Source organism: Pygocentrus nattereri, chromosome 12, assembly GCF_015220715.1.
Source record: "Pygocentrus nattereri isolate fPygNat1 chromosome 12, fPygNat1.pri, whole genome shotgun sequence".
Taxonomy (NCBI): domain Eukaryota; kingdom Metazoa; phylum Chordata; class Actinopteri; order Characiformes; family Serrasalmidae; genus Pygocentrus; species Pygocentrus nattereri.
Window position 1 is genome coordinate 16711647 of NC_051222.1, and position 72089 is coordinate 16783735.

Here is a 72089-nt window from a genome sequence, read left to right on the forward strand (position 1 = left end):
CAAACTTGAAAGAAAACTCAAGACACACTAAGTGAAATGAGTTAATAAATCCTGTACAGTTGGAATATATTACTGTTTATATGCTGAGGAATATATGCTGAGTATGTGCTGCTATTTGCTGAATGTATACGGTGGTAAAAAATGTGGCCTGTGCAAAAGTTACTGCACATTTTGTATGTTTTACAAACATGTATGTTTTTTTGTGTTTTTGCAGATAAGTGCCATATTTAAGTGACTTGTGTTTACGTGTTTTTTCCACTTTGACAGTTAACAACATGTCATTTGACTAGAGGTGTTCAAACTTTTGCAATATGCAAGTTCACATATTTCAGCGAGGAAAGGCACTCACTCACATTACTGAACATGATTATCATATTTATCATATTATCTAGAGGGCTCACCTTCTATAGCTTCCTACTTTTTATCAGCTTCACTTACCACATAGGTTCACTTTGTAGCTCTACAATTACAGCCTGCAGTTTATCTGTTTCTTTACATACCTCTTCTTCAATGGTCAGGACCCCCACAGGACCACCACAGAGCAGATATTATTTGGGTGGTGGATCATTCTCAGCACTGCAGTGATGCTGACCTGGTGATGATGCATTAGTGTGTGTTGTGCTGGTACGAGTGGATTCGACACAGCAGAGCTGCTGGAGACAATCCTACCTTGTTGGTCCACCTTGTAGATTTAAAATCAGAGACAGTACCTCATCTGTTGCTGCCCAGTTTGTGTTGGTCATCCTCTAGTCCTTCATCAGTGGTCAGTTTCTGGATACAGTTGGCTGGATATTTCTGGTTGGTGGACCATTCTACGTCCAACAGTGACCTGAGTTGTGTGTGATCCACTCTGTGCTGTGAATGCTCCTCCACCCATTAGACATTGAAAGAAGGACATGTTGTAGTGTTCACACATTTTATTGACTGACAGTTGACTTCAGCATGTGTCTGTATGATTGTGTTAGGCCATGGAGAAAGTGTTAAAGCCCCCAGCATAGTCATTAAACTTCCCACCAAACTGTAAACAAAAAGACAAACATTCAAGTTTTAAGGTGTCAAAACTTCAAGTTCTAGAGTTGCAGCATCCGTAGCTTTTGTCTGTCATTGATTGTTTTAGATTATTTCATGCTCCATTTGCTTGCATTGTTAAAGGAGGCTACACCATCAGTCGGGAGCCAGGGATGTAGTGGGACTCTTTCCAGATGTTGCTCTCCCCGCAGTTGCTAGTCTTTCTCTTGCACTGATAGCAGCGGCGATACTGCTCACACTGGTCTATGAGCAGCTCACTGCCTGACCTGAACATACAAGCACAGTAAAACCATAAGAACCTCACAATAAAAACTTAATGCTTTTACTAGAGGAGGTTTTGTAATGAAAGTCTGACTGGCCAATATGTAAAATTACTACGTGTCCAAAACTTTGTGGCTACCTGCTTCACCTTTAAGAGTATTAAAAGGGAGTTTGTCCTTGTTTGCTGTAGTAACACAGCCTCCACTCTTCTGGAAAGGCTTTACACTAGATGGTGGAACACTGCTGAGAGGATTTGACTGCATTCAGCCACAAGAGCATTAGTGAGGTCAGGTACTGATGTTGGATGACTAGTTATAGATCACAAACACCACGCCGACTCATCCCGAAGGCATCAGAAGCTCCAACACTGAGAGAAAACAGTTCCAGTGCTCCACAGTCCAATGCAGGCAGGCTATATACCCCTGTAATTGAAGCTTGACCTTGTGTGGCTGCTCCAGAACATCCCAATTTAATGGTGATGCTTTCCTATGAAGATTATACAAGCTATATGAGTGCAATCGAACATCTGTGTCATGAAGTGGTGTGCCTTAAAGTAGCTGAATTCAACAGCTAGAAGAGGTGTCTGTATACTTTTGGACAAATAGGGTATCACTGCAATTTTCGCAGATAGCCTGAGTAGGTATGAGTATGTTTAACTAGAAACAACAGATTTAATAGATATTAACAAAAAACAGTTAATTGTTATTATGTAAGTGAACTTTCTCTAAGAAAACAACATTTTAAGGATTCATTTACACAGTTGTGCTCCTACTCTGGACCATCAGCCATGTAAAGCAAAATAATCAAAGAGAGGAACAGCAAAACTCTCTCTCAGAGGTTAAACCTCAACTTACAGAATAATAATTGCTATAGATCACTACGGGGGGGTTTTTACGGCTTTGCAGCTGCACAATCTAAAGCGCCCAAGTTTGAATATGCCCAATATATTTCCCATGGAAATCCACCATTAGCATGAAAGTGTTGTCAGAAAGTTTTAAACGTGCCTTTTAATTAGTGAAGCGGTTCTAAAAAGCTGTTAATAAAGTTTCTGAAAGATCATGATAAGTCTTCTTTGTGGTTGTTCACCTGCCAACATTATATTCACTGAGGCTTGAGGCAGTATATTTTATTGTTCATGTTACATTAAAAAGTATATGTTTACCTGCATGAAAATGTTGAGTTACCGGATCTATCCATCTGAAAGGCCTGTGAGATTGTACACAATAAATCATCCATGTGGTAGTGAGCATGCCAACTTCTCTGGCCAGAATCTTTGTTCTTGGCATAGGTTTAGAGAATCACACAACAGCCCATACATCGCTTCTTGTTAAAATAACTTTTGAACATAATATTTTACCAGCTATGGTCAAAACATGCTTTGCGCTGCAGTCGAGTAACGTTTTGTTGTTCTATTCCAGTCAGACAACTGGTACAGGGCTGGTGTAGGTTATACACTATGAAATAATTGGCAAATTGGCAAATTACAAGGCAACTATGATTGATCAAACCTACAGTCTGTCTTTATATGTTAGGCCTGCCATGGTCATGAAATTTTAGCTATTAACTCATAAAAAAGGACAGATTTATAATTTAATTCCTGTTTGTGCCGTGTGCAGTACAACAGAACAATCTGGGTGAAACATCTGAATGAGTTTTCTGTCTGACATCGCAATTGCAATTGTGACATGAGTATTTTCTTTAAATTAAGCCCATCCATTTCTTTGGACCTCAGGCTTGAACATGGAATTCATAAGCTCTAAATTATGAGGTTAAACTGAACTTAAATGCAGCTTTTGTGACTTGAAAATTGCACACTTTCAAACTAACTTGTTAGTCTTAGTTTGTTGTAATCAAAGTACAAGCCTAACACAGCCAGATTGGCTGATTAGCCATCTTGCTAATCAGTGTCCTACTTACCTTCAGTATGTTGTGCCATAAACCCATAAAGCTAATAACTGGGCAAAGAGATTGCAGTCAACTTAAATAAAAGCTCAAATACCTGCCATCAGGTGATCATGTAATAATTATGATCGACCTAATGTATGAACATATGTATCCATCTATCTGATTTTCTACACTACTGAATAGTAACAACACACCATTTGGTCATGTCTGTTATCAGGTCTTGTTGGTTTAATCAGAATGGGACAAATATTACTGTAGACTTCAGCAAATTGCAGAATGTAATTTGGTGGGAAACTGTTACTGTCAAACTAAAAACGATGCACACTGCAGATTCAAACTGCATTGGAAACAGTCACTTCAATTACAGAACCTCCTCAGGTAAATCAAATAAATATCCGGTTCAAATATGGCTTAAAAGAAAGTACATGCAACAAATATACACTGTAAAGGCACACGCTCAATGGTCCTGCATATTGCTACTTTCTTCTGCACATTTCAAAACTATTTTCTTCCTGTCTTTCTATCTGTCTGTCTCACCTGATGAAAGCTCTCTCCTCGAGGTCTCGGTGGTGTTTCAAGTCAGCACTGCGGTTCCATGTGTCCTCCAGAGACGCCCGCAGGCTACGCAGCCTCTCGTAACGCGAGATTCTGTCTGCTATCAGTCTGCAAAACAGTGAAGAGCAACAACAAACTGTGAGAGAATTCATTCATAGGCTGTGATAGGAACAAATAGTGAGTCTGCTTTCAGTGTTTATGCTGCAAAACTTTAGACTTCCTTCCCACAAGACGTACCTCACATCCGTCATATGACATTGGTCTCTCAAAACATTTTAGATATTATTTTTGCGTTATTTCATATTGTTGTTTTACTGGCACTCAGTTGTTATTTATATGTTATTTTTTTTATTGAAATTTATTGTATTTTTTTTTTTTATTTCACTTAGTTACAAATCCTTGTGTTACTTATTGTTATTCATTTTACATTGATGAAATGGTCAATAAATTTGACATTTTTCAGGAGGACATTTCTGACAAAATTAGACATACGATACATCTACCTGTATAAGGAAGGAGAACTTAAATGGCACTAAGTGCCATTTAAGTGAGTTTCCAGAACTGGAGTTCAAAAGACTTATTAAAAGATACAGAGAAAATGAGACTCAATTGTTAATTGTGCAAGACTTGGTAGATCAAAATGATCACAAAAAACAGCACTTAAAGCTTTCAGCACTTAAAGCTCCACTCAATCAAGCTCCACTCGATTGAGATCTGAAAACATCCACAGGTGTTTCTGCCCATCCTTCTACTGCGAGATGATGACTTACCACTGAGTCTGAAAGGACGTGTAGCTGCTTTTTGAAACATCACTGAATGTGTTTGAAATTATGTGGAAAGTGAGAAGCAGAAAATGCAACCAACTTCTGAGACTGAACTTTGGAGGTGTGGAAAAATATCCCTGCAGATTGCTTAGAAAAAATGAAAGCAAGTGTCTTGAAAACAACATAATCTGTCATTAAGGCAAAAACTGAAAAAAATACAGAAAAATGTTATATTTGTTTGTTGAGGCATCTGTGTAATTTTCTGTTAAATGCTTTCTACATTTTTTAAACACTAATAAATTAATAATTTTTATTGAATGGCTATGCTGCCAAGAAATCAAATAAAACTGTGGTCTTTGACTTCGGCACAGTATTGTAAATTAAGTTTCTAGGTCACAGCTTTCTTACAACTTCATTTGCAAATGCAATGAAAACGCCCCTGCTTTTTCCTACAAATCTACTATGAGATCAGGGTGAATTGAACGAAGCCTCGCCTGTTCAATAACTAGCTCATTATTCTGCCTGCACAGGAATCAAAGAATCCTGATGTGAATAGTAATGACAGCTGGCTCAAAGCATGTTCAAAGACACTGCTTTCACACCTGGAGCTGTATGTGAATATCATTTTCAGCTAACGAAAAGCACATTGTCACATGAGCATTGATCCTGGCCATAAAACGTGTACTCATTGGCTGCTGAATTCGTTTCCTTTAGTTTATGCGAAAAATCCCTTTCCAAGAATACATCAACACTGCTGAGTTCCAAGAAAGTGAATTTTAGGTGGGACTGCTTATGCTTTTAGTGGACTTGCCAATGTTCAATTGCACACAGCCTGGAAAGATTTTGTTTGCACCAAGGTTACATCTGAAAAAACCTGAATACAGGGCGAGCCAAGAGAACAGCTTGATCTGATCACATTCCACACTGTATTTGTATATCGATTCATTCTTTTCTTGCTGTTCTAACAATGAATGACACAGTGGTCCACAATCCCAGAGCTGGAAACAATAAGTTCTGTAGGTTTTTATGCCTTTCTGATTCTTAAAGAACTTATCAGCTCTTTACACATTTTTCATGACCTGGTTCAGGTCTGTGTCAGATGAAATGTTCAGAACAGGACTGTGCTGAATAAAAGCCCTGTTAAATCATGGTGTAAAACTGACCTGGTATGACTGTCAGTTACTTATTTTAGGCTCATATATACAAAGCATCTCAGAGTAAAGGTAAAAATCTACACCAGTTTTTAGATACCTCTACTTTGTAGCCACATTCTTGGCCATTTTATCAGGAAAATCATCATTATATAGGTGCATTTTGTACGCTTTATGCTTGAGCTGATTAATCACTGATGGTTTCCATCTATCGCAACTCCCAGTCAAGTATGACGACATGCTAGCTGCAGCTTTAAGATGCACAACTTTAATTCTATTGCTCTCAAAATATGTTCTTTAAATGCATAATGTTAGTCCAGGTCTTGAATCAGCCCTGACATGTTGTCTGGCTTCAGAACATTACAGAACATTCCGTAGCAGTGCAAAAAGACGTTCTGTTCAATGTCAAAAAAGTTCAAACCATTTCAACTTTTGCTGCAGTGGATTCTGACTTGGAGGCACGTCAACCAATAGAAATGTTGGGCACAGGTAGAAGAAACTCCAAGATGGAGGAGAGGCCAATCAATACAGTGCAATCTCTCCCTGTGCTACAACATACCAGACTGCCAGAATTCAAAGACTCACTGCGTCATGCGACAGCCTGGCAGTGTCTTGATATACTACTTTGTCAGTCTCTCACAAATGTTTCTGATCCAAATTTTCCACTTAATTTTGAATGTATAAACTTCGCCCCTGCCTCAGCCATGTACAAGCCTTCAAGAAGAACAAGATCTGCTATGTGTGTACTGCTCCGTTCTTGCGTTGCCTAGTGTGTAGGCACCCTTAAACTCATAAAGTCATTCACAAACTTCCAAGCATAGAACACTTTCCCTAAGGAAATATGAACAGGGACTTAAAAATTTTATGTTATGATTGCACCGGTCACTAAAAACAAAAATGACAATGCATTGCTACAGTATCATTGTCCTTTAGGTTACTTCACAGGGTAAAGCTTTAGCTGTTTCATTAGCTTATTAATAAACGTGATTAATAAACTGTAAACCTATTACCTAAATGTAATTTATTACAAATATAGCAAAACCTATCAAACCATATGAAAAGCTATTTAACCATACCATGTATATTTTAAATCATGTTAAAATAATGGTGATGTAATCATAATAAACTGACAAGTGCTAAAAATGCAGTCTATCTTGCATTAGCTAATATCAGTTAGGCTCTATACTTCTGTGGGATCTGAAACGGTTTTATTATTTGACTGTCTAATGTTACACATGTCAGTTACTGTATTGGATATTTTATAATGTGGTATTTTATGCAAGTTAAGCTTAATTTTGGGTATAGTGAGATGCCCTCGTGCATGCATAGTCGTTGACTCATATTTTCTGTTTCATATGAGGTATCATATATTTATATTCTTGCTTGCACAGGAAAAGTTGTACTTGAAGACTTCCCTACCATTTTCTGGGCTGGGTGGCTACACATACCAAGAACAGCCAAACTGTACCAAAAATGACCAAACCATACCAAAAAAAAAAAACAAATCCTACTGAGAACAACCAACCCATACCCGAACCTACCAAACCACATCAAAATCAAAGTTAGCTTACAGGTTTTTAACCATAATGCATTCATTTTCAGTTTAAGCATGCTTATTTTCAGTTGTCACATAACTTGAAGAGCTGAAACAGGTTACTGGAGAAAGGTGCCACAGAGTTAGAAGACCCTCAGTCTTGTCAGCAGAAGGAGCAGCCTAAAGTCCATATTTATATACACTGAAAACATGTTTGGTGTGCTGGCTAGTGGGCACAATCGGATGATCGCATAGTTCATACATTCTCACATGTCTAACAGATTTTATGGTTACTGACTGCAGCCCATCATTACTGCTCAATTTATCACCCCTTCTTTACCCTCTACATCAATGTAAATGGACCGACACTGGACATCCACTGACCAGATTATTTGGGTGGTGGATCATTTTTAGCCCTGTAGCGACACTGATTGGTACTAGTATGTCAGGGAGGTTGTGCACTGGTATGACTGTATCAGGTACTGCAGCGTTCCTGGAGTTTTTAAATAACTTTTTGTGGTCACAGAGTTTGTTATAACTTGCAGTTTGCACAATGCAATAATCTTCCATTAGCTACATTACTCTCAGTGCAAAAATAAAGAAGGAAGCTAAAGACATCAAACATGTCTTGCTTCATCAAAGGGGATATTTTGTAAGTTTGACTTCTGACTGAACCGTCACTATATACAGGTATCTGCTATGTGCTTTTGTTGCGTCTGTGATTGTAATCACTCACTCTTTGTGGTTGCGGTGCAGCATGTCCCTCTCTATCCTCTGCTCACTGAGGCGGTTGAACAGCGCCTCCTTCCTCTTAGTGTTGGCTGTGTTCTTTTGCTCCTGGAAGAGCCTCTGGGCTCTCTGCTTCTGCTCAGCCAGTGCTTCTGGAGCTCTGTCATACAACCCGAAAATAGGGCCATCCGAGTCAGGCTGGCGAGCGGGGATCCCAGTGCCGCGATACTCTAGCTGAGGAGCATATGTGAAAACATACATACATTAATAAATTTTAGGGATTTAGAGCCCTCTTTGGTGGATATATATATATATATATATATATATATATATACATATACATACATACATACATATATATGACTGTGGCTGACATTTACAGTTTTTTTTTTTTTCAATCAATCAAGTTGGTCTCAGGCCCTCAGGCTGAAACTCATATGGCCCCCTACTATATAGTGCACTATGTAGGTAATGAAATGACAGCCTCTGCGCAGTGCATTATAGTGCTGCCTTCAAGTCCCCTTGCTTTCAAATCTAGAGGCTGTAAGTGTGGCACAATATGTGCTCAAGAGTTTTTGGTCGGAAACAAAATGGACAGTCTGGAAAAAGGTCTTTTGTTTTCATCATCAAAAAAGTTATTTTGTTATTATTATTGAAACAAAATGAGGAGCAAATGATGCTCAGTGTTCCTATCCAGTCTGAAGCACTGAATCACATAGCCTATACCTGATATTTTAGCTTTTTCACATGTAGGTGTGAGTAAAAAATGTTTAGTCTGGAGTGTTCACTTGTAGCTGATGAAGTACAACCATTTACAATACAAATATCAGCAGTGACCATGACTTTTTTATTGACACCCTTATTGAAAAACCCAAGTTTCCTACTAGTTACTACAACATTGTGGTGGCATTCACAACTCATCTTGTAATTACAATATTTCTGACAATATTTCATGACATATGCAACGCACTATATAGGGAGTAGTGAGCCATAAGAGTTTCGCCACAGTCTTAAAACAGTTGTTTTTGCTCGGATATAACGAAAACCTGCAGCCACACTGACCCTTTGTGGAAAAGCTAAAGCACCCCTGCACAAGGACTCTATATGATGGATCTCATTATGTGGGGCCTGGATAGCATCATCTCAAATTGAACAATAATGTGTTACACTAAAGAGAACTGCTGAACACTTGATGTTAATGAACTGCACCTGACTCTTCTCCATACAATTTCAGGCTCTGGTGTGTTGGTTATTTTGAATATTTCAAACTGAAGTGGCCTCTTATGGCTCATCCCCTTTGGTTACTCAACCTATGAACACTTAGGGCAAATGAGGGCTGCTCAATGAATGGTTTGTTAATCGGTATCATTACATTAGCCTTTGCTGTACTGTTATTGCATTAAGCTGCAATATGCAAGTGGAGCATTCACAGTGTTTACTGGGTGATGCTGGGAGCATCTTCTCCAGTCACATTTCCAGGTAAGTGTCTTTGTAAGTGTTCTGAAGAACAAATTTGGTCTGAACAGTGGGGAGGAGGGGACCAACCTTGCTTACATACAGCAGATTGATTATAAAGCTAGACAAACAAAGTATACCTACATTTTCGCTTATTTTAACATAATCATCATATAGTAAATAACATTAACAGCATATAAAGCCATTTAGTGACAAACTTTTATTACTATGGGTCACAACAAATGGCATCAGTGACCACCTAAACAGAATAACTACAAATACTGAGGAAACAACAATTTATTTTGATAATTCTTTAAGCAGCATTCTGAATTAAGCAATGTCTCTGCTTTATAATGACAACAGGGAAAGCTGAATTGTCTATTTCAGATGGAAAACTGTTTAAGAATCGCTCTATAACTGGACACTTTGTAGCACTGTGTAGGCTGTTTTGCAAAGTGCTGATTTACACTGCCATAGACGTTTTAGGCAGGACTTGTACTGCATGTTCACTCATTTGGTGACAGTAGCTTGACATTGTGATGCCACTGGTGTAGAGGATTTTATTGAAGACATTCTCAAAAATATGTTACTGGCAATACAAGCTATACAATTTTTTGACAAGCATCCCACAGCCCCCTAAAACTATCTTGTGTGATTTCAAGTGATATTGTGATTCCCCCCCCGCAGTTTTATGCTAGTGCTCTGTATTTTTGACAGACCAATTAATTGATGGATGCCCTGTTTTTGTTATCTTAGTTGCCCTGTCATTGTACCACACTCTCCCTCTTTCTGTTTGACTAAAGCTCTGCCTCTCCAATGCTCACAGCTGGTGTGGACTTTCTCTTGATTGTTGGAAACACAATTCTCCTGTCTCTCTTCTGCTCTGTCCTGCCCTGCACTACTGCTTCAACCTGCACAAGACATTTCATGCACACCAATAAACTGATACTTTACTTTCTTAATGTCAGCATACACAAAACCTTTTAAGCTGTTTAGAATCACCCCAATTTCAGTCTGTAACCTCCCCAAAATACTACATACTTCAAAGACCACATCTGCCTTGTTGTCATTTTAATTCCCTTACTTGGGTGTTCAGGGCTTTCTGAAGGCTCTTAATGTTCTCCTTCTTCTGATGACGTTCATGGGATTTTTGTTTCTCAATCCTGAAAAAACAAGAAGTCATCTGAGAGAAAAAAGTTCTCAGAAAGTAATTTTTTGTCTAAATATTGCTCTTTGATGCCTCAGTAGACTAAATCATGATTCTTCTAAAATTCCAAAAGGGAGATTATCTTGAAAAATCGGAGCTCTGACTGTACTGACATCTCCAGAGGAGACATGTTCAGGAAACATGTGTAGCAGGAAACTTTTGTCTTTCCATCTGATCTCATTGTTGCCTATGAGATTAGAGATATTAAGGAGATCTCTCTTTGTTTTCCCTTTTTTGGAATGGGAATAGGTTTTTAAATTGCAATTTTCCTTAACTTTGAAGGTAATCTTTGAGCCAAGACACAATTGTTGTCTAATGTTTGTTTTTATGTTTTGCACTGGAGCTACTGTAGCTAACAAGAAGCTTAAAACCACTAATTAGCACTGTGCAAACTGTATGCCTTCATCACAATACTGTAATTTTGTTAAGTAATCTCACATAGACTTAAGTTGTTTCTGACATACATTTATCAATAAAAATGCACAGGTGACAACAGTACCGTACCAAAAAGGAAGTCTATTTAAGATCATGTTACAACATGAGACAACTTAGATGCTGCACTATGTAAGATGTTTCGCTAACTTTGAAAGAAGTAGCATTACTAAGTCTGGAGTGAAAAAACACAAACTATGGTGTGTTTTTTTCAAAGCACATGACAAAACTTATACAGTGCAGCTTTAAGTGTGTGATAATTAGGGGTGGGAGGAAAAATCTATTCTTAGATGCATCACGATGTGGACCTGAATGATTCTGAATCGATTCACAAATGGCAAAAATCGATTTTCTAAAATTTAATTTATAACGTAACATTGACAGAACGCAAAAGATGGAACTTGGAAATATAGAAGCGCCCGGACACTCTGTGATGGCACCTAACAAAAACACTGAAATCTGACCGGCATCCTTTGCATTAATAGCTAGTTTAGGCCAGGAGTCGATGACCCAAATGTAAAGAAGAGCCATTTTGTCCTTTTAACAAACATCAAACTACCTTGGGAGCCAAAACATTTTATGACCAATATGTCTCAGTATGTGCTAATGTTCTAGTATAGGCTAAAAATAGGCTAAAAATATAAACGAAAACGCAGATTTACTTTGCTCTGCTTTAAGCTTCAGCTATAGCTGCTTTCCTCCCATCTCCACCAGAACACTATTCTTCAAATGTTGAATAGATTCTTTTAAAATGTCTCTCAACGTTCGAGTTTTATGAGGCTGAAGTCGCTTCTTCAAAATAGAATTTTCCTGTTCTACCTTAAATTCTGCCTGAGGCACTGAGTGTAAATGTGGCACTATTTAAGGTGGAATTTCAAAAGAAAAGCTGATTTCATCTTTGCAACTTTTTAGTGTTTGACACTTTCTTGTTGCGGATTTAACGTACCAAGAAACTAACTGTGCTGCTTATAAATGCGAATGAGTCGACTCGTCTCCAAATGATTGTCTTAAATCTCTCTCTGCCTTTTCGTTCGCTACTAGCTAAGCAAGACTGCATTGCTATGTGACCTGCACTCTGCACGGCAGTTCTCAGTCGTTGAGAACCAGGGCTTTCATGCTATGTTGCACAAGTCCCGTCTCGAAGGCATTTTACTGGCACAGAAAAAAAAAGCTGCATTAAAATGCATCAATAATCGTTGTATAATCGCATCGCAGCCTCTGAATCGTAATCGAATGGAAACGTGCCCAGAGATTCAAACCCCTAGTAATGATTTAGGCATGCACTTTGCACTGTGCTCAAAGGTGACCTATAAGGTTCCATTACTTGTTAGCTAACTTAGCCTTGTAGCTCCAGTACAAAATCTAAAAAGCAAACTTTGAGTAACAAACCTTGATCTTGGCTGATCAATTACTTTTGGCTTAAGGAGGCGCACTAAGACTGAGATTTCTTGCCAAACATTTGCTTTACACTTTTCTCTCACTTACACACATACACACTTACTCATCTGCGAGCTGGATCTGATGCAGCCGGTCAATGAGCTTGTGGTCCCGGAGGCTCTGTGTGAGCTGCTGCCTCCTGCAGGTCATCTGCTCCATCAGCTCCTGCATGTAGCGTCTCTGCTTTAGGAGCGCCGGAGGGGTGACTGGACGTCCACTAAAGATATACGAGCCCTAAAGGCATGTAAATGTGTTGTGGTTTTATAATAATAAATCTGGTATCAGGTGTTTGACAAAAAAAAAAAAAAACAGGACAGGTTGAAATCAAGCCCTATTCAACAGAATTTATAGAATCTCAAATACAAACATGAATATTTGGAAAGCTGACATGAATATCTGTGTGTGCTGGTGTTTTATCGTTGTGGGGATAAAGCACCCCCACAGTTTGAGGGAAAATATGAAAAATATGTAGTATGGAAACATTTTGCTTGGACCTTTGAGGAAAAAAGCATCTGCAGTTTTCATTTAAATCGATTAATGCTTAGTTTTACAATAGAGCTATGAAGCTATCGCTGTATGACTAATACAGGGGGAAATTTCCACCATATTTGCACCCGGTTTCAGGCAGAATATGTAAGGATAGAGTTAATCTACATAAAAATGCAGGTGTAAAAGCACCCAAGACACATTTTAAACAGATTTAAAATCAGACCGATCAATCCATTTAATGAGGTGATGCATTTTAATCAGATGTTGTACAGATCTAAATGCATCTGTCTCTCCAAATCACATTCGACATCATAACTGCTGCAGGTACTGTGACGGCGTCTCCTTCAGCTGTTGTCCATGGGGGGAGAAACAGCCACCTGAGTGTCACTTGATTTGACTCAGAGAAGTTACTCCTCTAAGTTTAATTCAGTACCTTTTAGCTGCCCAAGCTAGTTAAAATAAGGTGGCAGTTTGATTGATCTTTACTTTGCCTTGTTGTTATTCACCGTCTGTTTTTATGCATGTGGTCTCTGACTGTGACGACTATAAAGGAGGCTAATTATTCTAGGCAGCTGTTTTCTCGAAACATTTGTAAATATCCAGTGTAAGGAAATTAATAATGGCATGAAAAACTGAACACAAAGAACACAAAGAACAAAGAAAAACAAACAGTTGGTTTTTGTGTATGAGCTGATTTGCTTGTTATAGCATATGGTTAAAATCATATCAGGTTACAATTCAAATACAAGAGAAATTTAACAACCAGGTGTAAACACGGCTTTAAAGAGGCCCCATTACCCACAGTCTGCTAAAGACCTTATTTGCAGTAGTGAGCCAATTTAGCAGGTTATGCAGATGATCACAGGTACAACTTTATAATTAATGTTGGACCAACGCAATATAACTGCATATTCGACTCACATTCTTTTTGTATGAAAGCCTGTTTCTGCAAGTTATGAGAAAAAAAAACACTTTCTGTCTGTTTCAAGTTGAAACTGTAACTTTGTGACTTGTTTGGTTGGAATGACTTAGAATTTTAATAATTTTATTAGTAGGTCAAAATAGGCAAAACAAAGACAAAGACAAAAATGTGTATGTGTGTTGAGTCTATTTGGAAACCATGCAGTGTTGTGAAATTACTGCTCAAGTTCACTGAGCACATCTGGGTTGTTTGGTAACTACATGATTTTGAGCATAACATATGAGCTACTTGCAGTACATCAAAGAATGATGACATTCCTGCCACTCACACACACAAATGACAGTGAACTGAAACCACAGTGCAGGAATAATGTAGTTTAAAGTATGCACTTTTAGTAAAGTGGGAATTGCAGGCTTTCAATGTTTGCTTTTAACAAATGTTTAGAAAACAAAACTGTCAAATTAACATTTTAGCCAAAGCAGCTTTTTGACAGTGTAAAATAAACTTAAAATGTTAGGAAATAGTTTAAAATATGTTTTTTCTAAAACAATGTTGTGTAAGTTTTTTTGTTCCTCCATTGAAGATTAATGTGTTAATTAATGCCTTTTTTCTTTCAGAGCACTAACAATGGCAGCAATGCTAGTGTCAAAAATAAGACAACACTTTATTACTCCTGAAGGGAACAAAGATCAATCAGAATTTTAAGCAGTGCACTGCCAATATTTACTATCAGATTTGGTAAATGGGAGAAGGTGCTTTATAACAATAATATCCTCTTAGCATTTCTGAACAGAACTCCTGTAAATGCATATGCCATGGCAAAAGCTCAAGAGAGCTGTGATTACCTCTTTGATCTTATTTTGAGTACTAAGAAGCCATAGCAGCCACTTTAAATACCAAAAATGGAGTTGGCAAAATGTTAACACTGCCTTATAATGGTTACCAGACAAAGGTATGGACATACAGACCTCAAGTTGGCCCCAACTAATGTTCTTAGCTTTGCGACATATTTAGGGTCATTTTCACACATAATGATGTCATACAGGTTTAAAAAACACAAAAGCAAGCCTATTTGAGATTACTTAAAAATAGGGCTGCAACAAATATTTGATAATAATTGATAAATCTGATTAAATATAAAAATAATATTTTTAACTAAATATTTAAAATTTTTAAAAATTGCAAAGCCATTCAACTGTCACATCATTTACAAGCCCATGCACTTGCACAGGAAAATCAACATTTAACAAGCTAAATAATTAGGTAGCTTGTCACCAGCAACCCGCAGAAGCCAGCTCTACTGAACTCATAGGAGATTATGATGATCAGTGGAAAATCTGTATATAGACTGCAATGAAACTAAGAGTATGTGTATTCATGAGTGCTTTTGTGTGTGTTGGCACTAGTAAGACTGACCTCAAACCGGGAGGGCTTTGCTGACTTCTTTGCTCTCAGCGCTTCAGCGATCCCAAGATTAAAAGCTGCTATATTTTTGGTGTTCTCTCGCTTCTCCTCTTGTCTGGCCTGTCAATTCCACAGAGATGCCACATCAACAGACTGCACATCCAGTATGTGTATGAATGGGTGTATGTGTGCATTAGGCCTGGGCACTAGGGGGTGATGTAATTCGAACAATGTCAATGACCGAAGTTGATATGTTTCAAAGGTGGCAGCTGCTGTGTTGGGAAAGAAAACTGTGGACTAATGTAATTTTAAATAGCTTGCCAAGTAACATTAAATAATACACACACAATATTTTATTGTCTTCTGCTATTTACACCTTGATTCAACCGGTCAATCATTAACTGACATTTAATAAAGTGCCATTCTAAATCCATAGGGATTAATATGAATTTGGTCCCTCCTTTGCATCTATAACAGCTTCTGCTCTTCTGGGAACCTTTGTACAAGATTTTGGGAGTGTCTGTGGGAATTTTTGCCCATTCATTCAGAGGAGCATTTGTGAGGTCAGACACTGATGCTAGACGAGTGTTTGATGGGGTTGAGGTCAGGGCTGTGTGTGGGCCTTTATGGACCTTGCTTTGTGCACTGGGCCACAGCCATGCTGGACCAGAAAAGAGCCTTCCCCAAACTGCTCCCACAAAGTTGGAGGCCTACAACTGTCCAAAACATCTGCTAAAGCATTAAGATTTTCCTTCTCTGGAACTATGGAGCCTAGGCCAACCTCTGAAAAACAACCCCAGAGCATTATCCCTCCTCCACCAAACTTTACGGTCAGCATAATGCAGTCAGGCTGGCAACATTCTCCTGGCATTCGGCAAACACAGACTCGTTGGTCAGACTGTCAGACTATCAGAAAGCGTGATCCACAGAATATGCTTCCACTGCTCCAGAGTCCAGTGGAAATCAAAACAGGTTACTTTTGCAGTTTCTTCTCCATAAATGGACCATATGGATTGGACAGTGAATGGTACTTTTTGTAACCCCACTTTCTTTTATAGAAGTTTGATTGTTCCAGAATATTGGCCCTTTGATGAGAACAATCTGAATTCATGTTTTGCTTTTTTCATATCACACACGTGATCTTTCAGTGTAGGCTGTTAACTTGATAAGATGTGCACATGTGGGAGCTTTCAGAGCAGAGGTGTGTTTACAAACTTGAACGTGAACAGACAAGGCTAAAAAAACAGATCTGGGCAAAAATCTGAATTGAGCAATAAGGCCTGTAATGTGAAAGTGGCCAGAGAGTTCTGAAAGTCAAAAATGAAAGATGTAATGAGTAGGGAAGACCTCATAAGCTTCCATAAGCTTTTGCAGCATTGCATCCCTCAGGTTCAATCTGACAGAATTCACTATTTTGTGTTGTTTTTGATCTTTTGTCTATTAATGTTCTCTCACTACAAAACTCAGTAAGCACTATGCAAATACACTGTACAACCACTGAGAATTTGGTCACCGTGATAAAGAATTCCTGAATTACTGCAACAGCCTTTCACACAACGGCTAATATCAGTTTCTAGGAGTAGCAGTAGCTATCTTACCTCCTTCTGCAGCTTGTAGGAAAAAACAGCCACCATAAAGTGCTTGTAGTTTTCAAAAAATTGGCCCCCCGCAAGACACATCACCAGTAAGGGGGTTTTCCTAGTCTTTAAATGGAAAAATCTCACTCTAAATAATACTGTGGTACTAATGCAGGAGGCAAATGTGCATGTTTACAACAGATGTAGCAAAGGAAAATCTCTTTTACTCTCCTCATTTTGTCCAAAGTGCACCTTTAATTTCCATAATTTAGTGACCGTAGCTCTCACCTGCTCTTTCTGTAGAAACTGCTCATCTTTGTGTTGTTCAGCGAGCAGCAGGACTTTCTCTTGCTCTTGCTCTTCTCTCTGTCTCTCCTCTGCCACGTACAGGGGTACGTTACGCTGTGCTCGCTGCATACACAGGTAGCATAGCTCCTACAAAGTTACACACACATGCACATGCAAAATGCAGAGCCACATTTGTGCATCCTTATGCACTGATATAAAGGTGGTGATTAAACTGTACTGATTTTAAAATTGAATACAACTGAGTAGAATAAAACTCTCAAGCTAGTCTACATCCCCAAAAATACAAAAGCTACCATTTTTATTGTCTATATTCTAGCGGAGTCATGTTAATCATGTTAATTTTTAATTTTTTTGCATAATGATTTGCGCTGTGAATGGCATACAGAAGACTTAACGCTTTAAAATGATGGAAAATGGAAAAAAAAATGGTTATCATACCTTGAGCCAAATTAAAGTTAGCCTCTTTTTCAAATGTTCTGTTCTACATTAAATGGTGCAGCAGAGACACTCTATAAATTTCTGTCTATTCTGTCTACCTTGAAACACTGATTAGCGGAATCAGAATGAGTGAGAAAACAAATAACTTAACAGGGGTGATTATTTGATTTGCACCACTATCTTGTTGGAGAGTCCTGGTTTGCACAGTTTCTGAGTGACTGAGCCAGAAGGTAAGAACCACACTTTATATTGAAACATATACATAACAGATCTAACCGTAAATGAATGAATGAGTTTGAGATGCAGAATCAAAGTTCACAAACAGTCCAAATATGTAATCCACATTTTTTATTATTATAAGCCATAAAGACAGAGGTCTTTGCCACACGTGTAACATGTAATATACATCATTACATTTCACTTTTGTTTGTTATTTTTATTTAAGTCTTCTAAGAAAATTCTAGTTATTCTTTCAACAAGCACTGCTGTCTTTTTTGTGGAAAAAAAACATTTTGGGTATAACCTAAAAAGAAAAAAAAAGAAAAAAAAGAAAAGAAATGAAAAAATACTTTATTTTTGATACTCTGTATCAAATATCATATTATGAAATGTGTGTGTTGTTACACCTGTACTGTATTCCATTACTGTATGAAGAGTTCACTTCTATTCATTCTAGTTACACCTGTGTATTTAGTGTCTTTTAAAAAATAATTATGCATGACACCATAACAGTAGAATCAAACCAAACCATGGTTATCTGAGAGCAGTACCTTATTGAAATTTAGATTTTTTGTCATATACAGCCAGAAATCAAGATAAATTACACCAGAAATGTTTAATGTGAACAAAAACATGATGCTCCTACCACCACGCTCCACAGTTGAGCTCTGTTGTAACTGCACCAAACATATCTTTTAGAATTCAGGTCAAAAGCCTTTGTCTTCTCAAATGATTTTAAGTGATATAATGTATTTTTGCTAACTTTAGAGGGGCTCGGATCTTTTCTTGCGCAAAAAAAAAGGCTTTGGCTTTCTGATCTACCCTACAGCCTTGACATGCAGAATATGGGGGATTGCTGTGACATGTGAGGAGTGGCTATTACCCGCCATAAATTCCTCTAGCTTTTTAAATATTGCTGTAGGCCTTTTAATAGCTTTCCTGATAAATGTTTTGTGCTGTCATCAACTTGTGAGGTTTTTCCAGATCTTGGCAATGTCTGTGTGGTCTCTCCTATTTTCCATCTATTAATGAGAGTTTTCACAGTGCTCTGTCGTACATATCCATATTCTTCTGTATCATCTTCCTGATCTGTACCCTTTAACAACAAGATTCTGTAACTGTTTTGTGAGCTCCGTATGGAGCACTGCTATCCCAGAAGGACGCAAATATGAAAATGTAAAGAACAGCTACAGGAAGAGCTTATTTTGGTTCAGGGTTAATCATAATTACTTTCACTGATGCCATTTTTATTTTGAATGTGATTTGCAGCTACAACCTCTATTATAAAAGGGTGTGTTTATATTTATGCAAGCAGGGAATTGTTTGTTTATTTTGGATTACTTTTCCTGATCATTAACTATTACACTTTGTGGGTTGCACGATTCCATGAAAGATAGACTTTTTTTTCTTAATCCCTGTCTTTATATCACAAAAAAAATGTATTTCAATAAAGGTGTGCAGACTATTTATATATACTGTACACTCCTTAAATGACTAACCTGAAATATCACAACAGAACTATATTTTTTGCCCAGATGGATTTCTAAACCAGCTGTTCCCAACCCTGGCCCTGAAAACCCCAGTCCTGCATGTTTTAGCATTTTCCCTACTCCAACACAACTAATCCCACTAATCTGCTCATTAACAAGACCTTCAGTTGAAGTGGGTAAGTTAGAGCACAGAAAACATTTAGGCTTCTAACTGAAATAAAGAAATGAATAGAAAAATACAGGCTTACCTGTCCGGCTCGAGTGTGGCCACGACAGGACAGATTAGAGGAGGGTTCTTCTCTCTTTATTTCCAGTTGCTCAACAGCACCGTCTGGTGACTGAGAGTATCCAGCATGTCTATATATAAAGAGGAGACGTCAGGTTTTTGTCATCTCCTATCTCTTATACTTCAAAGAAAGAACAACAGATTTGTACAGTGTATGTTTTGCTGTTCCACATTCTCATGAACGATGAGGTACAGTATATCATATGAGGTACAGTATATCATATGCTATTGCTACATCGTTTGTGTTTTTACTCTTAACAACATAAAATTATTTCTTGCTGGCATGTCAAATACTATGTGTTTGTACTATGTACTATGTACTATGCTCATCCCTAGAACTTAATATGCTTCATTCTTTCACTTCAGCAATAAAGTGAGTTTAGTTTATATAAAGAAAAGGATTTTTTTGTTTTGTTTTGTAGAAAGTCACAGTCCATCTGGAGAAATGGTTAGGTGGCTCTGTGTGGTGCAGCTCAAACTCCACAAAAAATCTTTATCCTTTATCCTCGCAAGCCATCGCTAAAAGAAATCAAGATGCTTAAAAAATGCAATTATGTGCAGGACAAAACAAGAAATGAAAGTATTTCTAGCTTCAAAGGAAACAGTTCCAGCTCTGAAAACCGGACGCAAAACTGAACGGAAAACTGGAAAAACCACATCAATATTTCATGAATTCTCCTAAACCTGTGTGGCACAGAATGAAAGTCAGTCTATCAACATGTCTCCCACTGAGTGGTAATCTAAATCCAGTCAGTCACTGCACTGAAAGCAAGCACAGCTCAGCTTTGCCGTGAGTGCTAGTGAATGGATCTCTAATGCTCAGCATGTATAATGCATCCAGGAGTCCAGTCTGCTTTTCACTGTGATGTAGAACAACGCTGACAGACATCAGTGTCCTCTACAGGGTTTTCATTTTCAGCGCTGGCAGAATTGAGCTGCATGATGTGGATGAAGTACTAGCAATGCAATTATGGCTACATACACTGCTGGGTTTTTTTTTTCAGTATTTAGTATGTCTACATTTTGCCTCCATTCTTTTTTTCAGTTAATCTGCAGAGATATTTTTCACACCTCCAAAGTTCAGCTTTAAACAGTGTTCAACGTTAACTTTTTTCCCAAATTTAAACAAAACTGCTCAAATTCCTGAGACTTCATTGTATTTCTATTTTATTCTAAATACATTCACATTAAAAGGTATCAATAATCTCAACATTACCATTTGCATAGTAAATATTACCTTACATCTGTGAACTTTCTACTTCTAGTTTATAACAAACTGACTTAACTACAGGTATGAATGAATCAATCAGTATCAATCAACAAATGATCTACATTGCAGGCCTGTGGCTGAGCTGCTATTTCTGTTGTTGCTCATGTTTGCTGTTATTTGTAGTTATACTGGTTCTGTGACAGTTTCTATAGAGTCTCTATAGAGATCTTAGGTTACACAGACCTTGTTCAACTCAGGACAGGACTAGACTCTGTGGGAGTCTAGTCTACCCATGTGATGCTGGTTTGATGACAGGTGAACACCCAGCCCATATACGAAGTCTGCATGACTGATTTATACACCTAAGGGTTGTTACATTAAGCATCTAGGTCCTCTGACTTAATGTGTATTTTGCAAGCAAGAAAATGAAAGCTGTTAAAATATTTGTGAATATTGCTGCTGGATCGTTTCCATCAAACAAAACGTTTTACACAATTACATCCTTTTCTGATGTTAGATACATTTGGCTTTTCCAATGTGTTTGACATCTTTCCATCAAGAATGTAAAGTAAATGTTCACAGAGTTTATTTATTTGGCTTCTCTGTTTTTTCCATAGCTTTCTGATAAGAGTGACAAAACAGACAGAATTTACAGGGAACTTATACTAATCAGACAGTTTGTGATTACATCTCAGCTAATTGCCATGCATGAGAACAGTCTTTATTTTATTTAAATGACCTATTTTATGAATATTTGTTATGTTAAGTAAACTAGGAATGGTTCCTCCTCTGTGGCAGTTATTCTTTTTCCTGTTGCCTCCAGTCTCCACTAAACTTTTTTGTGACATGTACAATTTATCCACTGGAGTCAAACAGAAAAAACGTTTTGCTGATATCTGAAACATGGTACAGTCAATTGCCATTTCCATCTAAAAAATATTTTCTGTATCAGACCCCTGTGTGTTAATTTACTGAATATAGGATGATTGGTCTGTTTATTTACACAGCTCTGCAATGTTTATTAGTATCTATTTTTATTTTGATTTTTGTTTTGGTTTTTATTTTTTACTTTTTCATTTTTTAGGTTTTCAATTTCAGTTTAGTTTCAGTTTGTTTTAAAAGAGCTTTTAAAGAACATTTTTGATTATTATGGTAAACGTTTTTTTTTTTTTTTTTTTTACAAAAGATCAAATTCAAAGTAAGTCCATATTGACCCATCCAATGTTGTTTCAATGAAGTGCTCAACAACACTGAAAGCTTTAGGCAAAGACTTCACCATCTCTTGGGTATTTAAAGTCTGATGAGGAGTGCTTCATGCACTTTAAAAACTAGAGTGCTTTTCTCTGTATTAGTTTCAGTTAGTTTTGCAGTGCATGTTACAGTTTTGATTGTGTTTTTGAAACATTTTCATTTTAATACAGTTAAGTAATTTTTTTCACAGCTAGATGTTAGTCATAGTTTTCATTAATGATAACAACACTGGTGTCCTCAGATCTTCAGTCAAATCTTTTATACTCACTCTAACAGTTGGATCTTATGTACCTTTCTACTGGATCTGGTAGAGCCTTGGCATCTGGTTCACCTGTGAAGAGGTCTGCATTTGTTTTGGCTATGGGTAGCCTGGACTTGGGGTGCGCTGAGAATTTGATCTCTACAAACCACGAACGAACACACACACACACACACACACACACACACACACAAATCCAAGATTAGTTCCTCAAACTCAATCAGTCTAGTGTTGCACTTTAAAGTTGCTAAAATTGCCTCATGCACTTAAACTTATTTTCAGTCTATTAAAAGGGCTGATTAACACCTTTTCCATTCTCCTCTTCTCTGTCATTAGGCTTGGCTGGTGGGTTTGAGCTTTCGTCCTCATCTGCCTCTCTTGGTGACTCTCCTGAGGAGATTCTGGGGAGCAGGATGGCATTGCTGGTCATGGGTCGCTGGAGACTGGAAAGTTTCCCAGAAACTACAGAGCAGCTTGTTCCAGGTCTCTGCAAAACAAGCTCAATGTTTTTACTTAAGAGGAAATTAGGAAGCCACTTTTCAACTTCCTGTCTTTTGTTGGCTTTTGGTTAGCAATTTTTTTACACAAAAGCATCAGACTCCTGGCATCCCATGACTATTTTGTCATCACAAATGGCTTTTTAAAAATGTGTCAGGTCAAAATCTCCTCTCAATACTATCGTAACACATCTTGGGCACCAGTCAACAAATTCAAAACCATTTAATTTGTCAATGTTTTTGGGAAACAACTTTAATAGGCATTAAATACTTTTGACTTCTGGTTTGTATCATAATCACTGTGAACAGTTCTGACTCTGAACAGTTTCTATGGAACCATTCATCATTATATATTTACACAATATAAAAAGCTGTTTTACAATGTGTCAAAATATACAGAGAAAAACAAAAACAAAATACTGAACTTCAGATCCACCCACTCAGTCATTTTACATAAATTTGACTAAAATCCTATACTGTACTGCTGATTCACGTATGAGAACTTAGCTGATGCAACTCACATTGGTTAGGGCCCATAAAAGTTTCCCAGTGCCATCCATGGCAGAGATAAAGTCCTTGTAGAACTTCATCTTCACGTTGCTGTGGTGGAACGAGAGGACACCAATGCCTCTGAAGGTGAAGACAACGGTGCGCTGGATGGTAACGGCACGGAGCAGCAGGAGGAGCGTCTCCCGGATGCAGCCCTCCACCACGTCCCGGTCAAACAGGCTCTCCGTGGACAGAGCTGTGAAGTTGAGCGGCACCACTGGAATGTCCCCTGCTGTGCCATCAAATATTGCATTGTTAGAATGCTCATTGAGTCCTCTACTGGCCCCCTCTTGCAGCCCTTATCATTCACTCAGCAGGCTTCTCTAAAACAGCTTGAACTCCCTGCATGACAGAGTTTAGTGTGTCCCTTGCTTTAACTCCATAATGTATTGAACCGAATCATCAGCTAAACATTGAGCCCTTCATGAATTGAGTATTAAAGCAGGAAAAACACAAAAGCCTGTGGTACTGTGGACCTTCAAGAATGCAGCAGGATTCGACTGACTTATGCTCTGGACAAAACAGAACACTATTAGGGAAACTTTACAATGATTTTAAAGGGCAAGGCTAATGCATTTTTTCATACCTTTTTTTTTTTGAGGTTAAACTGTGCGCTGAACTTTTTTTGTAGATAAAACTTTGTATATTTTTTATTTGTAGACATGCAACACTGACAAAATCCCAGTTACCTACAGCTTGTATTAATTAATGCAGAAAATCTGTTTAAGATACAAAACCTTATGATTAAAAGAAACAATAGGCATTTAAAACCTGGCCTTTCATTTTGAAGTACAGGGTGATTCAGCAAAATTAATCTGCTTTCAAAGTGCAACATTTTTACAACCATCCTAGGAACCAATCACATACCAATTCAAAGAGGGGCTTAGAGTTTCTGACTGTCACCAGAAGATGGCTCACTTCAGTCTGAGAGGAGTTGGCAACCCCTGAGCAGCAAGCGTTTTGCGTTCTCTACTTAAATCAGAGTGAATCCGTCATAACTGTGCAACGTGATTGTTGTCGGCAGTGAACTTCCAACAGCTCAGAGCATTTGTCATTGGTTCCACAACCTTGGATGATCTCCAAAATCGCATAGAAAAAGCCGTGAGTACAGTGACACCCGAGATGCTCAATCGAGTATAGGATGAATTTGACTATCGTGTTGATGCTGTCAGTACAGCTGGAGTAGATTCATATTGAGCACTTCGAAAATTACATAATAAACTTTATGTTCGCTTAAACCATTTACAATTTACTGCATTGTTCTATAATGAGGTGGTGCGGTGCGTAGTGCTGTTGCCTCACAGTAAGAAGGGCCTGGGTTCAATTCCCCAGCCAGGTGACCAGGGTCCTTTCTGTGTGAAGTTTGCATGTTCTCCCCCGTGTCTGTGTGGGTTTCCTCCCACAGTCCAAAGACGTGCAGTCAGGCTGATTGGACATGCTAAATTGCTCCTAGGTGTGAGTGTGTATGTCTGTCTGCCTTGCGATGGACTGGCGACCTGTCCAGGGTGTATCCTGCCTTCTGCCCAATAACTGCTGGGATAGGCTCCAGCAGCACCCCCACAACCCTGAGGGAGTAGTGGCTCAGAAAGTGTGTGTTTAGAAGTGAAATAAATCATTTTGAAATCAGATGAATCTTTTTCAGTCACCCTGTACTTTGTATGATTTGAGTGCAATAAAGAGGTGTTTTTAGCACTCAAATTGCTCTAGAGAGTTCATGCTAACTGCTCTGGTTGCAAGAACCAAACATAAGTAACCAAACATCAGCCAGTCTTTTGGTACTGGCCTATGTGATGCACTCACCTGCAGCAAGAGGTTTGGTCTGTTTGAGGCCGTGAGACTGGGAAAGTTTCTCAGATAAAAGGAAGACTGGATGCTGAATGAGGACATACTTGCTGCCCATATCAAGCTTCATCTGAGAGAAAGTAAATGTTCCCAAGCCAGAAATGCACACACCCTAAAACACATTAGACCTGATTATGATGGGATCAGGCCTGTAAATTAAGTTCACATCCTCACAGTTTTGTTTTGTTTTGTTTTTTTTTTAAAAAACACAAATTATTGAAGAACACACCATATGTTCTCTGAGCTTGTCTGAGCACACATCCGAAGATTTTTTTCAAATTCACCAAATTAAATGGCTAAAAAGTGGAGTTTTTAATCACTTACATTACATTCGGTACTGTCAACAAAACAATGAGTGTTATACTGAAACTGCATCCAAAAACAATCAAATGGGCAACACTAGATGTTCATCTAATGTAGAAGAATACGAAACAATCATTTTAGACAAGTGAAAACATTACCTAGCCTGTTTCTCTCTTATACAAAAATGTATTGCTGGATATAAAACAGGTAAAACAGGTAAGATTCAATTAAACCTTAAAGGTGTTTATACGACTGAGGGTTGGTACAACTCTACAAGACATTAAAATTAGAGGGAAATTCCACAGATTTTTCTAACCTTTTGCATAATTCTGCTGTTGTGATGTAAACAAAGTCATTCGGCACAGTTGGACATGAAATGGTTCACTGTAGAGAAACTTACAGCCTCTGATTTCTTAACAGTGGGTGGAACCAGAGGTTGCAACTATTTTGCCTCACAACACCCTGCATGTACCCCAGCTTTAAGAATCATTAATCTTCTCAGACGTCTGGTTCCTATCACCACCACTATGAACAAGTCTGACTCGGCAATTTTCCGTAGAACAGAGCACTTCACACCAAACCACTGTGAAGGACTTTGTTTACATCTTAAATCACTTAATTATATGGAACTTTCAAAAAAACCGGTGGACTTCCCCTTTACGTCCAATGTGAAACAGAGACCACACCAGCAGAGGTCGACGTGAAACTTCTACCATCTGGATGTTTTGCCCAGTCCGACCACGGCATCCTCTCACCTTCTGCATGGTCATCTGGCGCTCGATGAAAGACGCCACGTCTGCCCAGACAGCTTCCACATCTGCGTCAGAACAGAACTGTTAATCATGACTCTGCCCAGGAATGTTTCTGAGACACCGCGTCACGCTGGACTGCGTGACTGGCGTCGTTAACTAGCAGAGGGCGCTGAGTTACCGTGCTCGGCCAGCCGGGAGAGGGTCGGGAAGGCGTTCCGCTCCGACACCACGGCGTGGAGAAAGTCGGTCATGGCGAGAGAAACAGCTGAGAGGCAGAAACCAGCGTTTTACTGCAGGTTAGTGTGAGTAACGCTGACTCCGCCGTCTTCTGAGGCCATGCTGTGGCTTAATCTGGCGGGGAATGCGCGCTCGCGCTCCTTCTCGAGCTTTTCAGCGTTCCACTGGTTGCTATGGGAGGACGTCACAATAACTCAAACCCCCAGCAATGGCACTTTCTCTCGTCCTCCATACGGAGTCGAGCGGAGACGTCCAGCACCCCGCACCTCACACTGCGATCGGCTGAGATTTAAACCACCTCACACTGCGCTCGGCTGAGATTTAAACTGGGCCATTTCACGCTGTAAACCCGGACGAGTTCACTTCACTCAGAGTTTCGGAGGTAACTCGTTTCCTCCACCGAGTCAAGCCTTGGAACCCATACATGGAGTTGAACACACTCAAAGCTTAAGCTGAACAAAGTGTAAGCAAACTCGACCCAAGCTACTCGTGCAGAAACACCACTTCACATCAGTGACATTAGTGTTTACAGGTCGAGATGTAGAAAATAAAACAATGAGAAGAGCTTCCAGTTACATACTCTTACAACAACTCTGCTAAAAACTACTAATGACTGTACGGAGCCCCGCTGGTGACATGCTGTACATATAAAAATAACGCGTGGCCACGACTTAGTAAAGCGTGGGAATGAGATTAGTTCCCATGTGTTAATAAGGCGTGGCCATGCGTTATTTTTATTTATACAGGATGTCACCAGCGGGGCTCCGTCTGAATGAGTCATTTGTTTGAAAACAACATCTGAAGGAAAAATAAGAGCAGAATTCGGCCGTTTTGCTAGGAATTCTGGGTGACACTGACCCGCACTCTCATAGCTTTTTGGGTTTGTTTTTCTCCCAAAAATAAGAACACAAATTTTTCATCTGACAGTACAGCGACTTGCCTGGATCTGAGTGATAACAGCCCACGGCATGAAAGTAAATCACTATAATGTGAGCACAAATAACAGCAGGGCTTTCAGTCTATAAGCGGAAGAATGACCAGGCCCCAAAACAAGTTCAATCACAACAGGCGGTCTGTATTCTTCCCATTTGTCATAAGTCAGCAGTTGTTCTCCTTCTGCTTCTTACCTGTGTTTATTCACATGTTTTCATTAGGCTCAGACAACAACTCAAGATCCATTTTTGGTTTGATTGGTGCAGAAATCTTCTCATCTGACTGGTCTTCTTCAGAACTGCCATCTCATAATTACAACACAAGAGGCCAGATATGATTGGCTGAGCTGGCATTACATGTTTCCCCTCATGTTATGTTAGAAAATCTCTGGTAGCACCAGAGAATTTGCAGACAAGAGAACTGCCACTCAGCAGTGTCTTCCAGGTTTATCAAACGGCGCCTGACTTGCCCAACTGCAAGTCCAAAATGAATGGGTCAAAAAGGAGCATTTGAGTAAAAAGATCATAGTTTGTACATTCCTAAACTTTTTTTTTTTTTATAGAAGAATGCATCCATTTCCTGAACACAGAACAGCACACATTTTACCACCACTGTCATATTTTGGAAAACATCTGAATTTCAGTTGTAGGCCTCTGTAACAGTATAATGCATGTTTACTGCATCCAAATATGTAACAGGTACGTTTTCTCTTTTTTAGTGAAATTCATTCTTCAACACAACCTTCTATTTTCCATAATTAAATGGAAGGTTCTGGACAAGTGATTAGAAAGTATTTTAACATTTCGTTGAACTCCATTCATCCCTAATCACTGAGGACTCGCTCATAGGTGCCCTGCATTTTGCAGGCATGTCTTGCATATAACAGGCGAAACAGGAAAGGGCCAGGCTCCTCTTAAACCAGCTCTGGTAGTACAGCCAAGGCAGTGGCGTATTAGAACAGCAGTAGTGACTCCCCCATTTTGCAACTTGCTACCACAACATATTGTGAATTAGGACATGGTTTCTCAACGACTGGGCTGAGAAGCACCTTCTGGTGGTCCTTGGGCCAACACTGAAGCGGAGGAGGTGGTCTGTAGTGAGCCGTCAATGGCACTTTAGTTATAAAAATCTATGAAAAAATAATAATTAATAAGAAGAATAGAACACAAAATGTTTTCAGTCAACAATACTAACACAAGCTCTGCAACAATGGCACACAAAGCAGCTTCAACTATAGTTTTTTTGTCACTTGTCTCCAGAAACAAAATACACTCAATCGTCCACTTCAGCAGTGGTCCACTCGTTAGTGGGAATAAAATGCACTGCAGAACCATTTCAAATAATTTGCCACCATTACGCCTGATTTCTGCTATAAAACAAACTTAAATCCCATAAAACTGGCTTAGTGAGGGCCATGAGCTGTCCAATAAACAGCTTGAGGTACACAGGTAATACTTAAAGTAACTTAGGCTAGTGTTTCCCACTCATGGTCCTGGAGGCACACTGCTCTACACGTTATAGTGCTCTGCCTGCTTTAATACACCACTTTAACTCAGTGAGGGGATTTTAATTATCTGATTTGTTAAATCAAGTGAGTTGGAAGCAGGAAAACCACTAAAATGTGTAGCACCAGTGTCGGAAAACACAATCAAAAATACCTACTCCCTATGTAGTGCACCATACACAGTCATGAAAAACATCTTCTACAGTCAAACAGTGCATTATTTGTCAAATAGAGGGCAATTTATATTCAGCCTTCAGCTGCATGGCTTCCTATGTAACACTGAGAGCACCATTTAGATGAAGAACCTATCATTTCTTGAACTACGTAGTGCATTATACAGAGAGTAGGGAGCCATTTGAGATTCAGTCACTGACTTAGGCTAAGACACTGCCCTGGAACCTTTTAGTACTGTATCTACTATCTGTCCAAAAAATGTTCAAAATGTATGCACAATTCAATTGTTTAGATGTAAACAAAGTCATTCAGAGTAGTTTGATGCAAAATGGTTAACTGTAGAGGAAATTACTGATTCTCAGTGACGGATTCTCTTTCCAGTGGTGGTGATAGGAACCAGGGATTGCAATATCTACAAATGTAGCCATTTTATTAAATTAAAAAAAAAAAAAAGCCTTCTTTGGTGACTATTTTGCCTCATGACACCCTGCATGTACCTCTCCACCAAGAATGGCTGTTAAGTACAGCATATTCAAAGTTATTTTATATAATAACACTCTGTGATTAAACTCTTGGCATCTGGTTCCTATCACCATCATTGTGAATACACAACTCTGTGTCTCAGCAACAGAGTATTTAACAAATCGCTCTGAATGACATGTACAGTACATCTAAAAGGTACTGTGCTATTCTTTTTCTGATGCACTTTTGGTCTAATATAAGGCGATTATACTCGACTGCAAAACAATACACATGACATGACAACATGACAGCATCAAATTAAACAGATAAAAGGACTTTGTAACTAAATGTTAATGACAAAGATGTAACAGTTAAAAGTAGCTATCTTTTCTCACAAATACACTTGAGTAGAAGTAAAAGTATTGTCCAGGAAATCCATCAAGTTCCTCAGTACAAATAGCTAGCTACTACCAACCTCTGCATTTTCATAAGTCATAAACCAGACCTCTCAAAAAGAGCCGTCAGTTTATCTTTTCAGAGAGCTGACCACAGATATGAAGCGAAAGATTCCTTAGATTTCAGCAGGTCCAGAACACAAAAAGAAATGCAACAGATTTTGAGGATGTTTTGCAAACAAAAATGGAAATTCTGAAATTCTCCACCAGAGGGCAAAACAGAAAAAATAAAACCATCACGCAATCTCCACAGCATCAAATAAGAATTTCAGCAGTACTGTATTTAATTGTCTGCAGGGCTATAAAAACGCATTCAGCTATTGTGAGGATTGCACGGCACAAAATAGCCAATACTTTTAGTGCACAACAACAATCTAGGTTAATTTTGCCCTTAAGGAGTTCCAAAGCAAGCCTGAAATTGAATTTGTCAGTGTACATTCTGTTCCACTGTAAACTGGTAACTGTGTAAATAAAGCACGTCATGTCTTCCAGAAGTTTGGATTCTGCACCATTCGTCTCTGAAAGTTTTCATACCTGGAGAGGGAGGACAAGACAGATCAATGATCAATCTGCCGAGTTATGTTAGTATTGTACATTGAAAGAAAAACTCCATCGGCTGTACTAAATACTTACCACTTAAGAATTGAGCTGGCAGGGATGTACATTTCTGATGGGTTTGGCGTCATCTGAGACTGTGACAGAGCGAAGGAGGAGGTAAAGTTGTACAGGCTCTCCAGCATCTTCTGTGTGAACTGTCAGCAGCAATGTGGAAAAAGATCAATATTACAGCAGGACAGTTCTTGTTCACCAATTTTCAATAAGAAAATCAACAAAACGTTATTTGAACAAGGGTCTTCAAACTTTTGCAAATAGCTGTAGGTGCACTTTGTAGTTCAACAGTTACAGACTGTAGTCTGTCTCTTCTTCCGCATAATTTGTTAGCCCTCTTTACCCTGTTCATCAATGGTCAGGACCCTCACAGGACTACCACGGAGCAGGTACCATTTGGGTCCACTCACTGTCCACTCTATTAGACACACCTACTCTGCTGGTCAACCTTGTTGAGGTAACAATGGCTCATCTGTTTCTCTACAGTGTCAATCAGCCTACAGTCTTTCATCAGTGGTCACTTTGTGGACAAAGGAAACTGTTGGATGGAATATTGTTTGGTGGACTATTTTCAGTCCAGGAGTGACACTGAGGTGCTTAAAAACTCCAGTAACACTGCTGCGTGATTCACCCGTGCAGAACACACTAACATCACGTCCGTGAAGCACCGCCCAAATAATGATGATTGCGATAAAAGAGGGCTAACATATTATGCAACAGATAGAAACAAATAGAAGTTCAAAATGACCTACACAGTAAGACCTAATGAAATGGCCAGTGAGTGCAGGGACAAGGCACCTAATAGAACAGCCAGTGAGTGAATTTCATACAATGTAGACACAAAGGTTCATTAACAGACAGTTGACTTGGTAGCCTGACTCAAGCCGTACTTGGTCCCTGCCATACCAGTTTATCTAGAATTGCTCTGTGAACAGGTTTTTACTGTATGCATTCTTGCCTGCTTACAACCCCAGAAGAACTTACAAAGAACATCGTCAAGAGCCAGAGAGTAACCGTGAAATATTACAATAAAACAATACAATCATTGTAAAAGAGATTCATTTCAAGTCAACAGTTTTCTGTTCTACTTCTAAGTTAAGGAAAACACATGCCAATTGTCCCTGGTAATCAATGGTTCAAAACAGATGCAACATGTCTGCTGGAGCTTTCCTTTAAAATAACAAGTGAAAAATCTAATGTACATAATTTTCCACTCATCCCAGATGTAAATGATCAGCCCAGACATGTATGGAGTCCAAATTTTGCTTCTTTACTTTTGAGCTAGAGCCAAACGTGGCTAACCAGAAGCTACTGTTGATAAACAGTACAAGTAAACAGTCACCCAATTTTTTTTCTTAAATATATCCCCAAAAGTTCTTTCAAACCATACATCTTCATTGTGGTTGCACTGCCAGTGTGGTTTAGGACACAGTATGACTTTTTGCAAACTATAAAAATGAACAAAATCACGCTGTGTACACTGAACACTGCGGGTATCCTTTTTAAACATGTGGCATTCACAAACCACCTTAGAAGTGAGAGCACTTCTAAACAATAACAGCAAGTCTGTGTGACCTTAACGAAGACCTGGATGCCATTTGAACCCGGTTTTAAGGACGTTTGCTGAAAAAGATTTGGGTGACTATTGACTTCTATTGTTTGTTAACATTGTTAGCCTCGCCTCTCCATTTCTAAACTAAAGAATTAGAATATGTACCAAACATGTCTTGACTGATCGATACATCTGGGTTAATGGAAAACAGGGCAAGTTTGTTTTTCTGCTGGACTATTCCTATAGGCCTATCCTGCCTCTTGCTTTTTTGTCACCTGTGTAAAGGAATCCATAGTGGAGACGGCTGCGCTGGAAACCGGCGTCTGTTGCGCTAGCTGGTCCAGGGCCTCCACGGACACGCCAACCTGGGCCACAGAGGGGGCTTGAGGGGCAGCCATCATGCCAAATGGATGAGCCCCACCCTCACCTTAAAAAAAGGACAAGTTGCATCTATCAGATCAGATCTGGTGTCAGTTCTGATAGTAGAACAGGCAAAGAATGAGACTTACCAGCTTTGAGGCCTGATATTTTGAATATGGCACTTGGCTTTTCGTTGGTTATGAAGCCGAGGAGCTGCCACACCTGCCCGACGTTGGGGTCAGGGAACGAGAAGTAAACGGCTCCACCCATGCCAGCAGGGAAAGGCACAGTTCCCAACATGAAGACCACCACATGGTTGACATTTTCATAGTCTGGCAGGTTAAAAACAAATTTGTCGCTCGCAACTTGCTGAGCATCTGTCTGGACCTGTGTTGGACAAGGACACAAGTTTCATAGTAAAATAGACAAAAAACAAACGAACAAAAAAAAAAAAAAACGACTGCTTCCTCGCATGTTTTAACACAGCGTACATTCACGTGATCTGAGGGTCCACAGTAAATACTGAGGGTCCACAGTAAACACTGAGGATTCACAGTAAACACTGAGGGTCCACAGTAAACACTGAGGATTCACAGTAAACACTGAGGGTCCACAGTAAACACTGAGGGTCCACAGTAAACACTGAGGATTCACAGTAAACACTGAGGGTCCACAGTAAACACTGAGGATTCACAGTAAACACTGAGGATTCACAGTAAACACTGAGGGTCCACAGTAAACACTGAGGGTCCACAGTAAACACTGAGGGTCCACAGTAAACACTGAGGATTCACAGTAAACACTGAGGGTCCACAGTAAACACTGAGGATTCACAGTAAACACTGAGGATTCACAGTAAACACTGAGGGTCCACAGTAAACACGGAGGGTCCACAGTAAACACGGAGGGTCCACAGTAAACACTGAGGATTCACAGTAAACACTGAGGGTCCACAGTAAACACTGAGGGTCCACAGTAAACACGGAGGGTCCACAGTTAACACTGAGGGTCCACAGTTAACACTGAGGATTCACAGTAAACACTGAGGGTCCACAGTAAACACTGAGGGTCCACAGTAAACACGGAGGGTCCACAGTAAACACTGAGGATTCACAGTAAACACTGAGGGTCCACAGTAAACACTGAGGGTCCACAGTAAACACTGAGGATTCACAGTAAACACTGAGGGTCCACAGTAAACACTGAGGATTCACAGTAAACATTGAGGGTCCACAGTAAACACGGAGGGTCCACAGTAAACACGGAGGGTCCACAGCAAACACTGAGGGTCCGCAGTAAACACTGAGGTTCCACAGTAAACACTGAGGGTCCGCAGTAAACACTGAGGGTCCACAGTAAACACGGAGGGTCCACAGCAAACACTGAGGTTCCACAGTAAACACTGAGGGTCCGCAGTAAACACTGAGGGTCCACAGTAAACACTGAGGGTCCACAGTAAACTCTGCGGCGATACACACACTCAGGCCTGTTTACAGGCGAAATGAGCTCCTAACTTGAAGCTGGGTCTCTTCAGCCACAGCCAGACAGGAGTGTGTGGATTTGTGGCCTTGATTCCGCAGCGGTCATGCTCTTTTAACACGGAGCTGGGTCTCAATATCAGTATCGATTAGCTACTTACCAATCTGCCCGCAACTAGACATCCAAACATGATGAGTGCTGTAAGCTGGCAGCTCGTTCAGCTCGTTCAGCGGTTCAGTCTCGCCTGATAATCTGCTCTCTCGGTCCTGCAGGAATCGCCCACCACACTAACATCGTTCCACAGCCTCTCCTCTCGATCACAACCCGGACACAACAGGCATTTCGGCTGTTTCGGCCTGTCACTCTCACTCGCTCGACCGCTACAGCAGATTTTTTTGCGTGCTGCTAGAAACTTCGAGGAGAAAGCGGTGCAGAGCTGCTGATAGGCCAGCGAGGAGCGCAGCCCTCCACCCCGGAATCAAAACAATAGGGGCGGGTTCGCTGACGGAGGGAGGAGACCCGAGCCGAGCCGAGCCGAGCCGGTTCACGAGGAGCGCCGACATCGGTGGAGGAGCTCTGGGTCCTGTTTCGCCCTGGATGTTCCCCTCTGCTATAAATATATTAAAACACACGTTTAGGCCAAAATCGCCTCACAACTATAGCAGAGCAACGTCTCCGGCATCAGACAGCACATTCACGCATGTTTCACTTTTAGAGTGGAGCGCTTTAAATAAAACCAGCGGAATGACTTTGTTTACCATTTAGAAACTGAATTAGGGTTAGGGTCATTTACAGAACTGGTGCAATCCTCCTTTAATTTAAACTTTAAAATCTTACTAGTTTTTAAAAATTCACCAGACAGGATTTTAGCATGCAAAACTCTGGGTTTAATTATTTCCATCTCCTTATATTTTCTCACTTTCACAACATCTGCATGAGTTATGGCATCTTTCAACGTAAATCATACTTCGAGCATAACGGGGTGGGTCATTAGCTAATGATATGTTAGTAACCTATTTACCTGGAGAAAAGATGATTAAATAAATTGAACATTTCATGCAACTTTTCACAGGCACACCAGTGAGCTAACAAAGCAAACTACAGTTCATATTTACAAATGAAATGTTGGCAATAGCAAAAATTTTACTAGACTCCTTTATGTGAAATTATTATTTTCTGTTATTATTGATATCGATTTGAGGGATTTAACTTCAGTTCAAGCATTTTCATATGCAGAGGGTGAAGTCAAATATTAACAAAATATTTGACCATATGCAAATAATAATTCTAGGTAATCAATCCTCTGTAGATGTGCTGCAATTCAAGAAGGAATAATCTGTGCCATCAGGTAATGAAAACAGATGTTTTTCAAATATCAGGTTTTCACTGAACTGTTTGTGGTGCAAATGAACTTTCACTTTGTTCCACTGTACAGTACTTAAATCTACCCCTTTTATATCGGCCTAAAAGCTCACATGATCCTGTAATCTGTTTGACCACCCCCCCCCCAAAAGAAATTCACATTAAAAAAAAATTCAATGAAAAAAAACTGGTACAAAATAGGTTTTATTAAAGACAGAAACGGTGACAATTGACAAAACAAAAGCAGAGATGCGACATCTGAGGTAAGCAACTTCCACAGCCTAAGCAGATTGGACCTACAGAGCATCCATAGTCCAGGTTCCTCAGCCTCAAAGACTTTCTGAGAAGAGCAGTCATTTGTACTGGTCCAAGGAATGAAAAGTCTTCAGCGTAGCCTGTCCCAGCGCCAGATAGACGCGTCATCACAAACAGCTATGAGAATACTGCTGTCCCTGCTGAAGCTGGTCTGTCGGATGGCTGAGGTGCATTTCGGGAGGGTGAGGGTGGTACACCTGTAAAATGAGAGGCAGGCACAGAAATAGTGTCCTGTAGTAAACTGACTGGCTGAAAAGCAGACAGACTAAATGACAGAGGGCTAGCGAGTAGAAAGATGGTGAAGAATAATCTTACTTTGCTTTATGAGGATCTTCAACCTCCAGGTCCCAAACATAAAGCTTTCCGACTTGATTACCCAAAGCCAACATCTATTGCAACAGCAAATATGGTTACTTATGAGCGGTATATCTATGGTGTAAGTCACGTAAAGGTGTTTTGTGTAGCTTTTCCACACGCACCTTCTGCCAGAAATCCATGGAGAAGCGCATGTACCAGATGTCACACTGGCTGTAGTCAAAGCGTCCCAGGATGGTCACGTTAGACTCGTTACGCTTGATGTGGTCAATATCATCCTCCATCTTCCCAGGTTTCCAACACACAATAGCATTTTCACAAGACTAAGGCAGAAAGAGGTTCAGGGAAAGAATGAATGTTAAAGGAAGTATCGAATGCTAAAAAATGTAAAATCAAAAGGTAAATAGTCAGGGCAGGATGTACGAAGCTTTCTGTGGCAGTTTCAGGCACCAATCGCATGCACAGGGGTGATAGTGGGAAAAATTCCTGAGCCTGAACTTTTTTTCTCTGCTCGGGAGGTGAGCAGAGTGGGGGTGCTATGTATGCGACACACTTAAGACATAACTTGTTGGCCCCTGGGTGCAGATATACGTCTATGTATAACCCTGATCTTCATTACTGTCAAAGAATTTCTGCTTTTGAATTAGTCCCTTCAATGATAGATTGTGTTGAATTTTGTTGAAATACATGAACAACATTCAGACATGAGATAAACAAACCCAATATAAGCCTATATTTCAGAAGCTTGTGCAGATTACCAGAACTCTTGGGACTAGCAGGCCTGTTCAGGAATCCATACCTTATTGCTTCTATAGCATCGAAGACTACAGATACTACAGCCATACCAAGAACGGTCAGCAGGTGGCAATAACAACACTCCAAAGTAAACTAGGAATTGATTAGTAGCCTAACCATTGACTAAATGACATGAACAAGGACACATTCATTTCTTTTAAAAATATAATAGCAAACTATGCAGCATTTATTTTAAAGATTTTGAAACAGTTACAGTGCAACAAACTCAAATAATACTACAGCCCTAAAATTACTATTCAGTTCCATTTTCCCCTTAATACAGGCTGAATATAGGCTGAATATAGGCTGAATATAGGCTTAATATAGTTGTGTTCTATGGCTGAGTTTATACGTTTCGCGTTGACAGTGGAAAAAAATTCGCACGTGTATTTCCCGGGATTTCCTACTGAATCTCTCAATTTGTTTGGTCAAAGCAAGTCCCGCCCCCCTGTTTCTGACTGGCTTAATGGCTAGTAGGCTAGGCCTTGGTGTTGGTTACAGTGAAACCTGCGCATGTCAGATCAAGAGAAGTGTCAGATCCTATGGTCAGATCACGAGGCCAGGGGTCGGCAACCCGCGGCTCCGGAGCCGCATGCGGCTCTTTGATCCCTCTGATGCGGCTCAGCTTTTGAAGATAATTAATTTAATTAACGTCTATTATTTTTGAGACTTAAAAAAACGTTCGGGCGGAAAATCACAAACGTCCGGTATTTAGTTTCGGTTCGCTTGACTGACATGTCGGCGTCGTCACCGCCCCCCGCCCCGTCGTTTTAATATATTATGTGGCTCTCACTGAAATAAATTTCCAATTATTTTGCTTTTATGGCTCTGAGTCAAAAAGGTTGCCGACCCCTGCAATAGGCGAACCTTTTTTTTTCCTCGCAGACACGTCGGTACACCGGAATTCCGGCGTGGCGCCTGAAAACTATCAGGCCTGCATGCGTTCTGCCTGGGTACTGCATATGACACAGGTGCCCATGCCTAAAAGTGCAATTTGTGGGAAACGCTAAACAGTGTTCTCCTCACTCATGTATATTATCATTGTCGGGAACAAAACCTTATACAGCCAATTTTTAAAACATTTTCAGCATGATCTAAAAATACCAGCTTGTCCTTCAGACAGTGTAATTATTATACATCATGAATGAACCAATAAAAATGGTCTAAAATCTCAAATTAAAATAATTTTACATCTACTTACACTGAAAGTAAACAGTGATTTTTTTCCTTTTCCTGAAAAGTCGCAAACGAAGTATGAATAACTACATATTCCATTCAGTTTACTAAAGGTTTGAGAAGTTAACAGGCTGTGTAATTTTCTCAGCTTTTGAAAAATAGATGTATGTTGCAGTAATGTCTCAAAGGCTTCTTGTAAGGAGAATTCCTATAACAGTGCTAGCAGTCATAATGGCCAAAAGGAGGCATGAGCCTTGAACATGTGCTGAAAGATTTACCAACAGAGCTAAATTATTTCAGGTCACAGGATCAGATGTACACATGCAAAAAACACTGCACTGAAAATCTTTTTATTTGATCTATTTTTCTATTTTCTTTGCCAGGGTACAACATCCCGACAATATTTTGTCTGGAAAATAACTTCATTTATTAACATTAGCAGTCCTATCTGGCCCTCAACTTACCTTAGAGAGGATTAGATCCCCAAGCCAGCGAACACAGTCTACATAGTTTCTGTGGATGTCTCGTGTGGAAAAGTCAGGGAAGTGAATCTTCTGAGACACAAAAGGCCTGAAATACAAGACAATTAAACAATTAACCTCCTGTAATGATCTGTGCTTTTGAAAGCAGTGGTTTGACCAAAATTAAACTACACACAAATTTATCCCACATCCTAGACTGATCAGCAAAAGCATGACTGGTGTCCAAAGTTTGCTTTTTTGAAAATCTGCTTGTGGTTTTTGACACTAGGTTTTTGTGGCTTTAAGATTGCCGCTACTGTTTTCAGCTGTGCAACAATTTTATAATAATACCCGTGTCATTAAAACATCTCAAATAGATGTGCATTACACAAAATTTGAAAACTGATTTAACTTATTTTTGCACAATGCTAATGATTGGGTTTCAAGCTTTCCCTTATGTATGAGCTACACTAACCTTGTAGCTCCAGTGTAAAACTAAAGAAACATGCTTTGGACACTAAACATGTTTTGGCTGGTTGACTACATCGGGGGGAGGTTTGGCTGATCGCAGGGGGGTGCCACGCCTCCGAAAGTCTTGGGGCAAAATTTGTTTCCACAAAAAACTGAGAAAATACAGGTGAACGACTGCCTCAAACTACTTTTCGTTTATGCTAAAATGTGTATCTATAAACCAGTTCATGAACAGTGTCTGTTTTGCCACCCTCAGATGGCAAACTTTGCTAGCCAACATCTCCAAAGAACATCAGAAGATTTTTTTCTTATAGTTTGGTTATTTTCACTCTGCAACGGCTAAAGTGGATCACATTACACATGTGAATGCTCATTTATTGCTCATAAATTTTTCAAGAATGCAAGCACTGTTACGGTCACATTTGCCACCATAAAAACAGAACAATCGAAACAGAGAAGCTTAATGTCTGTTTATGTTTTATTGCAATCAAAGCAACAATAATAAACCCTACTTGATATCCACTTCTATATGATTGGTAAATTGAAATTGGTAAACCAATCACTAATGCTTGGCCAAAAGTATCCATGTGCATGTGGGTCCATGTACAGAAATCAATTGTATGTCTTCTCTATTATTGATTGTTTTGCCATTATTAACAGCAGCTCGTGCTGCAGGAATGATCTGAGAGTGAATTTCTTTTATTTATTTGAGAGTAAAAATACAGTAAGAAAAGCATACACTATTGTTGATTCCCCTTGTTTCACTTCGTAATTTCCACCCCTATACAAATGAACTGAACCAGGGGATGGTTAGAAGCAACCTGACAACTGTGATTTTTGGCAGCCAACAGTTCAGTTGTTTGGTGTGGACCTGAACATGCTAAACATATGCTTAAATGAACCATACTGAAGAAGCCCACAACAAACAAGGTGGGCCCTTACTTAAGAAATATTTAAACTGACATTTAGTAAATGCACATAAACTATGGTCAAATGCATTAGCTCATGTATCGCAGTAAAAATAATTTTGCCAGATTAGCTCATGTCATTGAAGACAAACTCAAGAAAGTTGTATTGTTTGAGAAATGTCCTGCTTCCCAGCTGAAACGGAGAGGTTGGTTCTGCTAATGAGTTTTTAGTTTTGTGTCTGGGTTAGTGTTCCATAAGCAGCCTGAATGCAATCAAAAAGTGGAGGGTTATGGCCCAATACTTTGAAAAGTGGTGGGTCAAATGCCTGCTCACCCCCATGGTTCTGGCGGCTGTGGCTTATCCACCAACACTTGGAAGAAATTTGTGCAAATATGAATTTTGGTCCAATTGCTACTTTAAAAGTTTGACTGCATTGTCTCAGACAAAGACAAACATAAAGGACTACACATTTAGCTGGGCCTTACCTGTTGGTCTTGCTGGGGTTGTACTCATAAGAGCACCGTATTGCTTTTTGCATTCTCTCAGAATTGATTCTCCACAGCTTAAGAGAGTGGTCCATTCCACAGGACATGATCTTCTCACCAAGGAGGTCAAAGTCCTACAACCCACAGGACAGTTTAGCAGTGTGCATAAAGTCCACTCAGTTCACATCTGCCCTGAATTTCTAACTCTACAAAAGTGTCTGTTGCAGAAACCGGGCAGCTGGTAATGGGAAACCACTTTATTGCAAACCAGCAATGATTCTCATATAATTAAAACAGGCAGACGTTCACTAGTGTTCAAAACGTTTTACAGGCCTTTCATTTTCCTTTACTCCTACTCCACACTCACCGCACTCAAGACTTCATCTCTATGGCCCTCCACACCTCCAAATATGGCTACAAGTGTATCTGTCTGGATGTTCCATAAACGCAGCGCATGATCTGATGAACAAGACAATTATTAGCTCTATGTCTGTGTAATGACCTTGTGTAGAATTGGATGTAATGGAAGCACTGTTACCTTTGCTCACTGACAGCAGGAGGTTGGGATCTCTTGGATGAAATTTGAGCTCATTTATTGCGTTTCCATGCCCCACGTAATGCTGAAAAAACATCACAAGCATTTCAAAAAGAGCTTACTGCCTGTGCACATTGTTGTTAAACGTTTCATCTCATGTTTTTTTACAAAAGCTAGTGTTGACCACATATTCTGAGTGAATTAAACATTCAGCCCCTGGTGTTATATCAGCATATTCATCATTCATGTTTCATTACGTTAAGCACTATGTGCTAAAGTAACAACACTGGTCACTTTGAGCAGCTGGAACTACATTTTTTACACCCCAGTACACACTATTCCTTTATCATTGTAAAAACTTGTAACAAAAAAAAGCATGAACCTCAGTCTAGATAAAGTTTTACTGTGAAATAAAATAACACTTCGATGTTATTAGCAAAAACAAATTCCTTCTAATTACACACAACTCTGAGATCAGCTGAGGCAAGGAGAAAAACCAAATATAGCTTATAATCAGTTCTTGTTTTCCTAAATCAGCAATGATGAATTACATTTGTCAGAAACACATAGCTCACAAGTGATTTATCAAAAGGCAGACAGATATCAGTTCACTTACTTTGACGCACTGCATAGTTATGTGGTTGATGATGCGGATGATGCCCCGGGAGCCAGCCACGGCTAAGAGAGGGTGACTTGTGCTGGTGTCATATGTCCAAGCACAGGTGTAGAAGTTTTCATCTGCCTGGTAAGTGGAGCAGTTAAGGAGTAAAACAAATTACCGCATGTCAAATAATAAGCAATCTGACTGAAAAAAAAAAAGACTTACTTTTAACTGCTGAATCTCTATACTTTAATATTTCCATTGTAAACTCTAAGAAAGTGAACCAAAGCAACAAAAGGTTATGGGTCACGAGTAATAAGAAAAACCTGGCTGTCAATATTGCAGTATCTTACTGTGCTGTGGTAATGTGATTTAACCAAAGGACAAAAAAATAAACCATATTTCTTTGTGCAAGACAAGGATACATCTGCATCCACATAAGACTGCAGGAGCCGGATCTCTCCTTGGGAATGACACTCGTATAAGGTGACCTGTACAGACAAGGATATATAATTCAGTAATTAATTAACAGTAATCAACCCTAAACATCTGCTCTTGGTAGGGATAAATAACTACTAATTAGCTATCCAGTCCAGCATATTAAATACAGCAATGAGATTTCTGGGCTGTGGTTGGGAAAATATCCTGAATGATCGTGATTGGCGATCACTTAAACGTGTGGTGAAACCAAATCGTAGAAAAACAACAGTAGAACTCAGGAATATGTTTAATAGTGAAAGTCAGAGCATTTCCACACGCACAATGCGAAGAGAACTCAAGGAATTGGGACTAAACATGGAAGGTCATGTGGTCTGATGAGTGCAGATTTACCCTGTTCCAGAGTGATGGGTGCATCAGGGAAGAAGAGAGGCGGCTGAAGTGATGCACCCATCATGCCTAGTGCCTACCGTACAAGCCTGTGGGGGCAGTGCTATGATCTGGGGTTGCTGCAGTTGGTCAAGTCTAAGCTCAGCAATGTTATGTGCCCAAAGAATGAAGTCACCTGACTACCTGAATATACTGAACGACCAGGTTATTCCATAAATGGATTTTTTCTTCCCTGATGGCATGGGCATATTCCAAGATGACAATGCCAGGATTCATCAGGCTCAAATTGTGAAAGAGTTCAGGGAGCATAAGACATCCTTTTCACACATGGATTGGCCACCACAGAGTCCAGACCTGAACCCCATTGAGAATCTTTGGGATGTACTGGAGAAGACTTTGCAGAGTGGTCCAAATCTCCTAACATCAATACAAGATCTTGGGGGAAAATTAATGCAACTCTGGACAGAAATAAATGTTGTGACATTGCAGAAGCTTGTGGAGACAATGCCACAGCGAATGCGTGCCGTAATCAAAGCTAAAGGTGGTCCAACAAAATATTAGTGCGTGTGACCTTTTTTTTGGCCAGGCAGTGTATATACACATAATACAGCTATACGAGCACTCAGTCACACTGTTAATCTTCAGACACTCACTCTGTTGCTTCCCACTGTTGCAAAGACAAGGGGGTCACCCTCCTTACTGTGCCAGTTGAACTGGACACCAAACAAAGGCTGGCCATGGTCCTCCTAAAAGAAAGCAATACATCGAATGTGTTTCACAGCAAGATCATGACAGGCGTGCAATGGTGTCTTCAAGAAATGATCTCTCCTTTATTGCCATTTCAGTCGTCTTACCCGCAGGCTGTTAACACATTTGAAGGAATATTTGCATTTCTTCGACTTCCCTTTGCCCTTGCCCCAGTTTTTCCTGCCAGTAGCATTGGCGGTGTTGGTGGGGGTGTCTGGGCGTTCAGCGTTGGTGCCGCTCTCAATGCTGACAGCATCATCCTGCAATACAAGGACATTTCATTTGGTTCTGTGTCAAAAGTATTTCAACGTCCCTGAATATGACATGAATACATGGATTAACGGTCCCACCTGCAAAACCAAGTGGAAACCAATACTTTCTAATGCTGGCGCGGACCATTAGAAACACTGCCAGTCACTGAAATACACAGTGCTTTTCCACTACTACCAACAGTTTTTCAGGTAATCAGAAGCTGCGTTACACAGCCACTATAACTACATTAACTTTAAGGACACCACTGCTGTAGAGTGTAAAGATGGCATCGGTTTGTACTTGGACGGCCGTAAAACACACCCATACGAATGGTGACAGTGTGAATGCGACACGAGGCTGAAACTTGCGAATCAGTAGGCCATCTTCTTCTTCTAATTGTCCCGTTCCGCCTTAAATGGTGCAGCAGTTGTTCTAATTTCCCCCTTCCACCTTAAACGGTGCAGCAGCTACACTCTTGCGAGAGAACTCGAATGAGAAGCTGAGAGCAGCTTCGTGAATATGGCCTAGACTTGAATCTGGAGTCTTGGGTCTGAACAGCAGCAGAACCCGCACGAGGTTAAGAGGGAAAATGACGATTTATACTCGCATAATAAACGAGCAGAGCGACAGCCTGTATCTCCATATCCGGGCACTCCGCGCCGAGCACCGCTTTCTCTAGGCTACTCAAACAGCTAACAGGCTAGCTAGCTAGCTAGCAGGCTAACAATAATAGTGGCGAGTCTGAACACAAACAAGCCCCCCGGAGCTCCGCGGAGAGGCCAGAACAGGCGGGCGGAACAAAAAGGGGCAACAAACACTCCGCACGAAACGAGAACCGCAATGGTGCCGTTACAGGAGGAGTTTGAGGTGAGTTGTTACTCTAACAGACGAGGACGTCGTCCAGCTTCTGCCGAAAGCCGGAGCAGCAGCGCGGCGCTGCGACGTTAGAGAGGGAAAGCGAGCTGGGATCGTGGACGGGCTCTGCGCTCACATTTTCGTCTCCAGAAAGGTCCGGGTTGCTGTTCTCGTCGCTGCTCAGTTTCTGCTTTTTTGCCGGCATTTCGTTTCCCGCCTCGGCGTGAGCATCGGACATCTTCCCCCTCATCTTCTTCCTCGGGTGAAAAGACGACAGCCACGCTGCCACAGAGCGGCTCGGCGAGCTCGAGGAGGGTCGAATTATTGCAGCACCGTGTGTGGGCGTTCCTGTGGCGCAGACACGCCCCGCGGGAACGCCCCCCGTGCGGCGCCAGGGGCAGGTGGGCTTTGGAGTCAAAGCCCCAGTTGCGTTGCTGAGTAACAGAACTGCGACGCTGTTTTAGGGCCGCTGTTAATAAACATAAAAATAGCCGACCGTGAGAATTAAGTCGTAATATTTAGAGATTAAAAACGATTTTTTAAAAATTACGAGATTAAAATCGCGATATTTCGAGGATTAAGTGCTAACTGTAGGGGGGCTGCCAGGGGGTCTCGGTTGCTGTACTAACGACGGTGAAGACGCCGAGCGCGCCGGATTTCCTCTCACTCCTGCCCCCTTGTGGATCATTTGATCATCACTCTCCGCCAACTCGGCGCCCCTCATCTAACGCGAGGCGCTGCTTCCCTCTGAAAAGCCTTTGGCCACAATACTGCGACCTTTCCTGGTAATGACCCCCTTTAATGGCGTGATTATTATCGTAATATATCATCATCGCTGTCATCACTGTCACATTAACACTTTACTGCGACCACCAGCACGTGGTGGCTTGATGGTCAGCAATACTCGACCTTGCCAGAGACATATCGTGCGAGCTGGCAGCACCTCGGTAACCCCTGCTGAATAAAGACCATTAGAGACCACTAGTTTCCCAGTAGAACTAGAAATGTGTCAGGAATCAGTCACTGGGTCACCTGCTAAATCATTCCTTTACATTATCAACCCATCAAGAAAAGCCCAAACGCATTACAAACCACCAAGAACCAACAGAACCTCTTAATGGTTTCTATGTTGTCGTTAGGGACGGTAACCTTATAGTCCTCTATTATACAGTAATGTAGATGACGGCTGGTATGGAGCGGATTCGTCCTGCTGAAAACACTGATGAACGACAGGCGTTCAGCCCGCAATTAAACAGACAGAACTCAGGCTGTGGATTTACCCATGTTGGTTTTTAAATGCCAGATGCCCAGTATGTAAATAATAATAATATAGAATATTATATTAATAATGTAGAAACGGTATTAGTTTAGTATTAGTAACGTCTTTACAAATATTGGCGTATTTTCCCCGTTAAGTCTTATCCACCGATGAGAGAAGCCAGTTTGTAGAGATATCGGGCGTTCTTGTTTCTCAGAAACACCTTTCACTGTATTGGGGGGCGAGCTCCGCCCTCTTGCTGCTGCAGGGAGCGATCCGGTGTGCTAGCGAAGACCGAACAGCAGGGGTCGCCAGCGCAACACAACAGTCCCAAACCACTGACTGCACGACACACCGTGCTATTCCATATTACTGTAATATATTGTGTACTGTATAGTGTATACTATGCCATACTGCACTATATACTGTACTATACTATACACTATACTATGCTATAGTATACTAAATACTATACTATGTATTGTATAGGGTGGCACGGTGGCGTGGTGGGTAGTGCTGTCGCCTCACAGCGAGGAGGGCCTGGGTTCGATTCCCCGGCCGGGCAACCAGGGTCCTCTCTGTGTGGAGTTTGCATGTTCTCCCCGTGTCTGTGTGGGTTTCCTCTGGGTTCTCCGGTTTCCTCCCACGGTCCAAAGACATGCAGTCAGGCCAATTGGACATGCTAAATTACCCCTAGGTGTGTGAGTGACTGACTGTCTGTGTCTGTCTGCCCTGCGATGGACTGGCGACCTGTCCAGGGTGTATCCTGCCTTCCGCCCGAAGACTGCTGGGATAGGCTCCAGCACCACCCTACGACCCTGACGGAGAAGCGGCTTAGAAAATGGATGGATGTACTGTATATTATTCTATTCAATATACTGCTCTATACTGTAACATACTATACTAGAACAATCTACCATCACACTGAGACAACCTGCTTATTTCTACATTCATTGTCCATTTTTTCTGTCCATTCAGAAGCATTTCTGTAGTTCTTCAATTACAGACTCTAGTCCATGTGTTTCTATGCATGCATTGTTAGCCCCCTTTCACCCTGTCCTTCTATGGTCAGGACCACCACAGGATCACCACAGAGCAGCTATTATTTGGGTGCTGGTTCATTCTCAGCGCTGCAGTGATACTGATGTGCTGGTATGAGTGAATCAGACACAGCAGTGCTGCTGGACGTCTTAAACACTGTGTCCACTCTATTAGACGCTCCTAGTCTGTCTTGTAGATGTAAAGTCAGAGACGATATCTGCTGCTGCTTCACAGTTTGTGTTGGTCATCCTCTAGTCCTTCAGCAGTGGTCACAGGACGCTGTTCGCTGGATATTTTGTGTGACAATGAAGTGTCAATGAAGTGAACTCTGTGTCTAATCCACTCATGGTAAGTGAAGCTGATAAGATGGACAATGAGAGGAGAAACAAGGAGGTGGGTTTAGTGCGTTAACTAATACTACGCTTTATACTATAACATACAATAATATAGTACAATACTACAGTATACTGTGCTATACTGTACTGTGTTACAATAGTACACTATAATGTACTGTACTGTTTTGTGCTGTATCATACTATAATGCATTGTAGTGCATCACTATACTACACGAACCTGTTGTACTATACAATACTGTACTACTGTTCTACTGCACTACAATACACTGTGCCATACTACTGAATGTAATTTCTCGCTTTGACCTGGGATTTTTATGTTCTCCTCATCTTTCTCAGTTAGAAAAATACCTCCAGAGCGAGTGACGTCTGCTGACCAGCTGCCACAGAAACAAACACAAGGGGGTGCCCTTTAATAAAAGACCAATGCAACACTGCCACAGTACAGTCTAAACCCACCCAAAGGCTATGCTATAGCCCAATACTTCATACTAATGTACTAAACCAGTGTACTATACTACACCGTACTGTACTATTTTATTCTATTCCACCAATTTGTACTTTTCTGCCATGAATGAATTTAAAATAAATAATGTGTTTTTATAGAAAGCTGTGTTTCATACAGCAGCAGAAGGCATGTAATCAAGTATATCTGACATTGCTTAACAGCCTAGAGCAAGTTGAGACAAATGTGATTTAGGTATGCGGTTTGCATAATGCTGACGCTGTTGGCTGTTGTAGATATAAGCCTCTGTTACGTATGAGATAAATAAGCCCCACGGCTCCAGTGAACAACCAAAGACTTGGTGCCAAACCACAGTCTTAATGACTTGACCAATGACTTGTGACTGGCATAGCCATAATGGATTTTGATCTATCTGGGCCTTACCTATTGGTCTTGCTGGGGTTAAACTCATAAGAGCATTTTTGAATTTCAACTATTCCTTTAATCTAACAACTGTGATATGCGTAGTGAAATGACGTTACGTTGATTTTCTGAGTGTAAACAAGTTAACCAATCCTCTACAGAGAACACACTTCTGCTCCTCTTAATGCTCATGTTGCTATTAATGTGCTGAACTTAGCATATTGGAAAAAACAGAAAACATAAACTGTGGCTTGCACAGAAGTTATGGTGCATTTCATACGGCATGTTTTACTTTTTTACACATTAAACTCAACAAATAAGCAGAAAATGTGCATTGAAATGTGTTCTCTGTAGACAATGTGCTCACTTATAATTTGTAAATCACCAAAACATGTCATTTGACTAGGGGTGTTCAAACTTTTGCATACAACTGTAGTAATCTATTATGCATGTATGATTTCCTGTAGTAAACTCTTCTAATGTTCTTAATTTACTAAAATCTCTTATAGGAGTCCTGTAGGAATTCTGCTATCATTATTATAGGCATATTTTTCTTAAGGGTCAAACTGGATTGTTTTTTTTAGAGATTCTGTTATGAATTTTCACTTGTGTTGCATACATGATCAGTGTAATTTGCCCTAAATTCCCACAGATAGCCCAAATTGTTGCATTAGTGTTTGGCAATGGTAATGATACAAATACAACTTGTGCTTTAAGACTGTACATGTACATTTGGTGTATATGAAGGTTCTTCACACACTTGTAAATTTCCAAGGTTGTTGTATTCAAATGACTGAGGGTCATAAATACAAGTGGAAAACTTGGGCAAGGTCCATGCATACCAACTTTACAAGATACCGTATCACCAGCCAGCGCATTCACTGACACTGTGTGAAAGCAGTGAACCAAGCTTACAAACAACATGCCAAGTTAACTGGTAGACCTAAATATATCAGTGACAATGAACTTCTGCATTATAATTTGCATAAGTGATTGTTTAGCTCTAGCAAATACTGTAATCACCAAGCAACGCACAATAATATATTCTAGTGAGCACTGCCGTTGGAGGTAAGAAGGTCATTTGTTCTAGAACCGTGTGCTTTTCAGTCTGTCTAATACATATTTGTATATCGTCCAGCAAGAATTTTGTATGTACCACAAACCAATCCAGCTCAAACTGGGCTTAAATTAATGATTAGAGAGGCCACAATTATGCTTAGGCTAGCTAGTTTTGCCTGAGCTTAATTTTAGTAGTGGTGGGTAGAGTAGTCTTTGGCATAATGACTCAGGCAGAAGTAAAATAAGCTAAACAACTTAAAAAGTCAAGTACTGAGATCATCATAGAACTATAGTGAAACTGCATAGTACATCCAGCGGCTCTCAGCATTCAAATTGAAGTATTTTTTTGGTGCCTTTCTTCTCTTTTTGATGGTCGAAACTAAAAAAGCCAAAGCCTGAAAATAAGAGGTGTAAGAAACAGCAAAGCAGCCCAGGATCTGAACCAACTAAACACAATGAAATCACCCTCAAAAAAGAGAATCAAACTTGAAGAACGAATATTGAAAACATTCATTTCCTCACAAATATGCTTGAGTAGAAGTGAAAGTAGTATAATTTAAAAAGCTCAGAGAAGTATAAATCCATCAAAATTATACCGACTGACAAAATGGAACGTGACAACTGAGCTCTGGATCTACTTGTTAGATAGGCAGGTTGTTCCTACAACCATATATGGGCGTAAGGAAGTGTTCAGGTCAAGCCAGTTCATTCACATGCGAACAAACAAGGCCTGACATGTTTAACTCATGGACAGAAAACTGTGCATAAGAACGGAATGTACACAGCAATTAGGGCCATATACCATACCTCAGGTGTTTCTCTGATTTTCTTTCTTTGATTTTCTAACATCTATTTATTTGCTGTGTTTAATATGTTTAAAAACATACATTCATAAATATAAAATGTGCCATTGGCCACAGTTTTTTTTTATTTTACACTCAACTCAGCAAATAAACAGTAATTGTGGATTAAAATGTGTAGAAATGTTCTCTGTAGAGGTTGTGTAACTACTTCCACCTAGAAAATCTACAAAACATGGGCTCAAACTTTTGCACATGACTATCGTGATTTCTTTTGCATGATTTTTACAGCTTTTTTATGTGGGCTGTTTTACTGTACTTTAGAGTGATACATGTAAATTGCCTCTGCTCTGACTGGCTTATAGGTTATAGTTCACATGTTTCAGATCATCCAATTGTTGTATAAGATAAAAGCAGCACAAGTAAATAGAAAATGCAGCTTTTACGTGATTATTCCATATCTTGAAGGTAAAGATTTATTCAAAACCTACATCATGTATGTGAAATGAACTCCCTAACTGGTTGTGCCTGTCTTGGCAGTAACAACTGCAAGCAAATGTTTGCGATACCTTGTGATGAGTCTTTTACATCACTGTGGAAGAATTTAGGCCCACTCTTCTTTGCAGAATTGTTTTAAATTGGCTACATTGGAGGGTCTTTGAATATGAGATGCCTGTTTGAGGTCTTGCCATGGCATCTCAATGGGATTCAAGTCAGGACTTTGACTCGGCCACTCCAAAACCTTCATTTTGCTTCTTTTGAGCCATTCAGAGGTAGACTTGCTTGTGTGCTTCAGATCATTGTCCTGCTGCATAAACTGTGCTTGAGCTTTAGGTCACAAACTGACAGGTGAACATTTGTGAGCTCCAGGCCATCACACTACCACCATTATGTTTGACTGTTGGTATTATGTTCTCATGGTGGATGAATGTGGTGTTAGCTTTACACCAGATATAACAGGACCCATGTCTTCCAAAAAGTTCCACCTTTGAATCATCAGTCCACAGAGTACTATCCCAAAAGCCTTCAGGGTCATCCACCTTTTTTAGTCAACAGTGGTTTGTGGTTGGCTTCTTTTGTAACCTTTTCAATGCACTCTTCATGAAATTTTGGTAGGCTGGCCTCTTTTGGGGAGGTTCACCACTATTCCAAGTTTTCTCCATTTGTGAAAAATGGCTCTCACTGTGGTTTGGTGGAGTCCCGGAGCCTTAGCATTGGCTTTCCAATTAAGACTCTTAAATTTCAGATTTCTTTAGAACATGGCGTCATGTGCTGCTTTTTGAGACCTTCTAGTCTGCTTCACATTGCCGGACAGGTTGTACTTAAGTAATGTTTAGGTTCAACAGATCTAGCAGTAATAATGCCGGGTGTGGCCAGTAAAAGTGAACCCAATAGTCAACTGAACTTCATTAACTAGTTGATTTTGTAGCTAAGAGAGTAATTACTTTTTTAACACTTTAATTGTGATAGTCTTTTGATTGTGTGATGCCTTGAATGTAACTCCTTGATCCTGGTGGTTGCTTTATGCTCTGGGTGAATTCTCTTGGATGTATCAAATTCTGTTCTATGGAATACAAATCTGTCAGGTGCATTTCAAAACCCTTGCATTTGCATATGAGCCAAGTTTCAGAATGCCTTATGCAATCAGCTTGTTGCTTACTTGGAATTAAGTGTATTCATTCATGTCCTAACAGCCTCAGTTCTGCAAACCTGTTCTCCTACTGAAACCCTGGTGAAAACCGAAAGTTCTTTTAACTTGACTCAACTTCTCAGAACAAAAATGTGTGTCAGAGTGCTCATTTATGGCTTGTGGATGGCTGTGGGTGGATCTACATGGATAGGTGTGCATGAGGTTCAAATTTGTAATGGATTTCACTGATGTCTCTGTTACCAACCCGATTCCAAAAAAGTAAAAAATATAAATAGAAAGAAATGATTAGTAAATTCTGTTTGACCCGTATTGTTGAAAATGGTACAAAAACACAGTCTTTGATGTTTTACCATTTTAACTCCTTGAGACCACCAATGGTTCCAAAATGCACATCTTCAAATTTTTCAGAACTTTCATATTTCATAAACTACATTCAAAAAGTGGGTGCCATATGACAGCTGCAACTGTCTTCTTTCCAGTCAAATAGATGGGTAATGGAATTTTAAACCCTTATAATAGAAGAAGCTGAAGTCACATTTTTTCCCTACTAAAGTTGACCCATTTTATCACAAATCTGGGCTATAAACTAGAAACAGATGGTGTCTCTTCAGTGATATACTCTAAAAATTATTTCAATAAAGTAACTTTATAAGTATATAAATATAACTGTGTCTAAGATTTTTGGTTTTCAGTAAATTGTAAGCATATAGCAATATGTGTGGTCATAAAACACATTTTCTGTTAATTTGAGGGGAGCTTTAAAAAATGTATATATATAATATTTCATGCAGTTACTGAATAATTTGCCTTATGATTTGGTCATGCAAATACAGAGGGACAAATCAAAATATACTCTGGTTAATAAGAGGTTAAAACAAACATTTTAAAAAAGTCTGAATTTGATGCCTGCAGCACATTCCAAAAAAGGGGTGAGAGGGACATGTTTGCCACTGTGTTACATCATCTCTCCTCATAACAACACTTAGGAATCGTTTGGGGACTGAAGACACCAACTGAACCAGTTTGGAAAGCAGACCTTTTCGCTATTCTTTAGTAACTTTATTCTTTAAGTAACGTTAGCCGTCAGTGGTGTAACCATACACAACCTTTATTGTCATATCTTGCACTTGATAAAGTGCATTGCATTTTCAGTAGGACACAGAGAGGCCAGTCTAGCAGCCACACCCTCTGATTATGCAACCATGCTGTTGTATTACTTGTCATTGAAATAAGCACAAGCATCCCTAGAAAAGCCATATGTTACTCTACAATGTGTTCACCTTTAAAGGTGTTTTCAAGATGTACTTGTTACCCACTAATACCCCTCCATACAAAGACTCTGACTTTTGAACTTCACACTGGTAACCAACTAGATGGCCCTTTTCGTCTTTGGTCCCTGGAACACAACATCTGTTTTTTTGAGAAGTCGGCAGCATTTCTGGACGTTGTTGCCATTTGGCTTCCGGTGTGCATAATACAGTCTTAACTTGAGTTTGTAGATGGAGCGACAGTGTTTATTGACAATGGTTTGTCAAATTCTCTCTCTGACGATATTCATCACAGAACCAGGCCAGTTTTGAACCCCTTAAATGGATAGAGCCCAAATTTTATTACACACTTCTATAACCAAAGAGGAGCTCTGCTCGTTTGCATTGAAGTCTACATAATTACTGAATAATCAGCCTGGCATTTAAAGAGCTTAAGGTATTACCTTCTGAGGGATTAAAGATATCGGACACTAGGTCGTGGTTTTTGGCTTCACCCTTTACACACAGAGATTTCTCTAAATTCTCTGGATCATTTTACAATATTATGCATTGAGCAGGGTGGAATATCAAAACTCCTTGCAATTACACTTTGAGTAACTTTGTTCTTAAACTGGATGTGCGCTGATGTGTTTTTGGCCTCAAACCATCCTCACTTATAAAAGGCTAGGCCTTTCCTAGATAATCCTTTTGCATGATTACATGTTTAAGATGTTTTTTGAACATTGCACAATGTTTCTATTCTTAAACTGTGCTTGTCTCAACTTTTTTGAAATGTGTTGCAGGCATCAGGCATGGGCATATATTAATACATGAAATAACAAATATATAACAAATATGTTGTCTGATTCAGGGTTCCAATTTGAAGTGACAGAGGTAATTGGGGTCCCATGGACTATGAGGTGACCCCTTTTTAGGTATGCATACTATTTTTACAATATATTTTAACATTTTACTCACACGGGACATTTGGGAATTTGACCCCTTGTCTGATTCCTGAGTCTTGTCTTTAATCTGTCTTTAAACTCAGGATCACAGATGAGCTCCTTTACTATGTTGATCTGTAGGTCTCTGTTCATAAACATAAACTAACTGTAACTAATTTACTATAAAATGAAAGTGTTTGTATGAATTCAGAAATAAAGAAACACGCCAGTCACGACTGCACATGTGGACATATTTCTATATTGTGGTCTATTTACACAAAGTTAGGTTAGTTCATCATTTAGGTGACGCATGTGCTCCCAAAATTTTACGCTGCTGCGCTGACGTTGAACCGTGTGCTGCACTGGGTCGGTATGACCAACAGGTCAAAACAAGCTCAGAACAAAGTGACTTTGCACTTTTTTTGTTTTGACATGTTACGTTTTTATACACACAGAAACCAAAAGGAGTGACAGATTTCTCACAATGTAGTGGAGTAAAAATTCTGATATTAGACTTTGAAATGTGATAGAGTGAAAGTAAAAAGTCGTCCCAAATGGAAAAACTTCAGTAAAGTACAGATACATTAAAAAACTACTTAAGTACAGAAACTAATTACATTTACTTAGTTACTGTCCCCCACTGACAGCTACAGCTGTAACGTCTCACTGCATCCAGCGTCTAGCAGCATGGGAACTAACGATATCTAGAAGTTCTGGTGCGGAACCAAAAGAGAACACTGAAAAGGGAAACAGTAACTAAATGAAGTTAGTTCATTTCCTCACAAATATACACAATATGTGCACCTCCACCTCACTTGGAGTTGCCCCTAATAGCAGAAATGATTTTGTGTCAGCATTTCTTAAGCTCTCACTCTCACATATAGTCAGGAAAGAACTTCTTGCTCTATTTTTTGAAAGTACCTTGATTGCGTGACTTTTGAGGGCTTTCTTGCTGGTACAATGTGCTTAAAATACATTCCCAACTTGGATTTTTCACTTGGCCATTCCAAAAATATCCATTTCTTCATTTTACTTGTGCAGATTTCAATTAATCCATTCAAGCTCTGAGATCTGATTTGACATTTACTGACATTTATCAAGACAAAAGAACTTTGTGAAGGTCAGTGGCAACCTACCTTCAGCAGGGTGCCAGTGATGTGGAAGTGTCACCTTTTTTCAAACAATCCTGCTGTGGAATTAGTAATATTTTAGCATAAAGGCTGGTATTAACACACTTCACAGTAGCGCGATCTTCACATGACACCAACAGTAATGTACACCAGTTAGAGACAAGCTCTATTTATTTTCCAGTCAGAAAATTTGCCTCAACAACTAAATATGATAATGTGCCCTCTCTTCATATTTATTACAGTTTCTATTCTTTTAGAGATACTTTCTTATAGTTTTGCAAAGAAATATTCCAAAGGAATATTTTTCCACTCCTCCAAAGTTCAGTCTCTGAAGTTGGTTGCATTTTCTGTTTCTCACAATCCACTTAATTCCACATTCAGTGGTGTTGAGGTCTGACCAACACAAACGTACATAGAAAGGTGCATGTTCTAAAGGCTGCTATTGTCACCTTTAATGTCAAGTTGACATAACACCTATATCAGGTGACGATTGTTTTCTGACACAGATTTGGGTCATGACAGCACATGTCAACACCTCTTTAGCTTGGTGCATATTACAGTGACACAATGCTGATGATGTGACAAAAATGAAGGGGCAGATTTACCGAAAGAGGCACTCATTACTGACAGTCTACTTACACTTTGCGCTGGTTGGGGTTGCCTAATATAGCAGCTTATCTATTAAGAACTTCCATGCAAATGAACACAAGTGCAAACTCATGATTAACATATAAGCAACGCTATATAACCAGGCATTTCACTCACATTGTTTTTGTGTGTTAACATATTATTTCAACATAATAAATAAAAAATGAGACCACATGTGATTTTGTTTTGAAACAAGTTTGTTTGGTGGTTTAAGTTTTGTGCTGAGTGTATTTAGATTTCCTGTGACACTGTAAAATCCTTGTGTAATTCCACTTACAGCTTTCTGCTCGATTGGGAACTGTATGATTTGATCTCGTGGTGAGTGAGGACTTTTAGCTGTTTGACGTTTCTGGAACAGAAGCTACAGTGTGAACAAGTGACGAAGTAACGAGCAGCTTTAGTAATGCAGGGTATACAGAGCTATTCACAATGGTTTCAGAAAGAAAACAGTCAGATTATTGTTTAAAATCATGCCTTAAGACACTTTGATAAAATATACCCATAATATTAAGAAATACTAAGTCTAAAACATTGATTGACTAAAACCTATAGTTTTAGTTCACCAAATGAAGAATAATACAGGAAACATAAATGTCTTTGCATTGAGGCAAAAACAGTAAGGCAATTCCATGGCCCAGATGACTAATAACCTTCTTTAAAGAGTCTTTAAAATGAAAATGCTTGAAGGAATTGAGGTTGCACATAAAAAGATGTTCTTTGAACCACGGGCAAGTCCATCTGACTGACTTTTCACAACTTTCAAAGCTCCTGTTGCGCAGTTCTCTGCTTGGTCCCCAGTTTATCACCAGAATTTACAACTTTTAAACATGACGCATAGTATGTGCACCCCCACTTCACTTGGAGTTGCCTGTAATAGCGGAAATTATTTTCTGTCAGCATTTCTTAAACTCTCACCCTCCATAGTCAGGGAAGAACTTTTTGTTCTATCTTTGAAAGTACATTGATTGGGTGACTTTTGAGGGCTTTCTTGGTGGTACAATGTGGTTTGAGTGCCAACACAAATTTCCCACTTGGATTTTTCACTCGGCCATTCCAAAAACCGCCATTTCTTCATTTTACTTGTGCAGATTACATCTGATTTTTGACGTTTATTGACATTTATGGTGACAAAAGTTCCTGAAGATCACTGGTAACTTGCTAAAGGTAGGTTGTCAACCTATCTAGACAATTTAATAGCCTAGATGACTAAAAACCTTTAATCACGCTTTAAGATGATGTAAAACGCTTGATGAAATTGAAGTTGCAATACAAGATGTTCTTTGAGCCATGGGCAAATCCATATGACTTTCTTTTCACAACTTTCGAAGCTCCTGTTGCGCAATTCTCTGCTTGCTCAATGCCCTCATCCTTCTCCTGCAGCTCTGGGGTTTCCATTCTTATTTTGATGGATGGATTGAGGGTGCATGTACAGACTATTTTTAAGCTTGAAATAATGGACAGTGGCATTCAGAGCCAGATTTAATTCTTGCACTGAAGATTTGTGCAATGGCAGCTTCAATTCAAAGTGAAAGAAAATCAAGCAGTGATTTTAGTAGCAATTTGAATTTGTTGCTTTAATGATGTCATGAAAACCAGAACATCTACAGTTCAGAAGTTATGAGTGTTTCAGCTCTGACTGCTTTTTGAACAAGACACAATACAGAAATTCAAGGAGAATTAATGAGCTCATATCACAGAAAACTGAATTTTCTTCACATTTTTTGAAATACAAGTTAAATACTGTAAGTATGGTTTAAGTAAACAGTTCAGACAGTGTTTACATTCCTTTAAACTCATTCATTTAAAAAGTGAGGGAAAGTCGTTTTCATTTAGCAGTGATAAAATTAATTGGTAAAATTTACAGACGGTTTTGTTACTGTGCCTCTAAAGCTGAGCTCTGTTCTGATTGGCTGTCTTGTGTCGTGCCTTATTCAAAACACAGTCCAGGCAGAATCAGAATAGAAGTCATTTACTTACATCAGTCTTAAAGTCACAGTAGCACATGCAGTCTGTTTGAGGGGTAAAAGGTTGGAAAATGGTCATGTAAAAATGAATTACAGCTGTAATTCAAACCAAACAATCATCATAAGTGGAGGATAAATGAAGCCTGAGAAAAGAGCCAGTATGCAGCAGTGTTCAGATTGACCATCTGCAGCTGATATCTTTCCTTCCTTCTTTCAGAAACTGGAACCAAAGTGTTGACGTAGCTCAAAATGATGTACTTGCTGCATTTAGAGTTGCCTGACACTTCAAATATGAAGTCTTTAGAAAAGTTCCAGCACTTCCTCTGGGGCTTTATTTAGGAAAAACAAGAAGCTTTGTTGTACATTCAGCAAGGAGACTCAAATGGGGAACCATGAGGACGGGAGCATCCCTATAATTGTTTGTAATGTGGAAATTGGCAAAGCCCCCAAAGGTGGTGAACAAGAGAGTGAAAGGAAGAAAGGAAGGAAGATGTGACAGTCTTCCTGAGAATGGATAATAACGTTTTTAGAAGAGCGGTTTAGCAGACATCACACATGCATAACATGCCTTAACACGATCCTCAGTTGTCCATTATGCTTTCTTGATGGGAGCGCCAATTCTGTGTATTCGTGTGATATAACCAATAAGACTGTCATATCATGTCGTTCTTATCTTTACAGCCTATTGAGGGAATAATAGAAGCCCTGAGGCTGTAAGTGATAGGCCGCTAAAAAAAGAAAAAGGCTGTGGCTCTGGGTGGATGTCACATCACTGCCGGGAACCTCTGCTGAGAGAGGAAACACTAGAGCAAGAAGAAGTGGGAGTTCCCACACGATGTAACCTCAGTGTTGACCCATGTCAACCACAGAGACTACAGCCGCCCGATCACTTTCGGCTTTAAACCCAGCGGGGTTGCAAATTACCCTCAGCCATAATTCATTCCGGCTTCATAATTCATTGAAGACTGGACTGTGATCCATAGAGGCTGCTCCCAGATCAGTTTCACATGCTCCATATAACTGGCGGGAAAGATAGACCAGCCTACCGTGTTGCGCTCTTTCTCACATAGTGATCTGATAAGGATCAAAGGAAGACCTTTCTTTTTAGATATAACCTCCCTTGATCTTTCACAGTAACTCATTGTATTTCACTGTATTACAATGAATAATAAACATTATTGCGTGTGGTGAAACACCCTGATTCATCTTCATGCCACTCTCTGAATGGGACATCCAGCACAGTGTCATTAAGTGACTAAATGTAACATAGTCAGGAACCATCTACATGGAAGCATGAACATGCAAGCTGACTAAACAATCTAGATAGAGGTACAAAAGTTTGCTTTGGTTGAAAAGGTTAGAGATCATACACTGGGAATTGAGACATCCTTGAAGACTTAAACTTCGGGCAGAGATGGGTAGAATACATTGAAAATGTGGGAATGGTTGAATACTGAATACACTCTCCTAAATGCATTCAGTAACATATTCCATTACAATACATAAAAAGTAACGGTAACACTTAAATTAAGGGCACATGACCTGTCAGTAATTTCATTTACTAATGAATAACGAATCAGAAAATAATGAGTCATTAATCAGGAACAAATGAATAAGTCATATATTGACAATCACAAGACTAAATTACTAACACATGCACTAATTAATGAAGATGAAGGAATTTATCAGGAACTCATGTGTTAATTAAGCATACAAAAAGAGTGTTAGTACACGTTGGAGAACTGCTAGAAGCACCTATGTCACACTGCAATGTCATACTGTTACAGCATAAACATAAACTGCTGTGTGTTTAATAAACTGTAAACTAGTTTAATTACTGAAAGTAGGCATTTGATTTAAGTAAAACTGTGAATTATCTTAATATATGCCACAGTTATTCTGAAATATACCACCTTCAGAAGTTTCCTATTATACATCTGTTATGCTTTTTTAAAATTTTTTTAATTGCTATATGTAAATGTTTTAGTAATGGAAACACAGTATTTTGAAATGTAACACTTCACCTGTTTCCACAGCTGGAAATGACTATTTTTCTTCACCAGTAAATGGCAGTAATTGTGATAAATGCTTGCCATGTACTACACTGACATATTCACCTGCTCTGGTTCTGTGTATTGTGTAAAAGTCATGAGATGATGATAAAATATGCTTTTTTATTCCTGTGAATTTCGTCAATGTCATGTTTTATATGAGCCATATTGTGCTTATCTTTCATGACTGTTTTTGAAAGGGCAAAAGAATGACTGTCAGTCTGATAGTGATGATTAACCTCTGCTATTTTGTCAGCTTTTAATCTAATAGTGTGACTGGTTCATCACTTTACCTTAGGGGGCACTAACATTATAAATTCATCATGATAAATGAGTATAATCAGTAATAAAGTGTGACTGGTTAATCACTTTACTTTAGGAGGCACTAACATTATAAATTCATCATGATAAATGAGTATAATCAGTAATAAAGTGTGACTGGTTCATCATTTTACTTTAGGAGGCACTAACATTATAAATTCATCATCAGTCATCAGTGATCATTGCTGTCTTTATAATGAACTGAGAATTGACTGCATGGTTTTGTATTTTTCTCACTGACACACCTCAACCAGCACAGTAGGAGCTTGTAAATCAGCAGTTGAGTTCAGTCAGGTGTACTAGATGTGGGAAAACACGAAATTGTGCATACAATTAAGGATTCTTATGACTCCAGAAGGCACTGCACTTTCCTCATCAACAATGAACTCATTTCTGAGTTAATGTGTTGTAAAACAATGTCAGTGCAAGCTTTTAATTTTATTAAACAGTCACTAGGTGGGTAGAAACAGACAAGGTAACATAAGAAGCTAAAAACAATTAACTTAAGACCTGACAGATAGAAACAGGCAAATATAAGGGCTGCTTACACAGCATGATGAAGCAGAAGGACAGGATGATGAAAGGATGATGCTACAGAAAAAACACAGTTGACTTTGATAGGCATAATATTCCAGAGCGCTGTGTCTGAGGGGGATCTTGTGACAACAAACATTAATTAACACATGAATTCCTGATAAATTCAAGCACTGAATTAAGCCTTGATTACCTTCATCCTCATTCATTAGTACATGTGTTAGTAATTTAGTCTTGTGATTGTCAATATATGACTTATTAATTTGTTCCTGATTAATAACTCTTTACTTTCTAATTAGTTATTCATAAGTTAATGCCTTAATTATTGGCAGATCATGTACCCTTAATGGCTGAGAGAAGGTGTAGGAAATCCCAGCTTGACTTGGATCTTCACTCTCCACTGGTGTCCCACAAGGCTCTGTGCTGGGTTCGCTTCTCTTTTCTCTTTAAACTAGCTCTCTTGGTGATGTAATATCATCTCATGGCTTCTCTCATCACTGTTTTGCTGGTGACACTCAACTAATGCTTTCTTTCTCACCCTCTGATGCACAGGTTTCCAGTCACATCTTGGCATGTCTGTCTGACATCTCTTCATGGATGGCAGCACACCACCTGAAGCTCAATCCTAGCAAGACTGAGCCGCTATTCATCCTTGCAACTTCAGGTCCTCATCATGATCTAGCCATCTCAATCGAGAACTCTCTGATTGTTCCGTCTGTAGAGGCAAGAAGTCTTGGTGTGATTCTGGATGGCCAGTTATCGTTCTCGACTCATATCATGAACCTAACTCGGTCATGCAGATTTCTCTTGTACAACATCTGGAGGAGCTGACCCTTTCTCACTCGAGAGGCTGCCCAGGTGTTAGTGCAGTCTCTGGTCATCTCTTGGCTTGACTACTGCAACTCGCTCTTGGCTGGTCTTCCCATACAATCCATCAAGCCTCTGTAACTCATCCAGAATGCAGCAGCATGGCTCGTCTTCAATCTGCCCAAGTTCAGCCACGTCACCCCAATGCTGTGCTCCCTTCACTGGCTTCCTGTAGCTGCACGCATCAGATTTAAAACCCTAATGCTTGCCTACAAAGCCAAAAATGGACCAGCCCCTACCTACTTGATGGCAATGGTGAAATCTCGAACTGTACCACGAGCCCTTCGAGCTTCAACTACAGCTCAGCTTGACCCGCCATCCTTCAAGGCGCGTGGAAGACAAACATCAAGACTGTTCTCTGTACTGGCACCCAGGTGGTGGAGCGAACTCCCACTGGCTGTCTGTACAGCAGTCTCTTCAAACGCAGACTGAAGACACACCTCTTCATGCAGCACTTAAATGAGCACTGAATAAAGAATTGATTGTAATGTATTGTACTGCACTAATCTAATGTATTGTACTGTATTGCCCTGTTCTGTGTTCAGCCCTGTGTGATTGTATATGTTTGTCAGTCTGCCCTGTGAAGGACTGGCGAGCAGTCCAGGGTGTTTCCTGCCTTCCGCCCAATGACTGCTGGGGTAGCAGAAGGCTACAGCAGCCCAGATCACCCAATTATTCTCCTGATTCATGGGGGGTGCTGGAGCCTATCCAGCAGTGGTAGTGATAGGAACCACGGATCACAAACACAAACATACACACAGATACACACAGGCCACCACTGTAAAGAAGTCTGTGTCAGTGAGTTACTCTACATTTTACATTAAACCACTCTGTATGACTGTGAATTTTGCAGACATTTTGAAAACCAGTGGAATTTCCCTTTAAGTCATAAAACCGCACAAGAAATGTGCTCCACAGATTTTGGGAATGAGCAAGCAAGCAAGCAAAGTTTATTTATATAGCGCTTTTTACAACAGGTGTTGTCGCAAAGCAGCTTTACAGAAAAATTCGTATTACAGAGAGAAAGAAAAGGAAAATCCGGGCTCAAGCCCCCATGAGCAAGCCAGTGGCAACAGTGGCAAGGAAAAATTCCCTAAAAGAGGAAGAAACCTTGATAGGAACCAAGACTCAGAAGGGTCCCATCCTCCTCTGGTCGACACCAGATAGCAAACATTGTTACTATGAAGTATTATAGAACAAAGTGGGGAAAAAAAGAAAGCAGTGGCTAATTTGATTAGTTTGTGATTATGCAGCAGCAGCAACAGCGGTGGTCAAGCCAATGGCTGGTGAGCAATGGCACCCGATCAGGGCAGAAGGGCCAGTGGCATCAGATGCACAGGATGGGCAGCTGTTCAACTCAACAAAGAAAAGAAGAAAACACAGAGTCAGTTCTGTAAAAAGTGACTAATCACAGATTACAGTATTAACAGAGCAGCAGAGACTCTGGCAGGTCTAGATCTGACAGGGAAGACTATTTACCAAAGGCTTAACTATAAAAGTAAGTTTTTAGCCTAGACTTAAAGACTGAGGCTGTGTCTGAGTCCCGAACATTAACAGGAAGATTATTCCAGAGCTGGAGGGCTTTGTATGAGAAAGCTCTCCCCCCGATGTAACTTAATTAATTCTAGATAGGAGTAGTGAGCCAGCACCTTGTGATCTAAGTAGGCGTGATGGTTCATAATAGAAAAGAAGTTCTCTCAGGTACTGAGGGACGAGTCTGTTTAGAGCTTTATAGCTCAGTGACAGAATTTTATAATCAATGTGAAATTTAACTGGTAACCAGTGCAGGGCTGATAAAACTGGCCTAATATGGTCAAACTTTCTGGTTCTTGTGAGAACTCTGGCTGCAGCGTTCTGGACTAGTTGAAGCTTGTTGAGGCTTTTGCTGGGACAGCCAGACAGCAGGGCATTACAGTAATCTAGCCTTGAAGTAATAAAAGCATGAATTAGTTTTTCTGCATCATGTAAAGATAATGCATTTCTTAATTTAGCAATATTGTGGAGATGCAGGAAGGCTGTTCTAGTGATATTAGTTGTATGTGCGTCGAAGGACAGATCAGGGTCTATCACAACACCAAGATTTTTAACAGATGAGCTTGATGTAACTGAGAAATTGTTAAGTTTAAGCTAAGTTGGGGAAGTCGTGGGCTGGAGGTTAGGGATCTGGCCCTGTGAACGGAAGGTTGCCAGTTCGATCCCCAGGGCCGACAGTCCATGACTGAGGTGTCCTTGAGCAAGACACCTAACCCCCAACTGCTCCCCGGGCGCCGTGGATAGGGCTGCCCACCGCTCCGTGCAAGTGTGCTCACTGCCCCCTAGTATGTGTGTGTTCACTAGTGTGTATGTGGTGTTTCACTTCACGGATGGGTTAAATGCGGAGGTGGAATTTCCCCATTTGTGGGATCAAAAAAAAAGTAGCACTTACTTACTTAAGTGTTAACACTTAAGTATCAGACAGTTTGTTTCTAGCTGCTTTTGGACCAAGAAGCAGGACCTCTGTTTTATCTGAGTTAAGTAAGAGAAAGTTACTCAACATCCAGTCTTTCATGTATTTTACACAGTCCTCAATCTTGCCAAGTTTGATTTTATCATCCGGTTCGCTTGATATGTCATCATTATGTCATTGAGTGTCATCGGCATAGCAGTGGAAATTTATACTGTGTTTACTCATAATGGTGCCCAATGGTAACATATAAATTGTGAATAATATAGGCCCTAAAACAGTGCCTTGTGGAACACCATACTTTACTTTTGCAAAGACAGATGATTCACCCTTTACATTAATGAACTGACAGCGAACAGTAAGGACCTGAACCAGGAAAGAGCTATTCCTCTTATCCCTGAAAGGTTTTCCAGTCTATCTAGTAAGATAGTGTGTTGTATTATTCACACACTCATGCCAAAGACATGCCATGGCAGAAGTAATGTTTTGTTATGAGTTGTCATGACAGATGCCTAATACTTAACAGTGCCATGTTACCCATCCATCCATCCATCCATCCATTTTCTAAGCCGCTTCTCCATCAGGGTCGCGGGGTGGTGCTGGAGCCTATCCCAGCAGTCTTCGGGCAGAAGGCAGGATACACCCTGGACAGGTCACCAGTCCATCGCAGGGCAGACACACAGACACAGACAGTCACTCACACCTAGGGGCAATTTAGCATGTCCAATTGGCCTGACTGCATGTCTTGTGGGAGGAAACCGGAGAACCCGGAGGAAACCCACGCAGACACGGGGAGAACATGCAAACTCCACACAGAGAGGACCCTGGTCGCCTGGCCGGGAATTGAACCCAGGCCCTCCTTGCTGTGAGGCGACAGCGCTACCCGCCACGCTACCGTGCCGCCCTGCCATGTTACCATTGCTGATAATTTTCTTGAAAGATGTCATAATGTTTAATGTAATGCCAGAAAAAAGTTCATATGTAGTCATATCAGTGTTACGCAGCAAAGTTTAAGTAAGGGTAAAATGTTACATATTATTCTTAGTGTAGAAGTTATACAGTGGTTAAAAAATTCAGTTCAGTCGATCTGTGAGTGTTTAAACACATTATTTGAGATGGGATTTAGAATCTGACGGAGCAAATTTTGAAAATTCATAACTAAAACTCTTTGGAGTACAACTGGATGAACTAAACAGATATTTTATGTGCATTTCTGAGGTTACCTGCCAGGTCAGTTGTTAATAAATACAAACAAATAACTAAAAACTACATCAGGACTTGATGTGTATGAGTGTGCAATCCATGCACTGACTGGAGTGCGGTGAGAAGTCAAGAGCAATAGCTGTGCCCATCTGCGTTCTACTAGCAAAAATATTAACAACAGAAATTCTTGTTAGATTTCACTGTGTTTGTGTTTATTTGTATTTATTATAATGTTAAATACTGTTTTTACAAAGTCACACTTACTGCAAAGAGACATTTACAGTGAGAGTTTTGAACTATTTTTAATGACTACCTAAGTCCTGGAGGTTAAGACTGAGAGTTATCCCACTGAAGCTTGCAGGTCCACATATTAAAGGACAATAGGTTGGTACATCCATAAGTAACAAACAAGTGGCTACAAATGAATCAGAATTAGCCATTTCAAGAGATTCCACTGTTTTATATGCTTGTGCCAGTCTGTTCAGAGGCCACATTAAATGATTTATCTTTATGTTAGTAATACAAACCGACCTGATACAGTAAAACTCATGGTAGGTATAATAAATACCAGTTACATCCACCCAAACATAACCTTTATCGCAAAGATAACATATTACAACCCATAACTTTATTAGAAACATTTTTAGATAATTAGCAGAAAAAAACACCTGACCACTAAGAATGCTGGGAAGCCCTGCCTTCCAGTTTGCTTTCTGTCTACTAGCAGGGCACCAGGCAAAACTCATAGCATTCAAGTGTTACTATATCTATTATGGACAGCTTAAGTTCAGTTCGGTTTTTTGAGCCCAAACTTTATTTACTTTAATATTAGTGAGCTTGTCAGCTTTCTACAGCATTTCAACAGCATGTGTGATCTGCGTGAAATGGTGCCTATAACTGCATTTGATTCCTTTATTCTTTCATTTTATCTGAGAAATATATATAATATAGTGCCATGTATAATATAGTGCAATATTGTGTGAACACATAGCCATTGGAAAGACTGCTGTGGTCATCATAACAGGCCTGCAGTGAAGATTCAGACTGATGCTGTAGGGATTTTTCTTTTTTGAGGCCTTGAGATACAATCTACAGCAGGCTCTTTGTTACTAGTTCAGGAGTATGTTTAGCTTAGATACCTGAGGAAAATATTCCCTCATCGGTTATCCTGCATTTTATCTGTTTTTTGTTTTATTTTAATTTCGAGGGGAACTAGTTTGCTAATTACAGCTTTGAAACCGCTCAAGCTACTTCAGGTTCTGCACTTCTGTTTTCACAAGTGTAAATCATATTGACTTTTGCTCCAGTCATCTGTCAGCAAAACTATGAGGAAAGGCTCGTTTGAAAGTTGTTGTATGTTGAGCATGTGTGAAATGACAGGTTCTCAAACCTGCAAGCATTCATGCCTTAAGCAAGTGAGAAAAAAACAAGGCGAGTGTTGGAGATTTTGAGCGATCTCTTACCTCTTAAAACACCTGTCTGTCATTTTTATTTCATTTTTAGTTCATATAATACTCAAGATTGATGTGTTTGAACCCCTGTATAGTAGCAATGCTCTTATATCATTGTTAAGTTTTAGTTATACACGAAAAGTGTAAAAAATTCCTGAATTGCCAAATTACAGCCAAGCGAGCTCTTCCATTGTTTAGGGCTTTAGGAGCTGCACTGAAGGTCAAATGTATCAGATTTACCAGCAGCACAACTGACAGTGGAATCAAACCACATTTTTATTGTCAATGGGTATGACCACATTCATGAGATAAGCCATTGCTCTAGGACTTCTGGAAATTCTAGATACGTAACTGACTGAAAAAGAGCAGCAGTTTAACAAGGTTTCAGTCAGTTTTTAGAAATGACAGCAGCAGCTTTGTGCCAGAGCTCTTGATGGGAGAGTCACTGTAAAACTGCAACATACATGGTAAAATATTCATGTTTTTATTTTAGAAGCTTTAAATAAAAGTGTTTTTTTTACAAGCGGTGTTAATTTAGAGCCGCCAAAAAATAAGTTTGATCTTTGACTGTAGCTTAGCAGTAAAATACAATAAAAGGCCAAAAGAATGTGGACACCTGACCATCACACCTATATGAGCTTGCCAGACATCCTATTTCAAAACCATGGGCATTAATATGGAGTTGCCCCCAGCGCCCCACCCTTCCTAGTCTTCAGGGAACAGTGAAACCTATTTCAGTGAAGCTCTTTGTGTGCAGTTCTTGTGCTGATGTTGCATCCAGAGGCAGTTTGGAACTCTTGGATGCTTAGAAGCTTCCATTTCACAATAATAGCATTACACTTGATCAGAGCAGATTTAGAAGGATAGAAATTTCACAAACTGACTTGTGGCAAAGTTGCAATCCCATGACAGAGCCTCATTTAAAGTCACTGAACTCTTCAGTATGACTAAGTCTACTGTCATGTTTGTCTAAGGAGACTGCCTAGCTATGTGCTTGATTGTACACACCTGTTGTAAATGGGTGTGGCTGAAACACATCAACACATTAATTAGGAGAGGTGTCCACATTCCTTTCGCTATGTAGTATAAGTAGGTCCTGGCTCGAGGTACAATTATTGTATGAGTGTTTATTTTCATTTCTGGACTTGTATGGCCAGATCTGAAGGCCTAGCTCTATTAGTTATGGTTTACCACTGACATACTCCTATTAACTATTACTAGGGGTTATTTAGTTCTCTTACATTCTGCCTTTTTTTTTGTCCAAGGCAAATTACCCTAACCATCTACAGGGGATCCCAGTGGAACATCTTGCTGACATCTTGAGACTGCTTTGCTTATGAAAGGTGTGTCAGTAGCTATCAGCTAAGATCAAACTCCTGACTATACGGGCCACAGCAAGTTCACTGAGCACTCAGCAGCTTTCAACCATGCACTACTGTCTCTCTACACATGTTAGTCTCCCTCTAAGGCTCAGTTTCCCAGAGAGGGATTAAACCTTGTCTAGGACTACGCTTTCTTTAAAATATGGAATCTTGTTTCAAAATGCTGTGCAGTCCAGGACTAGTTTTCATACCTGACTAGAGTTTAGCTTCTGTTACACTGATCTCCTCTCAAAGAATAAATCTTCTTCTTTATTACTTTCTTAAGTGGAATTGTAATGGAAAAGTGTTTATATATATATAAATAAAAATATAATATTTATACCACTATTTGTCTTTATTACTTACATTCTTTTCAGTCTTGCTTTCAGTTTTTTAATACCTGCAGAGATATTTTTCCACACCTCTGAAGTTCAGTCTTAGAAGCTGGTTGCTCCATTGTTCTGAGAACAGCAGCAGCTTCTTTGTTGGATAAGTATGTCTTGATCTTCTCAGCAGTTTGTTTGGGGTTGTTATCTGGTGTTAATACAGTGTTAATACAGCAGCAGAGTGCACGAAAGAAAAGAGTGGGCAAATTAAAAATGTGTTATTATACTTAGTGTTGGAAGCTTCTGCGTAGCTTTCTGTTTTATGTGCATCTTCCTTTTTTGGTACTCAAACACTGTAGAACAAAATACGCTTTTTACTTATTTTTTCAGAGAAAGATGAATATTTTGATTCGAAGAACAGTTCGATTAACAGAGCTTTGGTTTGTGACATCTCACTGCTCTCCAGTCATCACATGGATTTGTTAAATTCCTTCTGATTTAATTAATGAAGGAGTGTGTAGCTGAAGCAGGTGTTCGATAGTTAACTGTAAATACTGTATTTTCTTGATAAAGGATCTGGAAATGGTTAAACTAACACACTCACACACATCAAATCATAATGTATTGTTTACTTGTTCATTTGTTTATTGTAATGTTAGTGTTTTTGGACAAATACACTCTACATATCCATATCATTTTCTAAGGAGCTAAAGACTTGTGCACAGCATTATATGTACAACTATAGTTTTAGTGCTGTCATTTTGGGCTGTTGTTATTTTAGCCTAGTGGAAGGAAGGATTAGCGAGCAGGTAAAGTAATACAGGGCTGAAAGAGCCCATAGAAATGTATACAGAAGGTCAAAAGGATCCCTACTGAATTATTATTTTTTTCCCCCCAAATCTTTTTATTGCCTTTTGTAGAATCACAGACATATTACACTTTTCAAATAAAACAACAAAAAGTGAATTTCTGCATCAACACCCTACCCTTTGACCTTAACCCACCCACCCCCTTAGAACACCTACTTCCACTAATCAACATGCAAATCAACATGCAAATAACAATAAATGTAAAGAACAGACTACAACACATACAAACATATCAATAACATTAGAAGAGGAGGTCAAGAGAAAAGAAAACAAATAAATACACAAATAAACAAAATAATAACAACAACAATGATAAAAGTAATAAATAAACAAATAAAATAGAAAAGGGCAACACAGACCTCTCAGTTCACACATTTATGCATCGCTATCTTTGAGCAATACAGAATTGTTGATAAACTCAAGCATAGGATCCCAGGTCCTATATTGGACCAGAAACTAGTAAGTCGGGGGCACGTCCAGAACATATGTGCATGGTCAGCCGGAGATTGAATTTGTTTTTAATGAAAATATGTTCTGTGTTTATCTTTATCTTCAATTTAATGAAATCATGTAAGAATCTGATAAAACACAAACGTTTTAATGTTTGTCATCTTTGTTTCATCACACCCCATGTACATATACAGTAAAACAAGATTAAATTCACTACTATTATAATGACACATAGCCAGTAGAAAGACTGCTGATGGATTCTCTCGTGATTGTAGCATTTTGCCTTTTGAGGCTTAACTCGAGATACAATCTACAACAGGCTCTTTGTTACCAAAATGCAGAATGCAGTATGTTTAGCTTAGTCACCAGTGAAAAACATTCTCTGGTGTTTTATCTGCATCTTTGTCCATTTTTTTGTTTCGTTTTTGTAGGAAACTGGCTTGATAATTACAGGTTTTAAGCCCCCAAGCTGCTCCTTTAGGTTCTGCGCCTACATCAATGGTAGTGACTTTTATTCCAGTCATCTGTCAGCATAAGCTATGAAGACAGGCTTGTTTGAAAGTTGATGCATGTTGAGCATTTCTGAGATGGGAGGTTCTTAAACCTGCAAATATTCTTAATTTAGACATGAGAGAAAAAAATATGGAGAGCGATCGCAGATTTTGAACAGTCTACTCTTATTTCCTTCAGAATCAGGAAAAAAGGAAAAAAGACCCTACACTAAGTGTGAAATAGGTCTTCAGCAGTAAGTCCGGATAACAATCTACTCATATGAAAGATTCAATGGAGGAGCATTGAAACCTCTTGTTTTCAAAGGTCCTCTTGCCCCTTGAAACTGAGTTACAAAGGTTAGTGACTAGTGAAATCTTCTCCTACGAAATGGGACCCTCAAATAAAGAAGAACATTACTTCATTAACAGACTACTATACATTTTTTTGTATTTAAATTCTATAAGAGGGCTACGCACCTAAGATTTTCACTCACTTTCCACCTGTGTAATGTGATTTGACAATAAACGTGAAACACGAAACTAGCACTGCTCTGTAGGCGACCTGCCAGTCTGCAATGACAGCAAAGGAGGGTAAAGTTCAGCAACCTCACTGCTGAGCTTTAGCAACACTTAGGACATCACATGCTTTCACATGAAAAAAAAAAAAGGGGGGGGGGGGATAACTATTTATTAACACCTCGCCTTAATTTTTCAATGATATGAAACTAAGTCAAGTATTCACCAGCTTCTTGTTCGGATTTTCACATTCCACTTTATCCGGACACCCTACCCCTAGGTTGTTTTTCAGAGGCTGGACTGTTGCTGCGTTGATCACCAATAAGGAAACAACTCTTCTCTTAGCAAACACCCCTGCCCAACAGTTAAGTGGAAGCCAGTGACGTGGCAGAAATTTCGAGGTGGCATCTGGGAGCCCAGTCAGATTTGAGTGAAGGTTCTGGCCGTCCTGATCACCTCTCTACACCAATGCATATGCACATATTTCAACCCTCAAGGCATTTTAGGACGTCTAAGAAGGCCTAAATATTTCTGGAACCTGGAAAACACGTCTGTAGTTTTGAGTTTTATTTATTTATTATAATCATAACTGTTTTAATTAAGCTCTGTAAGTTTAGTCATAATATTCTTATTTCATTGTCGAGTCTTAGCTGGATCACAAAAGGCTTAAATTCCTAAATTACCCGGTGGAAATTACGGCTGAGCGAGCTCTCCCACTGGTTAGGACTTCCACCCACTTCTTCTTTATTATTTTCTTTAGCAGAGTTGTAATGGAGAAGTGCTTTTACATGAGTGAGTCATGTTATGAACACTGATAATTTCATAAGTATATAGGCTTGCTGTAAAAAAAATGACTGAAAATAAACAGTACTGTGTAAAAGTCACAGATCTCCCTGTAAGAATATGAAATACTAGTCGTTCATTTCTTTCATATATATTAAACTGAAAATTACACAGAAGCCTCAAGAATAATATAATGTACACAATGTTTTTATATCCACACTCTGTCTTTATTACAGCTTCAAGTCTTTTCAGTCTCACTTTCAGTTTTTTGAAGAAATCTACTGGGATATTTTTCCACACCCCTGAAGTTCAGTCTTAGAAGCTGGTTGCTCCATTGTTCTGAGAACAGCAGCAGCTTCTTTGTTTGATAAGTACGTCTTGATCTTCTCAGCAGTGTGTTTGGGGTCGTTATCTTGCTGTAGAATGGAAGAAGTGTTAATACGGCAGCAGAGTGCACAAAAGTAAAGATTGGACAAATGAAATACTGATAGATTTGATATACTTAGTGTTGGAAGCTTCTGTGTGTGATTTACTTTGTGTGATTTAATTTAACACTGTAAATACTAGATTTTTTAGATATGGTTAATCTAACACACACATCAAACCCCAATGTGTTTGTTTATTGTAATGTTAGATTTTATGTTTAACAAATAAACACTCCACAGTTGAATGGCTCTAAATAAACTTTTTTTTCCCCCAGAAGACTAAAACTTTTGCACAGTACAATTTTAGAATCTTGAAAAACACGATGCTTAAATTTTAATTGTTTTAATGCTTAATTCATGTTCATTTGATCACATCCCGTGTACATATACAGTAGAGAAATATCAATTACTGAGTAGTTGAAGTTTTATGAAATCTCATTGCATAAAGATACACATTAACTGATTATACTGATTATAAAAGTGAATTAGTATAAACAATATGTGCAATGAATGAGGCAACCATGCAAAAAAAGCCTAGTAAAGTGAGTCAGTGGTTTGAAGCTGCGCAGCTGAAAGGGGTCTGCTAAGGTCACTTAGCTGACGGTGTAAACTTAGATTAACAGCTCAGTATTAAACAAGCTGTGTTTCATGGTGATAATCCATTGTTTAATATCAGTTTAAGTGTTAAATATGATGTTTAAATGTGTGAAAATGCATTTTGACTGGCCGCAAAAATGTTCCCCACCCCATTCGGCGGTCACTATTTGCACAGATTTGATGTCCTAATCCAGTTGAGATGGTCTTGCCAGCCGATTTGATGAAAAAAAGTAGGGGAGACCGGGTATGGTTGTAACATGGGGAGAGTTGTAACACCACCAACTGCACCAATCACGGATAAGATAGGAGT

General features: G+C 39.5%; 3 protein-coding genes across 5 annotated transcripts; all 3 read right to left on the minus strand.

The window, feature by feature from the left end:
- Positions 1-902: 902 nt before the first annotated feature.
- On the minus strand, positions 903-26862 carry LOC108429802 (coiled-coil domain-containing protein 81). Of its 3 annotated transcripts, none has more exons than XM_017701818.2 (14): positions 26435-26862; positions 26260-26321; positions 25160-25313; positions 23332-23591; positions 22620-22800; positions 22346-22454; positions 19556-19664; positions 17140-17286; positions 15287-15394; positions 12524-12693; positions 10468-10546; positions 7936-8162; positions 3733-3858; positions 903-1295 (listed from the first exon to the last, which is right to left on the minus strand). In XM_017701818.2, exons 1-14 carry the CDS (start codon positions 26505-26507, stop codon positions 1157-1159), a joined length of 1944 nt encoding a protein of 647 aa, XP_017557307.1. In that variant the 5' UTR covers positions 26508-26862; the 3' UTR covers positions 903-1156. The 3 variants fall into 3 exon arrangements, with proteins under 3 accessions (XP_017557307.1, XP_037399623.1, XP_017557309.1); XM_037543726.1 differs by having other exon boundaries at positions 17140-17262; positions 26435-26507; XM_017701820.2 differs by having other exon boundaries at positions 1157-1295; positions 23332-23588.
- Positions 26863-30077: 3215 nt separating this feature from the next.
- hikeshi (heat shock protein nuclear import factor hikeshi) lies at positions 30078-34492 on the minus strand. The gene is made up of 5 exons (XM_017701821.2): positions 34182-34492; positions 32692-32929; positions 32458-32609; positions 30655-30773; positions 30078-30555 (listed from the first exon to the last, which is right to left on the minus strand). Exons 1-5 carry the CDS (start codon positions 34209-34211, stop codon positions 30501-30503), a joined length of 594 nt encoding a protein of 197 aa, XP_017557310.1. The 5' UTR covers positions 34212-34492; the 3' UTR covers positions 30078-30500.
- A 1077-nt stretch (positions 34493-35569) lies between these two features.
- Positions 35570-44574, minus strand: eed (embryonic ectoderm development). The gene is made up of 12 exons (XM_017701814.2): positions 44265-44574; positions 43129-43281; positions 42928-43020; positions 41872-41937; positions 41462-41587; positions 40849-40930; positions 40678-40769; positions 40311-40444; positions 38449-38554; positions 36178-36336; positions 36014-36087; positions 35570-35895 (listed from the first exon to the last, which is right to left on the minus strand). Exons 1-12 carry the CDS (start codon positions 44376-44378, stop codon positions 35769-35771), a joined length of 1326 nt encoding a protein of 441 aa, XP_017557303.1. The 5' UTR covers positions 44379-44574; the 3' UTR covers positions 35570-35768.
- Between the last annotated feature and the right edge of the window lie 27515 nt (positions 44575-72089).

What these genes read in the sequence shown, in the direction of transcription:
- LOC108429802 (XM_017701818.2), bottom strand. Translation starts at nt 26,507, where the DNA reads ATGACCGACTTTCTCCACGCCGTGGTGTCGGAGCGGAACGCCTTCCCG. An exon ending in GACCAAACCTCTTGCTGCAG is followed by an intron (nt 23,592 to 25,159) that starts GTGAGTGCATCA and finishes TTGATGGCACAG; the next exon opens with CAGGGGACATTCCAGTGGTG. An exon ending in TTTTATGGGCCCTAACCAAT is followed by an intron (nt 22,801 to 23,331) that starts GTGAGTTGCATC and finishes CTTGTTTTGCAG; the next exon opens with AGACCTGGAACAAGCTGCTC.
- hikeshi (XM_017701821.2), bottom strand. Translation starts at nt 34,211, where the DNA reads ATGTTTGGATGTCTAGTTGCGGGCAGATTG. An exon ending in AATATCAGGCCTCAAAGCTG is followed by an intron (nt 32,610 to 32,691) that starts GTAAGTCTCATT and finishes CCTTTTTTTAAG; the next exon opens with GTGAGGGTGGGGCTCATCCA. An exon ending in CTATGGATTCCTTTACACAG is followed by an intron (nt 30,774 to 32,457) that starts GTGACAAAAAAG and finishes TGCTGCTGACAG; the next exon opens with TTCACACAGAAGATGCTGGA.
- eed (XM_017701814.2), bottom strand. Translation starts at nt 44,378, where the DNA reads ATGAGGGGGAAGATGTCCGATGCTCACGCCGAGGCGGGAAACGAAATG. An exon ending in CCTGCTGTCAGTGAGCAAAG is followed by an intron (nt 40,770 to 40,848) that starts GTAACAGTGCTT and finishes CTTGTTCATCAG; the next exon opens with ATCATGCGCTGCGTTTATGG. An exon ending in GAGATGAAGTCTTGAGTGCG is followed by an intron (nt 40,445 to 40,677) that starts GTGAGTGTGGAG and finishes TGTGGGTTGTAG; the next exon opens with GACTTTGACCTCCTTGGTGA.